The sequence below is a fragment of the Protopterus annectens genome, chromosome 3.part0, assembly GCF_019279795.1.
Source record: "Protopterus annectens isolate FY-2018-M chromosome 3.part0, PAN1.0, whole genome shotgun sequence".
Classification (NCBI taxonomy): Eukaryota; Metazoa; Chordata; order Ceratodontiformes; family Protopteridae; genus Protopterus; species Protopterus annectens.
The window spans coordinates 388,072,966-388,145,054 of record NC_056731.1 but is presented as its reverse complement, the minus strand read 5'-3'; positions in this window follow the sequence as shown (position 1 = coordinate 388,145,054).

Sequence of the window (72,089 nt, the reverse complement as noted above, 5' to 3'; positions counted from 1 at the left end):
TTTGGGGATTCAATAACTGCTCCTAGCTTGCAGTCATCTAAAACTTAGTCGGCCAAAGCCCTTTGGTATTTCTTTCTACTTTTGAGATGTATATGCCAAACAGAAAAAGTCTCAGTGCCAAACCCTGGGCGACTCCATTGGTGACTGGTCTTTTCCCCTATTTTGATCTCCTGCATCCTGTGAGCAAGCATACATGTATGCATTCTTTGATTTACTTTTTTGTTTGTATTAACCTGATTGTTTTAAATTATATTCCTTGTATAATACAGCACCACTTGTTAGAATGTGTTTTAAATTTGTAGTTTGGAACCGTCTTCTAGTAAATAATGAAACAAAATGTATGAACCAATAATGACAGAACTACCCATTTCAGAAAATTTCAACCATAAAAGGCCACTCAAACTTCTGTCATTACAATCCACCAATATCAGTAAATATACAAAATCTATGCAGAAGTAAGTCGTCTAAATAATTTCACATTAAAGGGATCTGTAACTAATGAATAGGCTTCTTCTACCAAACAACTTTATATTTCATTGTTTCATCAACAAATAAAGTGCCTGTTGTCCTTGAAGAATAAATTGCCTATGCTACATTAAAAAAAGATGATAAGCTAGTAATTTTGCAATGGGGAATGGATGGCAAACTGGTAACAGAAACATAGTTACTAGGTAGCTCCTCCAAAGGAGGACATTTATAGGACTGCAGCATCCATTTCCTTTAAAGTACAACACAGTACAGTATCAGTGATCCATCTGCATACTGTGGGAGTAGAACCCACAACCTTCTTCATCAAAAGCAAGTATACCTGTTGTGTAACTAACAATGCAAGCAACTTGGCATAAGTAGCACTACACTTCTCTTCCCCTGAAGCTCTCAGCTCCTTGTAAAATCCACTTGACACTCAACTAAATCTCTCAACTTGGCAGCACAAGAAATCTGGAAAAAGCCAACATTTATTGGGGGGGGGGGGGGCAAAGGCCCAAAACCAGGGACACATTTTGAATGTTGCTTTTATAATCTTAGAAAGTTGCTAACATAAAATGTTTTGTGTTACCATGTGTTTCCTGAAAGATAGGAAGACTGAAACGTAAGGGGCTATCTTTATTTAGTGAATTCAGTTGTCACTGATTTGCCAGAAAGCCACAAATTTTAAGAGGAACAGACCAAAAGTATGAGCCAAATATTCTGTGAAAATCTGGATGGTTGAAGGCTATGGACTCAACTCCCTGACTCATGAGTGGTGGTATGTGTAGAAAATTCAGGCATTTTACACACACACACACATACGCACACACACGCACACACGCACACACATGCAGGCACACACACACACGCACACACACACACACACACACACACACACACACACACACACACACACACACACACACACACACACACACACACAACAAAACTCTCCTTACCGTCATGACTCTGGCTCTGGCAGCACCAGTGGAACAGCAGCAGCATAATTCCTGTAACACAGAGCAATAAGAGATCAAGAACAGCTAGTTTAGTTAGTTAAACTTCCGCACACAAGTCCATGTTAGCGTGAAAACTCCACTTCATTAATTTGTTCCGACAGGTCTTGCATCTGTAAGGGTTCCAGCACCCATGAATTTAGTAAAACTAGATTTGCAACCTCTTCTCTATATTTGTCGTGCAGTATCGACTAAGTTTCTTTTTACCATATGATTTAGAAAGAATGTTGGCTCAGACTAAGGAAATTAAACTTAACATTCTGTACTTTTCCATGTTTCCCACTTATGCTGTTGCACCACATACATTAACCTTTTAGGACACACATACACTACCATTCTAGAACATTACATGTTCAATTTAATTTTAACTCTTTACAATCCATCATCTGATGCTGAGAAAGCAACACACTCATATCATAAAACATCTTTTACACTTTAAATATATTGTCATACATTTTTCCAAAACCTTCAAAAACCAACTCTTCATTTTCACTTGTTATTTCACTTCCACTGACATGATCTGTAAATGACATTTTTTCAAAATCACTAACATGTAAATAATGTAACAATGGGTTTGATCAAGATGCAATGAGTTTGTTTTTTAAAGATTTGCATAAGAATAAAAGCAAAAGCACAATAATAATAATAATAATAATAGCAATATGCATAATAAATGTCAACAAACTGCCTCCCCATCCTGAAAACAAATTGGTTAGCTGAGTCCATTGTCAGCTATCCGCTTCTTTGGTATCTAACAGTTCAGCCACTTATTGGATGATTTCTAAATAACTATGTATAGTGTGCATTCCTCTCATCCTGGAAACATCGAAAATATGGACAAAGGACCAGGAAAAATAGGTACAACTGGCCAAAAATCTGTATCTAACAGCTACTGAACTGGTATAAAATAAAACTAAAATAAATACAAATCAAATTTTTATAACAAATTACATATTAAAAATATAGCATTAATGGATGTCATCATTATGGATATCAACAGGACTAGATTATGTCAACTGCCTGTTGGATAGCAACTCGCTAGATTCTAAGAAACAGCAACAGAAGCTTTCTTACAGGAACTGTTTTTATTTACTTCAAAGAAGCCCTTTGACAGGGATGAACATAACCTCCTTGTCAGTCAGATGAACAACATAGGCCAGAATTTGCTAGCAGAAATGAGAGCAATGTGGAAGGAAGATAACCAAACAGTTCCAGTAGGAGAAGGAGCAACAGGTCTAATAAAAAAGAATTTACAATCGCACTTAAATATGCTACCAATACATATAACTCCATATGAACTACAGAAGGAGGAAATTCTGGGCTCAGTGTGGGTGCTGAGAAGAGCACCCTTAGCTAACATTAAAGACCCGAAGAATACTAATTTCATGAACTATAATCATACCCTGACTCAGGAATGGAGTCCATTCCCATCATGATATTAGAAAACCCAAAGCGCTGCGAAATTACACCAGGTGCAAGCTAATTACAACACATGTAAGTGGTTGTAAGCAAACTAAAAAACAGAACCTTCAGTGTTAAGCAGCACTATCATCTTAGGCTTCACCTCCACTTCCATTACAGCATAGAAAGGCTGTATACAGATAGCATGCACAACACAGGAACAGGCAACATAATCAAAAACAGCTACAAAAGGCCATAATCACAGAATGCAATGAATCACCAATTATTGTTTAACTTTTTCTTGGTGGGGGTAGCAGCAGCAAACTTCATGCATCCTTCCCTTCTGCTACTAACTAAACATTTTCAGTCTGAATGCAATAGAGATAAATATTTTAATGTACAACACTCCTAATCCCCTGTCTTCACATTTTCTCTTCTGTGACTCTGGCTTTGTATGCCTGACCTTTTTTTAATTCAGTTTTGAGTGGTTCAGTCTTGTGGATGGGACCCAGTCTATGTTGTTTCCCCCTACACACAGTTCAACAAATTTTCCTCATAGTGAAAACACCTATCAGCAGCATTATGCATCAATAATCTCATTACTACACAACCCCCCACAACTAAGAAAACAATACAGGAACTTCTACAAAAAGACACATTTAACCTGCCTTACAGTAAAATATAAAAAAGTGTAACTAGGCACACACAAAGGATAAATACACTCAAATCCAAATTGTTCGAACAGATCTCAGTTTTACAGTATCTTGGTAGCTTGATAGATACATTTCTTTTCTATACAGTGTAAATATAATCATGTTCAAGATAAGTCAAACGTTTGTGCTACAGACTACACATTTCTTACAGGTAAAGCTTGAGCTGCGTGTTGCCGATACCATTATTATCCACATACTAGAATACAGATACCATGGGACTGCATTCGGTATATTCCAGACATTTCTGTAACCAGATAGGATATTCTCTCTCTCCCAGGAGCATTACTATGATTTACTCAGGAAAGCAGAGTGGTCATCTGAGTCCAGTTAGTGGCTAAGGTGCCTGGCAGCACAGGTATGGAAGATGGGTTGATCCCTGGTAGAGGCTTTGGCAAGCAGAGGGTGTTATCTACGAGGGAAGCAAGGGTTTGGCTGAATTACATGTGGAGGTATAGATCATATACTGGGTGGTACAAGTGCATGTAGAGTGCAGGATTAGGTCTTAAGGAGAAAATATATGCTTTATGGATGGTCGGGATTATATATTTAATTTGTGCATGCTTGTATCTGTGTTGGGGGGCAAACAAATGGGGGTGTCAACAAGACAATGTTTTACTCTAAGAGAATTCCACCTTGTGATTGCAAAGATCAGAGAACAGGACTTTCTATTTTTCTGGCCTTTTAGCAGTTGAGAGATATGGCTGTTCCACTAATGCATCAGTGCCACTCGCTCCACTCCTCTTCAGTTATATATGCAGCCCCACTGGTGAATGATAGCTCATCCTCAAGCCACCAAGAGTCTGCTAAGTGCCTAAGGCCTATATAGCTGAGCTGACTTTTTTTATCTTTCCTTTATAAATGGACGAACAATGAAGCAAAGTCTATGTGAGCACATCCTGCAGACAGTCACAGTTTCTATTTAGACATAGGTAATAACAGGCATACATATAACACACTCATTTTTTTTTTTATGCTTTTTTTACTTACCTGGAGCCAGAGGTCGAGCCACTGGATAAACTAAATTTTCTCATCCTGGGAATGCAGACATAGTAGGGTGCTGGGCAAGCCACATACTGGACTATGCATTGCAGTCAGAATCAGATGTTGGCACTTGGCAGAAGTAGAACTTATGTTTAACTTAAATTATAAATAGCTGCTCTACTAACTGATGTGCTGGGCTGCTGCTATTCACCTTTCCAGGTGGTAAAGTTTAAACACAGTCCGAGTCTCCGACAGGCTGGCAGTCTGCCTCACGAAGTGATGTCATCACACATGCCCCTGCACATTGATGACATTGCAGGATACATTGGTGATGTGTGGTGACATCAGCAATATATTTAAAGTTGTACTCCCCCGGCTAAAAAAAAAAGAAAAAGAAAAAATTGGGAATTAAATGGGGCACTCGGGAATTTGTGGCACCCCATTATTTTGCACTCAAAACTGGTAAATACCGAGGAATTCAGTACAGCTGAGAGGTATGACTGTGTGCTCGTTATCAGGAATAAACAAACAGCATTCCTCATGCCTGACCGTGCACGTACTTCCCTTTGACGCAAATACAATATCAAGTGCCATCCGATTTTGGAGTACTACTGCACCCATGCCACTCAGCTCTAAAGTAATGAAATTAACAGTTTCAGACGTTGCATTGCTTAACACTTCTAATAGCTTAGAGAGCTTTCTCAGTTCCCGAATTGATTTTACAATTCCATATGCAGATAATATACCAGCCCAAGAAATAACATCATCACCAAAGTCCATCTGAGAAAGTCCTTTCTAAATCATGATGATAAATCCACGAAGCATTGACCTCTCCAATCAGATTTTTTACAGTCTGAGTATCTCATATTATGAATTTTACCACTGGGCAAGGCATCTACATGTTGAATGGCTGGAAGAACTTCCCAATATAACAACACCCCCTCCAGTTTGCTGGCAGTCAGGGATATGCTAGACTGCCACAAATACAATAAAAGTCTTTCAGCATGACCATACCTTTTACTCCACTTCAACTATACATTCGTTGAGTAATATTGCATTTGCTCTGTCCAACTTCCACAGTCCCATTTTTTGTATAGCAAGTATAACCTCTGATGAACTGGTGTGGGTGAGAGTGGATTTTCAAAAATGCCCAGGCACAAATTCATTTTCTGATGAGTAGCTTGCTGCTGCATTCCAAACATACTCCATAAAGGTTGCCATTGTAGGTTAGCTACCATGAGCAGTGCTTGGTCATCTGACTCAGGAAAACTATCCTTTTCTGATATCTCCACAGTATCAGTCATTGATTCTGTTCCCAGTCCTTCTGTTTTTTCTTCTGGTATGAGAGGAAACCAGTTCATCATCAGACAAGGCTACAGAGGGTACATTGAAGGGAACTGGTTGGCTTCTCTGATTTGGCACTGCTTTTGGACATGGGAGATATGGATCCATGTTGGAGACCCTTCGAGCTTAATGGCTGTAGCTGTGATGAGGAGCACCAGGAATGGGCCTTTCCATCAAGGTTGGAGGGTGTATCATCTGGAGAAGGAATGAACAAGTACCCAGTCTCCTGGGATAAAATCCTGAGTTACATCAGGGTTGGGCTGTTGCTGGGTGGAGATTACCTGTGACTGAAGATGCTGTAGGACAGAAATAAGTTTTCTACAATAAGTTAGCACTTTCTCATCAACAAACAGTAAATCAAGATTTACGGGCAGGGTTGTGGCTGGCATCCCCATAGGGCATCCCATGAGGATTTCATGAGGGGAGAACTTTCTATGTTTAATGATTGCACTTTGGATAGTAAGCAAAACTTAGAGAAAAGCCTCTGGCCATTTTAAACCTGTTTCTGCAATAAGTTTTGCTAACTTAGTTTTCTAAGTTTGATTCCTTCTTTCTAGCATGCCTGAAGCCTGAGGTCTGTGTGGACAGTGATACTGCATCTGAATATTTAGAACTTTACAAATTTGTCGAATAATCTGACTTGTAAAATGAGTACCTCTATCTGACTGAATACAACAAGGTACCCCAAAATAGGGTATAAACTCATACAAAATCTTCTTGGCCATTGAAGCCGCATCATTTTTAATGCATGGGTATGCTTCTACCCAACCAGAGAAAACATCATTCAAAACTAGAACCTATCTAAACTTTGCACACATAGGTAATTCTGTGAAGTCATACTGTGTACAGCAAAAAAGGTCCCCACGGCTTTTTAATATGCTGTGTGGGAAAAGTCACAGATTTAGAAATATTAAATTGAAGACATATATTACATTTGTACACGATGCTGAACAACTACTGAAGTGTAAGGGACATACCAGTCAGTCAAAATGTGTCTTATTAAAGCATTTTTTCCAGATGGGAAGGCAAATGGTGAGCCCATGCCAATTGCAGTGAAAGAGTTTGTGATGCTACTAACCTTCCATTCGGATGGCTTCAAATTGAGACTGAGGAACAATAGCAGCTGTCACGGATCCACCTTACCCTTTTAGAGTTTTCAGCTTGGTTCTGAAAGGGCAACACTTCCTGAAAAGTTACAGATACATTTTCAAATTGAAGAGGCTGCAAAAAAGAATCCTGAACAGGATTTTATAAAGCAGCCTGCCTTGCCGTTCTATCAGCAAAAGTATTTTATACTGATTCAAATGAGGTAGCTCACCTATGAGTGGCACATATAACAATAGCTATTTCCCTAGGGAGAAGCAGGGAATTTAAGAATTCATTTACAAAAACTGCATTTTTAATTTTTGCCCCTGCAGAGGTTAAATAACCTCTTTCTCTCCAGAGATTTCCAAAATCGTGAACACTCCACAGGTGTATCTTGAATCTGTGTACACTGTAACAGTCTTCCCTTGTCCTAGCTTGTAAGCTTCAGTAATAGCTACTAATTCAGCTACTTTAGGTCAAACATTTCCCTGCAATTGTCCAGTCAACAATACTTGATCAATACTAAAGACCACAAAATCAGCTGTCAATTGTCCGTCTTCCTTTCTGATGCATGATCCATTGACAAACAAAATTAAGTCAGGGTTCTGCAAAGGTGTATTTCAAAGATCAGGTCTAGGAGGAAGCACATTGTTAACAAAAACACAATCATGAGGTTCACCTTTATTAGCAGTAGAGATAACAGAGGCTGGATTCATGGGAGGGCATCTAATAATTTGCAAAGAAGGATTATTAAGTCGAGCTAGCTCATATTTGGAAAGTCTACAACCAGATAGATATTGTGTTTTAGTCTTTAACAAAGCATTGACAACATGTGGAACTGCAACAAAAGTATCATGACCCAGAGTAAGTGTCGCTGCCATATCAACTAACTGGGCAGTTGCAGCTACAGCTCTAAGGCAAGGGGGGAGTGTGGCTGCCACTGGATCAAGATTTGTACTGTAATAAGAAACTGGTCTAAAGCCATCATTTCTTTTCTGTGCTAATAATTGTAATGCTACCTTTTTGTGTTCACAACAGAAAAGAAAGAACAATTTTGAATAGTCTGGCAGTTCTAATGCTGGAGGATTTGAAAGAAGTGATTTCAGCTAAGTAAAAGCTTGTTCATGGCATGACTGCCATGGGAGGGGCTCGGGGTGTCCCTTTTCAATAGTTCTAATAAATTTTTAATTATTTCAGAATAGTTGGATATCAACTGTCTACAATAACCTGCTAAACCAAGAAATACTTTAAGTTGTTTTAAAGTAGTAGGTCTCTGAGCTGTCTGTATAGCTGCAATGCGAAAGGGCAAAACGTGTTGTGCATTTTCAGAGATTAGATTTCCTAAATACTGGACTTGGGGTTAAGAGAGACTAAAGAGACTCCTGATACCCCAACTCCTTGCACTGAGTTCCGGGATAAGGTGAGATTCTTGGCTGCGGAAGCATTTAACATTGATCTAGTAGCTCCAGTATCTATCTGAAAGGGGATATTGATGTCTTGAACTTTAATGTTAATGAATGGTCCTTTCTGGTATACAAGTATGAAAGGAAATAGCTGTGATTCCTGTGCATAGGTTCATAGGTTCATAGGTTCATAGGTTCATAGGTAGGTACTAGGCTATCTGCCTGAGGGCACTTATAAGCCTAGCCAGAGTGTGTCAGCTTTCGCTGCCCCATTGATTAATTAACTGAGCCTCTGTCAAGAAGAGCCAATTAAGTGATCCCAGGGGTTTATTTTCTGTTACTCATCCACTCTTCAAGGTTTCTCTTGAAGAGTGTTAGTGAGGGGCTCTGCCTAATGTAGTTAGGAATTTTGTTCCAAAGCGTGGGGAGTCTCTGTGACAGGAATCTATCCCTCCAGCATGTTCTATTTATTGTTGTGGTGAGGTTTAGCTCAATAGAGCGAGTGGCTCACAGTGACTTGGATTTCTTTAGGTGGAGCATGTCCATCAATTCTGAGTTGGACATGGCTTTGTAAGTCAGGCAGAGATCACCTATGAGTAAGCGATATGTGACTGAGTACAGCTGGAATTTTTCCAGTCGGGCTGCATAGGACATATGTTTGAGGCCAGTAATCCTCTTGGTGAGGTACTTTTGTGGTCTTTCCAGCTGTTGGAAGTGTCTTGTCAGGTACATCCCAAATGAGGCATTGTACTCTATGATGGGTCTGATGAGTGACGAGTAGAGGGGCACTATAACCTATTTATTTCTAGATGAGAACCCTTTAGTAATTAGATGGGCTACATAGAAGGATTTCCTAACTACTTTGGCAATATGATTGTCAAAGGAGAGATTACTATCTACCTGGGTCCCCAGATCTCGTATTACCTCTTCTGTATTAAGGGGGCTGCCACCTATGTGGTAATTCATGGATGTTTTGTTTTTCCCAAACGGGATGACTATGCATTTTTTGGCATTTAGCTTGAGACCATGACTTTTACACCAGGTGTCCGTCTCAGTAAGGCCCTTTTGGAGAATGTCCATGTCAGCCGGAGAGTCAGTTATGGCTCCCAGTTTGCAGTCATTGGCGAACTTGCTTAACCATAGTCCTCCTGTGTTTGCCTGTACTTCTGAGAAGTATATGCCGAACAGTAGGGGTCCCAGGACCGAGCCTTGTGGGACACCATATGTGACTGGTTTAGAGTCGGACCTGGAGCCCGCTATTCTTACCATGTGAGTTCTGTCTGTAAGCCAGTTGGTAACCCATCTCGTGACGTAGGGGTTTATATTCAGGCTGGTGAGTTTTTCTATAATTCCCGAGTGGGGAATGGTGTCAAAAACTTTGGCGAGGTCAAGGTAGGCTGTGTGAACTACCTTCCCCTCATCTATGGCCTTGGTTACTAACTCAAAGAAGTCAACCATGTTTAGTAGGCATGATCTGCTCTTAACAAAGCCGAACTGGGTTGGGTCAAGTGTTTGGAGGTTCCCAATGTCTTTGTTAATGAGTTCCATGATGATGCGCTCCATAGCCTTGCAGACCAGGCTAGTCAGGCTTATAGGGCAATAGTTACCAGGGTCAGTTGTGGCCCCTCCTTTGTGGACCGGAATAACCGTTGCTGTGTGCCATTCTATGGGCACGTAGCCTGGGAAGAGGCTGAGGTTGAACAGTGTGTTTAGGTGGGGGGTTAGTTTGTTCTGTAGTTCGTGCAAGACACAGCCTGGGACACCATCTGGCCCCATTGACGCTGTGCTTTTGGTTTTTGAAAGGGCTGTTTTCACCTGTGTGTTTGTGATTTCTGGGACACTACACTTTTCCGGTATTGTTGTGGGCCCTTTTGTGGGTGAGAGGGGGGTGAAGTTTGCACTGAATCTATCTGCTAGGATATTGGCAATATCAGTGGGTTCAGTATATTTTGTGCTATTTTGCACTAGCTCAGAGCATATCTGCGAGTTGCCACTTAGATTCTTGACATAGCTAAAGAAGGCTTTGTGGTTTTTTTTTTGAATCCTTGGCTATTTTTCTTTCGAAGTCAGCCTTGGAGGATTTTATGAAGGACCTTAGTTTCTTACAGATACTGATCAAGGATGTCTTTCCTTCTTGAGATTTGCATTTTTTTCTGAACTAGTTTCCTCCTTCTATTGTATAGCCTGTTTATGGCAGGGATCCACCAGACTGGTTTCCTTCTCTTAGGGGAGTGAGTCTTGGTTTTGCTAGGGATGGCATGATCCATGCATCCTTGTAGGTGCTCATAGAGTGCATTTGTAAAGGTTTCTGCATCTTGGAGACTGTTATCCATTAGCGTGGGGGCTGTGAAACTTACCACCTATTTCTTAAGTAAGGTGAAGTTTGCTATAGAAAAGTTTTTTACTGTGGTTTCCTTGGTTGGAGGTGGTGGTGTGGTGTGGACATCCAGAGTGATTAGTTTATGGTCTGATCTAACCAGTAACGGGTTGACCTCTGGTGTGGAACACCTGTCGCCCATGTTGGTGATGACCAGGTCCAATATGTTTTCACCTCTGGTAGGGGAGTTTACCAGCTGATTCAGGGCATTTGACTTGATAAATTCCAGGAAGCACTGGACCTGGGAGTTTGTACTTGAGTAGTTTTCCCAGTTAACAGTAGGGTAATTGAAATCGCCCAATATCAGGGTGTTCAGTAGGACCTTCATGTTTTCCAGTGTCTCCAGAAAGGTGGAGTGGTGGTCCTGGGTCATGGAGGGTGATCTGTAGCAGGCCACAATTTGCATTGCAGATTTGCCTGCTGTTAGTTGCACATGGATGATCTTGGAGATATCATGCTGCGCCACTAACCTGGAGGTGTAGGTATCCTTGATGAATATGGATACACCCCCTCCTTTTGTGTTTCGGTCCATGTTCTGTGGCCGAAATGTGTGGTATGAGTTGTAGCCCGATAGTGCTGGCGTGCTCTGTGGAGCCTTGAACCAGGTTTCATTTACTGCACAGATGTCGACGTCCTCCATACTGAGGAGTGCTTCGAGCGTGTGCAGTTTGAGATTTAAACTCCTGGCGTTGAGTAGCTTAACCCTCATTTTTTTATTTGTGCTGTTTATGGAGGTGGGTTTGACTTTTGAGCCTTGCCTAAAAAAGGCACTATGGGGGAAGCAAGAGCCTTGGCTAGTATTTGAAAGCCTAGGGGTGACAGGTGCAAGCTGTCTCTTGCGAAGCAATGAGGCTTGTCGAGCATGTCGTCCCAGGCTGACAGACACAGGATCCCCTTTGAATGACACCAGAAGCTTAGCCAATTGCTGAAATTGATCATTGTTTCTTTATACTGTGGTATCATTCTTGGTGAGGGCAGGATGCTACTCAGGGTCAGGGTCATACCCGCCTGGGCTACATGATCAGAGAGCTCTTCCATGTCTCTTTTCATGTAGTCCAGCTATCCTATTTTCCTTGCTGCCAAGCTGGTGGCTGCCAAGGAGTGTTTCACATATGAGGTTGTTGCCTTGCATTTTGGTGGACATTTTGGTGACCTCATGGTTGCAGCTGATTATCAAATGGATTGTTAGACTGCATTGGCACATTTACTGGCTGCTCCCTCCAATGACCATTTTGGTCACAATTAAAACACAGATTTGAATTTCAGCTCTGTCCCTGTCCTTGTGGATTTGGGGTATTATTATGTCCCCCTCTTCCTCCTCTATTTTTCCCTCTATTTCTGGTAATTTGCTGGAACTGTAGGTTTAATAATTTTTCTTGTTACTTCTCTTGTCACTCTTGCTTTTCATGTATAAGGATGTCTGCTAAATACTGAACCTGATTAGCAAGTTCATGAAACCTGAAACTTGGCCAGGTTAAACAAACCTTTTTTAGCTGGTTTTGAATGTGGAGTAAAAACCATTGACAAAAGTAGCTGAGAGACCACTTGCTGCCAGACCTTCACAGGTTCTATATAACTTGAGAAGGCTTCAAAGGCATCTGTCATACACCATAAATAAGATTCAGTTGACTTATCCTTTCTCTGTGTAACTGCGTTTATCCGGGACCAGTTCGGTACTGGTGGACATACAGCAGTAATATCCATATGCTGTGGAGTAGGATCTGGTATATTAGCATGATCCCAAATACATTTAAATAGATCAGGCAGATTACTGATCTGATAAAATCTAAAGTAGGATTTATCAAATGTTCATGGCCTTTTAAGATTCTTGCATATTTTGCTAGATTTGTTCTGATTGATAGGAGAAAGTCCAAAATAGTTTGGAAATCAACAGCAGAACAAGGGTGGACCACATTTATAGTGGAAAGTACTGCTTCATCTCTACTGTGTACTGGGTTCAGGACTTGTCACAGATAATGTAGTTGGAAGGGTGGAATAATTACACTATCTCCCTCTTCCTCCGAAGAGGAACCAGAATAATCTTTATCTGCATTGAATTTATCAGGACCAAAATAACCATCCCCGTCTATAATTATTGGGAATTGAGTAACAAGTTTACATGAACATAGCTTTTGTCTTCTAGGAAGAGAAGATAATATCCCCTTTGTATATTGCTTCAGAAAGCTAATAAACATTTTAGGTAATTTAGACCTAGTACTGTCTGAAACAGAAGAAGAGGACAAAGGTTTAGGTTGGCTAGAGGAAGGAGGTGACTGAAGAGGTTGAGTTGCGTGGCTAGTGGATGTAAATGACTGAGAAGGTTACTTTTCTTGAGAAGGTGTTGGGGCAGTAATCTCTGAGGTGGAAGAAGAGATAGCAGAATGTTGCTGGTCAGGGGGAGATGGTGTTGCATTATAAGGGGTTGGTGGTGCAGTGGGCAAAACTAAGCAGTCATCATCAGATGACTCACCATGGCTAAGTTGTAATTTCTGTAGCTCTCTAAGGAAATAGAGCCCATAACCACCCTGTACCTGACAATCAGAATGTTCTAGATGATTGATCTAGCCACTTTTAACTGTGTTTTAAGTCTAACTGCATTACATTTCAAGCTATGAATTATATAATTTTTTTCTCTATTTTTAGATTCTACCTGCCATGCATTAAATGCTGAACAGTAGCTGGCAGGGACTTTATTACCTTTTTCTCTATTTTGTAAGTTTAACAGAATATTTTTATCAAAAGTACCTGCAGATGGAAAAGTCAATTTATCATAATTTTTAGTGAGCTCATACCATTTATGTAAATAAAGACAGCTATCTTTGTTACACTTCTGAAACATATGTCTTGTAGGAGTACCATGCTCCAATTCTTTTAAAGTACCAACATTCACTCCCATTGTAAAGAAAACTTACAATGTTAATACAGAATAAAAGGTATCCCACTCACATACTAACCCACATGCATACAAATGCTACACTTACCTGTAAAAATGTGAAAGCCTGCCAAGACTGAAAGTTCCAAAGTGAGGTGCAGTTGTGAACTGATGCAACCATTGGAACATCCACAAGGAAGATAGTAAGTGCTCCCAGCCATGCCAGGACATCAGTAACAAGTCCATCTGGCAGCCCTATGGTGTCCCCATGCAAGTGCTGCCATAGCACCATACTATGTAGCATGGTGCAGACCACACATATTTTGCTGCAGGTCTCTGGAGCATACTACAGTGTGCCAGCATATATATATATATATATATATATATATATATATATATATATATATATATATATATATAAACAGCAGAAGTAGGTGTTCAGACGTCCAAATGTATTCAGCAATGTTCTGTGTGTGACAGTGTAGTGTGGTGGTATGTACATATTCTGGGGGCTGTGTCTGCGGGTCATCAGCCACCATTTCAAGAAGTATCCCATCTGGAATGCACACCATTATTCACCATTTACAAATGTCTAGCTGCCTATATTTATGAGACCAATATATTGAGGACTCAGAACATGGCAGTTTCTGCATCTGAGAGCTAGATGACTGTGCGGAATGTCACCCTGCACAAAATGCTGATATAGGTCATGTGTGCCAGATACAGGAATCATTGAAACTGCCAGGATGGTGGGCAGGTACATTGTGTACTCTGTGCACTGTGGTAGGCAGGTACATTGGATATCATACCCTGTGCTCTGTGGTGGGAAGATGCATTGGATATCATACCCTGTGCTCTGTGGTGGGCAGGTGCATTGGATATCATACCCTGTGCTCTGTGGTAAGCAGGTTCATTGTGTATCATACCTTGTGCTCTGTGGTGGGCAGGTACATTGTATAGGTCTATATTATAACATAGAAGACTTAAAACTTTGAATGTTATAATATCGAACCTTATTTAGCGAACGCTTGAAATAGCAAAGCTGCAGAACACCGAATACTTTCCTAGGGAAAGTATTTGGTGGGCCGTTTCTGCAGCTTCGCTATTTCCTCGACTGTGGAGCGAAAGTTACGGACCGGGTTAAGGTAAGTGTGCAAACAAAGGTGAGTGTGTGTAATAGGGACCTTAGGGTTAGGGAGCGGTTAAGGTGAGTGTGCGATAGGGACTTTAGGGTTAGGGAGCGGGTAAGGTGAGTGTGCGATAGTTAGGGACCTTAGGGTTAGGGTTGGGTTAAGGTAAGTTGATAGCTAGTGGTGTATGTATGGTTTAGTGTAGGGTTTTGTGAAGTGTATGTGTGCAGATCATTTATTTTGGCGTGCTTGTGTTGTGTGTATGTTTGTCGGAACAGCAAATTTTTTCCCTTGGAAAAAATTTGCTATTCTGGCTGTTTGGTTTTCTGGCGTTTCGATTGAATGGGTTCGATATTATAACATTCAAAGTTTTAAGACTTCAATGTTATAATATAGACCTCATTGTATATCATACCTGTGCTCTATGGTCGGCAGATCCAGTGGGTACCATATCCTGTGCTCTGTGGTGGGCAGATGCATTTGATATCATACCCTGTGCTCTGTGGTGGACAGGTGCATTTTATATCATAGCCTGTGCTCTGTGGTGGCCAGGTGCATTGTACATCATACCCTGTGCTCCTTGGTGGGCAGGTGCATTGGATATCATACCCTGTGCTCTGTGGTGAACAGGTGCGTTGTGTATCATACCTTGTGCTCTGTGGTGGGCAGGTACATTGTATATCATACCTGTGCTCTGTGGTGGGCAGATCCAGTGGGTATCATACCCTGTGCTCTGTGGTGGGCAGATGCATTTGATATCATACCCTGTGCTCTGTTGTGGACAGGTGCATTGTATATCATACCCTGTGCTCTGTGATGGGCAAGACATAGAGGAGTGGAAGACAAAGTATTTCTCTGACACTCCATGGATTACTGGGGTATATTAGGGACAAATAGCACACATCATTATGTAAAGTAGAATAGTGTGCAGTGACATGCAGGGTAGAGGTAATTTAATGATACATATAACATGACCACATTACTGGAGAAGTGGTATGCATCATATGAAAATGATTTCACATGGTTAAGAATGATATTTTTATAATTCTAACTTTTGTTACTTAAAAGCACTTGATGGTCTTGCATTTCACCTTGGTTCCCTCCACCTCTTTTTACTCCAGACAACATTTCAATAAACAGGATACCTGTTCTACCTTAGAGTTAGGTTTACCCTTGAAATGTTCATACATATATCACCCTCTGAAATCAGAACACACACACACACACACACACACACACACACACACACACACACACACACACACACACACACACACACACACACACACACACACACACACAGCTCTCTGAAAGACTCATCCAGAACTCCTAATCTTAATTTACTTATTTGGCCTCAATGTATAATGTTTAGCATTTGCTGACTTCCTCCCTCCTGTTTTTAGATAAATGATACATTTACCAACATCCAAAGGTCATGATCTTCCCACCAGCAAAAGTTATTACTAATTTTCATATAGTAGGCTAAAAATCTGGTCAGTTCAGTGGGCCTGTTCATACTCAGCTTGCCCCTTATCAATCTTCTCCCTTATTGGCTATTTCAAATTCTGTACGGTTTTCTGTTGGTTTGCTCTTTGCTCTACTGCTGGTTACACATCCCAGTCTTGATGCAGCATCTCAAATACAGACTCCGCAGAATTCAGATCTCCTCTTGCGTAAGCAGGGGAGCATAATAAGTGATCATAATTGTGAAGATTATTCTAGAAAAAATGCACTGAAAAAGGTCCAAATCAAGACCAGTAGAATAAGATTCCAGCTGGAATCAAAAAATGTAGTTGGTCCACAAAAGGTCAGACTAGTCATCCATTTTTTTTTAATTTTAGTGTTGCTCACATTCAGAATAAAACCCAGCATATAGAGCTTGCATTTCAAAATGAAACACAGCGTACTGGGTTTCTCTATCTCTTTAAGAATGACAATGTCTTTATACTTTATAAAAAGAAATGTAATATTTTGCGTGTGTGCGTGTGTGTGTGTGTGTGTGTGTGTGTGTGTGTGTGTGTGTGTGTGTGTGTGTGTGTGTGTGTAGCAGATATGTCTACACACACATTCTCATGTATGTGTATGCATGCACACATGCACATACGTGTGTTATTTATTTGTATATACAAATATAATATATACAGCTAATATATATATATATAATATATATATATATATATATATATATATATATATATATATATATATATTTATATATATTAAAATGTTTAATATATATATATATATATATATATATATATATATATATATATATATATATACACACATATGTAAGCACACTCATACATTTGTGTTTACAGGTATGTATATGTTTGCATAAATAGTATCTGTATTGAGTGAAGTTCTTTCACACATATTATGAGATTAAAGCATTGTCTGGCTAAATGAAAGCTGCTAAAAGATACTTTTTCTTCATTTATTTTCCCAGGGCTGCATGTTGTTTTTGGATGCTATAACATGCATGTAACTAATGACATTTTCTTCTGTCAAAACTTCCCTCTGTGAGCAGCAAATAATTTGTGCACCAGGCAGAGGCAGCCATTATATCATCCAGTGCTAATAAATCAACAGCAACAGGGAATGTCGCTAGCAGCTGTAAAGGTATGTTTGGTGCAAAACGATCTGAGATTACAAGAATACATCCACAGTCAAAAGTAGCTAGCAAAGAAATGATACGTCTTTAGTTTATTGGGAGTGTTTGAAGAGACCCTAATGCACTGTCACTGAAAGAATAATTTTTCCTTTGCAATCTATTTAGCAACGATTTATTGATCTTTTTTCCCCTTCATAGAGAATTACTGATCCATTTTTGAAAATCAGATTTTCACACCTTTCATCAGAATGTGCACTGTGTTGTTCCCCTGGGGGGGTTGCCGAGGAAGTTGGCTTTGACAAGAATTCCCTTGATAGTAGCATACATCAGTCTACAGTTTTGTGCTGTGCTGTTGCAGGTGAACTACTGAAATAGTTTTATATGCAGCTGTAAAAGAATGATAGCTGTCAGAAATGCTCTGCTTTGCAGTCATAGTGGTAGCACTCAGAAAAGTATCTCATACAGAGCTTATGGTTTGGTGGTACTTTCCAGCATCAGACACTGAACCACAATGGTCTTAATCACAAGGTAAGACACAGACTGTTCAATCTAACGTTATGTTGCAAATATGATGGTGTGTCTGTGTAACATTATTTGTTCCAGAGGTTCACTACAAGACACTTTTGGTGCAAGAAGAATTTATAAAGCTTTGTAATGTTTTAGGTAATACAGTGTTTGAATATTAAAATAATTGCTAATTTGATTCTATAGCCAAAATATTTTTCCATTGTCTTAAAATAAGGCATTTGCTAGAAAGAGAAATAGAAGAAATAGCGGATGCACAAGTGTTCGAAGAAGGCGCTCTTGTAAAATACTTTATTAAGCATCTATAGAGAGAAAATGACATGGACCGTGAGTAGCTCCTGTCTCTCAATATAATGCACATAATGTCAGGGTCAGACTGGGTTCACTCAGGGCTTTGATGCTGCAGAAGGTCATTTTGGGAATCGATGGGCAAAATATGAGCCCAGAGTTTCATCTTGTTGATGGAATTTTTTTTTTTTTTTTTATCTAAAGTGGACACTGCTGGGTTAGCAGCTCTGAGCTTCAAAGTGTAGATTTGCTTGGCTTTAAAAGCTGAATACTGGCTTATATTTGAAATGTATTGCCTTTTTTACAGCTTAAGTGACACATTGGTGCATATCCAAACAGCCTATTGTTGTCCATGCTGCTGTGAAAGCTCAAGGAAGAGGTGGCGTCATATGAGGGAGTTTTGTTCAGAAAGGTCAGGGGAGAATCCATTCGTAAAGATGCTTTAATTGAAGAGTATTAGCATTGATTCTATTTCTGGCTATCTTGTGAAAACAGACAAAGAAAAGCAATATTCATGTCTCTTCCTGTTGTGTAATAATCTGGTTGCTAAAAACTTATGCATTTTGTTATTTGTTTGGAAATTATTAATGTCCAAGGCAATGACAATTATATTAGGATTTATGTATAGTGCAGTGGTCCTTTTTATTTCATTTTGCAGATGCTTGCATGCAAATGTCAATTATATTACACTTGAGAGCTAAACAAACTGTTTATAGGGTGTATAAGTTTATTTGGGGAGTAGGCCATGCTAGACATGATTAGATTATGTCATTATGTCACAGCCAGATGATTACATAAAGGGAGAGAAATTACACATCATGTGCAAACCTAAGAGAACTTGTCTGGCAGGATCATGTGATACAGTTTATATAAATATACATGTTTATCATAACAAATTGTACCGTTTTATTAAAATGACATGGAAAAACCTTTTAATTTATGCAAGTTGCAATACCATGCAAAATTCTATAAATCAGCAAATAAGTAAGTAAAACTCTGTAAAAGTGTTTGTAATGGAGAACAGAACATATTTTTAAAATAGTTAAACAAATGTATAATAGTTAATTTGTCATTAGTGTTGTGAACGTTTCAGTTTAACATCAATCTTGTTTGTCATAGAAAAGAACTTTATTATGCAATTTTTCACTGTTTCATTACTTCTTGTGTCATTGACTGATTTATTTTATTTGCAGAATTTTATAAAAAGGTTACTCAGGAATGTATAATTTTTCTGACACTTGACAGTGGAATTAAGAAGAAAGGTATAGGGTGATGAGATATGTCATACCCCATGGTGCTTGAATTGTTTGTTTTACATTCAAGCCTTCTGATATTACAGAGAGTCTTGTTTATATTAGAAATGTATTCCATCCCACTGCATGTAAACCCAATTCTCTTTACTGGAAGTTATATACAAAGATGTATTTGGGAAAATATATTTATCTCAAGGCAATCTAGTCTGCTAATTTTGACCAGAATACTATATTTATAATTGTTTGATAATGGACTTTTTTTCTAAAGTTTTTTTCCTTTTGATTCATATGATATAAGCAGAAAGGTGAACTCCACCACACATATTCTTGGCTTGCAATATGATGCATTTTCCCAGTAGGCATATTTAATGCAAAGTGACTTTTGTAAACCTCTTGTGTACATTTGAATGGCCTGTAGAGTGTGTTTTCTGCTAGTGAATGTAGCACTGTGCTAAATGCCATCTCAGCAAACTGAAATGCCTTATTCTCCAGGGTGAAACAAAAATGTTTGATTCACATTTGCACATGTAAGTGGGTTATTTTTTCCTGTTTTTGGATCCAGATTGGACAATAATGGATGAAAAGAAGTGTTCAGCTTTAGTAGAGAGAGAATTTAGGAGAAGGTGAGAGCCAATACAAGAGAATGCCAATGTATTTATGTGACAAGTTTCTATCTGAGTTAGCCATTTCTCAATAAATCTGAGGCTATTAGGTCTGACAATAAAATGAATTGATTAGATTGATGCAATTGACTATACTTCAGCCATATATTTTCTACAGGAAGCTAAGTGACCTGTATCACACAACAGTCTGGTCCTTATTGATAGATAAAAGGATAACAAGAAATTAATGTTTATGAGCACTCTCTGCATAAAATTGAAGGGTTCTGATACATAATATTTTATTGAGTAATTAATGGTAGTGGCAGAGGTTGGTGTGGCTGTCATGTTCTTCTTAAGCTAGAGAATGTGATGAAAGATGATATCTGCGATCTCATCCCTTCCACTTGTTTAGAATTGTCAGGATGAGAAATGTCAGCATTATGAAAGCTCAGCTCTGCTCCTGATATGATAAAGCCCTTCAAAAGCCAAGCCTGCCTCTCTCTCTCTCTCTCTCTCTCTCTCTCTCTCTCTCTCTCTCTCTCTCTCTCTCTCATATTCTCTCTCCCTCTCTAAACAGCACTTGTGCACTTACTTTTATTTATCTTGCTTCATTAGATGGCACAGATATAATTGCTCTCTGTTGCTTTCTCTCCTTTCTCATTTTCCAGGTTACTATTTGGGGATGGGGGGTTATTCTAGGTTCTGAAGCCCCTTATGGGTTACCTTTGCTAAATGACAGTGTTTTTTTAAATAAGTAAATAACCCGTAAATGGTTTGCTGCTGCTTCCCTCTAAGGGTTCAACCAGTCAACAGACTGTAAAGAATAAATAATAAAAAAGTATTGATTATTTTTTGATGACTGCAAGATTCAATTAAGTATTAATTTTGCCCTCCAGTGGACCTATCAAGGTATTCAAAAGGGAGACTGCAGCCCAGTTAAATGCGCATTGAGTGCATCTACCTTAAATAGGGAGAAAATGTGTTTACCTCTCCAAAGAGGAGCGCAGTGATGCACAGACTCCAATATTTAAGTGCTGTGCAAATGAAGCCCTGGTGACAGTCACATTGTTTGCAGTGATATGACTATTGACTGAAAGAGTGCATTTGATGACAGCTTAAACTATTTGTATTGATTAACATTTTCATAGATTATCATGTGTCATATCAAATTCTCTTTGCAGAGATGAATACATTAAAATGGAGGGGGACCTACACGCATGCATCGACCAATGTGATGAGTGGACACAGGGAGCATGTTAGCCAGCCTACTTGCATGCTGGTCACCTGTTCTGCACATAAGAACCATTTAGGCATGAATTCTGTAATAAATAGTGCGCAGTTTGCATGTGAAAGTCACTTCTTTCTAGATTTCTTTTCCTTTCCTTTCAAGATTCTTTTTTTTGTACACGTGGGCATCTCAGTTTGACAGCAAGCTGAAGGGTGGGAAATCCTGGTCAGGCAGTCACAAAGGCACATGTTTCTCCCATTTCTGAACCCTAAACTTCAGAAATGGGCATATTACAGATAATACAGAACAAAACACAACAATGATGGAGAAAACCAAGTTTGCAGCATGTACCCTTTAATGGAAAATAACTATTGCTGGCTTAATCAACTATTTGTAAAATAGATGCATCTTTGTGAGTATTTGTTATATATTTTTTTCTTTTTTCATACTTAGATCTTTGTGTTTCTTTTTGAAGTAAGTTGATTTTTTTTTCATTTTTATTCAGACCTGATTCTAATTAACAGCACACATATATATATATATATATATAATTATATTTTATATATAATTAAAATATCCAGCAGTGGAAGATGGTGACTAACTTTAATATATGGGCAAGAAAAATATATTTCAGCTGCTCTCATCCTTGTAAGTCTGTAATGGCTAGGTAGCAAGATAAAGAAACTTTTTTTTTAATAAAATGCATCATCATTACATAACCAAAGAGATATTTTGTATTGTATAAACTTTTTTATTATCCATTTTTAGAGCATCCTGAATCTCTGTTACTTTCAGATGTTAGTTGAGCTTTAATAGGGTGGTGGTGATGGTGGGGGGGGGGGGGTAAATGGAAAACTCACTGACTTTACAGTAGCTCTTCAGTTGACTGCAGCCAGTAATAGCAGGAGCAGTTAGAGCTAAGAAAGGAAACCAGACTGAGCGGGAGAGTGTGCGCACATTATAAAGCTGCCGGGTGTTTTACCTCGTTCTGTTTTTTTTTTCTTTCTCCCTCCTATCTTAGGATCCAATGATAGCCGGACAAGTCAGTAAACCCTTGCTGTCACTGCGGAGTGAAATGAATGCAGAGTCGAGAGGTGAGGACAAAGCAGCTACTTCAGGCAGTGAGCTGAATGAGCCACTGCTTGTGTCCGTGGAATCAAATGACAGTGAGGACACTCCCAGCAAGCTCTTTGGTAAGTCCTTTTAGACATTTCATGACAGCATTGCTGTGCTGTCATGAAGAACCATTTTGTTATATTTCTTACCTGAAAATTGAAAAAATAGTATAGATGCAGAGAGGGCAGCTAAGAATTATCACAACTGGGCATGAGGCTTTCCATATTTGAATTCCAAGTTTTTTGGTTCATTTGATTCTGAGTAGAGTTATGATATGTGCCCTTATCAGAAATTGCTTTTAAAATAGAAATCATGAACTATTTTCTAAAACATTAACCCACAGAAAATAATGTCTGGTTGAAGAAAGTAGGAAACTATTTAAGGCATAACATATCTTTACTAGAAAGATGATAATTTGACTGTAATACTTTGAATAGTATCCTTTATTGAAAGGTTCAGCTTACCCATCTTTCAAGTGCATCCAGAAACAGTTTACTGTCCCCCATTTGCAACATTTTTTTTTCATCCTCATATTTGCTAATTGGGAGAGCAAAGTTGTTCATCTGCTGTTTTTATTTGTTTACAGCTATTGTGATTATTTTAAGATGATTCTTTCAGTTATTACCCGACACTCACTGTAGCCACATAAATGATGCCCGATCTGATGTCCGACTCACGAACAGAGAAACATTATTCCATCCTAAGAGCCTTCTTGGCTGCAGCAGCTGATAACTGTGTTCCCTGTCTTCAACAACTCCCAGTGGGATTCAGCATTCACAAATCCTACAGGATGAAGCAGGGGTGCAGCGAGACTCATTCTGAGCAGAAAACCTGCCACTCTCTGCAATTTCATTCACAGAGTGATTACAGAGTGTGAGAATCCTCTCGGTATCACCAGTGTCTCGGGCAGATCTTAAAGTTATATGGCAGTGTGTTAAAGGCATATAGGCAGCGTGTTAACTTTATAGCCTTTGCTTCCTTCTGCTCCAGTATTCATACACCTGTTGACATCAGCAGTGGCTAAATAATAGACAGTATATTGCATAAATCAACATTTATCAGCTATGCCTTGAAATTTCTATAGCATTTGACATACAGTCCTGGTTTAAAACTATTTCTTGTTTATTGCAATAATGCAAAAGCAGGCAACATCTCAAACAGAAATCAAAACAGTAAAGCATAATGAAATCATTGCTGAATTTTCATTTTCAAGCTATATAGAGTAAATGAAACAATTTTTAAGTATTTGAACATGAAAATCACCTTTTAATAATTACATTTTCATATCCCTGCTTATTTTCCAATTTATATTTTCTTAGCTTTGTCATGTGTGACATATGTTTTGTTATATTTTTGTATGATAGTTGAAATGACATATAAAACCATATTTTATTCATAACAAACTTTCACTTAACAGATGTCTATATGTGCACATGTATATTTTTCACATCTTTACTTTCTGGGATTTCTTAGATTTGCACCAGCAATGCTAATCAGATACCTCTGTGTTAATTTTTCCTGAACTCCAAACTTTCTCTGCAGTACCATTGAGATTTAATGTAATAGTGGCAAAACTGATTTTTTTATTTCACTAAATATAATTTATTAGTGGGATGGAGTGAGCTGCACATGCATTTCTAAAAACCTAAGACAGTGGGAAACATATCTATACTAATTACCTCATCACTATTGGTAAAATGTTATTTGTTATATTACAGTACAAGCAAATGTTTTGGGGAAAACATGTTACATAAAACTGTTTTTAGAAGCTCAACATAATTTTATAACATCAATAAAGATAAAAAACCTGGCTAGTACTCTCGATTTACTGTTCTTTTAATCTTTCTGAGATATTATTCTTAGAACTTATTATTTAGTTTTTCAAGGTATGGTTTGACGGTCTTTGCAGCAAAAAATCTAAATAAATCACCATATTTTTAAACAGGATACTACAGAAATTGTAAATATAAACCTTATTTTACATTTTAGTTTTGTTTATTCCTTGTAAAAGAAAATACTACAGTACATATGAGGCAGACACTGAAGTAAGAGGGTCACACCATACAGTTTGCTGTCACGTTTATACTATACACGGTACTGATTATAAGAATTATGTTTCCTGCAAGCTAATTACTGTCCTGACTCATTAATGTATAGCATAAGTACATTTTATCTGGTGGGTTAACACAGCAGTAGACTAAGGAAACAGTTTTAGTTGTAACTCTTACAGAAAGTACACATAACTGTCTTGGGGTTTGTTTAATGATAAAGAATTATTACCCACTTTTGAAGGAGTTTAGAATTTGCAATATTTTCTTTGGAAGCTGATTATTGATATAGTTAAATGATAACTGATGAGAGATGAAATATAGTACCACAGTTAGACACCATTCTTTCATTTTTTTGACTTTTTACTCCCAATGCATGTCAGTCATCAGCTCCTGCCATGGTCATTCGGTGCAGTTAGGCACTATTTTGACACAAAATGACTGTCTTCAGACAGGATTAAACCACTGTGCTGAAAGCGTCATACATTGGTATCCAGTCTTCTCTCTCTCTTAAGGCTAAATTAGCAAACAATTGTTTTTCATGTGGCCATATTTGCTTCAATCTAAGAAACTATGTTTAAGTTATAAAGACTATGAGTAAATCATTTTTAACTTTGACCATGATGTAAGCATGAAGTCCAGGCCTTACGATGGGTTACATTCATTTCAAAACAGGCTGTGAGGCTTATTAAATACAGACCTGAGCACTAAAATGGGGTTCTTTCAAAATGTACATCATGCATAATATTTATTTAACATCAGCAATGGAAAAGAAATAAAGCAATTTATAAAAAAATCATGTTGTGTAATTTTAAATAATATTAATATTACTGAGGAATTTAATTAGTTGTGTCTTGTGTTTCCTGAGTCTAGAAGCATATTAGCGACAATGACCCCACTTGCTTTTGCTCTACAGTGTTAAAACAATTAAATTAAGGTGAGCATTGAAACAGATGACAGCAACCTCTTCAAATTATGTCTGTAATGCCAGATCATGACATTAAAAGTTGAACAAAGTACAGGAAAATAGTGAAAGTATGTGGCAGGAAAACTGTTAAATAAGGAAAAGCAACAGGGGTATTTGTAGTCTGTGCCTTTCAAGGTGGCAATATAAGATCTATACAGACTGTTATATGGCATTTCTAAGGTAGTCCACATTTGTGGATTCTTTGTGTTTCAGTTTCTAGTGATAGCACCTGTCTGTTCTGTGAGGACTTCTGGGTGTAAACGCTGCAGGGCTCATTACATAATTAGTAATTAGTATTTTACTCTCATACTTCACAACCACTGGCGAGGTGGGTAATTGTGAAGCCAAGAGATTCTGACATCATGGGGATCACATTTATAGAAGAACAGCATGATAAACTCACATTAAGTTCTATGCAACGTGTATATGTTGGCGAAGAGCTAAAAAAACTTTTAGCAACAAACACAAAATGAGGTCTGTACCTGATGTAAGTAAATACTGTCTGCTTCAGTTTGTCAGTGCTGTAAAATTCCAGGCTTGAGTTATTTTACATTGATTTTGACTGATGTGTACCTTTGGTTTTGAAAGGTACCATTCTGCCATTTTATGAAACTGCAGCCGTAATTCCTTAGTTCTTCCACTATTTAGAATGTATTGCGCATCATGATTCGGACTGCTCAGGTGCTGAGAGTTAAAGAATTCTAAGTGATTTGTACAGAGGTTTATGCATCTCAGCCTTTGATGGTGTTTGTCTCAGCATGCTAGCAGCAATACTCACAGAATCTTTTGGTTATGCTGAGTAAGAGATGCTCGTGTGTGTGTGTGTGTGTGTGTGTGTGTGTGTGTGTGTGTGTGTGTGTGTGTGTGTGTGTGTGTATATGTATTTGTGTGTGTGTGTGTGTCAGTGTGTGTATATATGCATGAACATGTCTGCTTGCCCATGTGTGTGTGTGTGTGTGTGTGTGTGTGTGTGTGTGTGTGTGTGTGTGTGTGTGTGTTTATGTGAATGTATGGATATTTATTTATTTATTGCAAATAAACTTCAACTAGGGGGTTCATCACATGTGAATCAAAAGATCAACTTTGAAATCAGGGGTGCTTGCATAGAGTTATTACAGAAAAGAAATTAATTAACAGTTTATCCATGAGTGAGGATTGTACACATGCTGTATATTTCTATTTTTATTTTCTAACTTCGAAGCATCTAAAACTTTGTTAACATTCCTTTTTTTGCCTACTGTGCTGCAGTGAAGAATATTTACATAACAATGCTGTATTATTTCTTCAGCAATATATCTGTATTTTAACACATTTTATATGATTTTGTGTCTATAATTCGGTGTAAAATGTACTTTTTTTAATGAAAAGCTATTTTGGTTTCTCAGGGATGTCAATAATTTGGCTAAATTCCTAGTCAGTCATAATAAGACGCAAATAAAAAAAATGTATGTATGGAACTTGAAAATAATAGTCTATCCATATGAACACTGTTCTCTGGTACTCTGGTTTGCTCACAAATCTCAAAGATGTGTTGTAGGTTGGTAGCGATCTTCCAAAGTATCAGTGGAGGTGGAGGTGCTGTGCAGGATTAGGAACGTGTGTGTGTGTGTGTGTGTGTGTGTGTGTGTGTGTGTGTGTGTGTGTGTGTGTGTGTGTTTGTGTCCATGTTTGTGCATGTATGTGTGTCATGGTGTGTTTCCACATCCTGTGATACCCTAGCATCCTCTGCAAAACTACATTTTTTGACCTTGGCTACATTAGGCTCTTTGTGATATGGAAATGCATAAACCAGGTAGTCAGAGCAAGAATGAATCAGACTGAATACAATCTTTGCAGACCCGCACTATTATTTGACCACATTTATTTACATATTAGCAAGAATCATATGACTTCCAACATTTTTATTTGACATTTATTTTAAAAAAAGAAAAAAAAATCAGATAAAAATGCTCAGGAAATGAGTACTTGTAATCTTAGCATAAAATATCTCTTCTTCTGAGTTGCCAGGAGAGCTAGCATTAAAAAACACATGTTTTGAAATCAGAATAGAACTAAAATATGATAAATGAAATGTTGGAAAATGTTCATAGTAATGTTGCCATACAAATGCCGATATAAACTGGATAATCTGTGCTGCAAAAGAAATTTTAAAGCAATCTCAAGAGAAAACCCACTGCTTGGAATGATGCCAACATCTCTTAATAGAAGATTTTACCACTTTTAATATTAATATTGGTATCGATATTAATAGTATTATCAAGATTTATACCTTTTAAGATTTGTTTGACCTACACCCACCCTGAGTTATACCTGAATCTGCCTCTGTTCTGCATCCTTGACTGTTCGAAAAAGAACATTCTGTGACTGACTAACAGACTTTAAGTCTGAAGGACAGCACGCACTGCATTTCGGTTACAGTGTTCTTTTTAAAGATTTGATGAAAGTGGGTTCAAACTGAAGAAACTAACAATTCATAGATGAAAAGCTTCATTATGATGAAGTGATAAACTAGAAGCATTAATTTCTTTAAAAAATGTAATGCCTAAGAGTTCATAACTGGAACTACCTACTTTGCATTCTGAACTACTGTTCTCTGCAATTAGTGTATGCTATAGTGTAGATGATGCTCTGTTTATTACTCACTGAAACAAAGGAAACTGATCTCACCAAACAGGAAAAATTAAACAGCATTGATCTAATTAGCATTTCACACTAACAAAAGATGAAAATTACTGAGGAATACGTAGTATCTCTCTCTCTCTCTCTCTCTATATATATATATATATACATATATGTATACCTATCTTTATAATAATTCTATATATAAAGTGTTATTAGGAAAAGCCATCTCTGATATCAGGTGGGGAGAGTTTGGGGAGAAATACTGCCTGAGCAACGTCCGGTGGAAACTACATTCCTTGCAGCTCAGTAGTTAAAGGGTGAGTGAGGGATATCTTGGTGTCATTGTGTGCTACTTTTCTATGTGATTGCGATCTTCTATCGTAGCAAGATAATGACTTATGGCTCCCATTCCACTGGTCCCATACAGTCCTCACCTGTTGGCTCTGGGAATTTCACTGCAAGGCCAGCATTCATGGCTGGCAAAGGAACATGTCTGGGACTGTCTAGTAAAGATCTACCCAGGGGTAGCATTGTGCTGCAAAAAAACATAGCCAAACGATTAGTGAAATGCTGGGGTGGGGGGGGGGGGATATGGTTAAAAAAATAAATTAAAATACTTATATTATGGTAATGTTTTAACCAAACTTGCATGGGTATTGTTACAGATATATAGGGAAGAGACTAGCATGTACAGTACAAACCATTATGCATAATGTAACCATATCTGTATGTGTGTGGTCGGTATGTGTGTGTGTGTGTGTGTGTGTGTGTGTGTGTGTGTGTGTGTGTGTGTGTGTGTGTGTATATATATATATATATATATATATATATATATATATATATATAGGGTCTATGCTAAATCATCAAACACTTAAAAAAAGAGAACAATGATTTATCAAACCCATGTAAGTGAAAGCTTACAATCTTGAACGCTTAGAAGAGCGATTTTTTTTTCCCTTGGAAAAAAATTGCTGTTCCACAAAAAAAAAAAATTTAAAACACTACATAAAGTGGGAGGCTTTGCCTCCCACACACCCCAATGTGTATATATATATATATATATATATATATATATATATATATATATATATCACATGCCTTAGTCCAGAATGAAAACAAAAGGAATAGAGGTTACTGTAATTTTCAATATAAAATATTATTACAATTACAATTAAACGTTGATATTTACTGTTTCTGTGTACAGCCATCATTTTGCTGTTATAAATCACTGGAACTGATCATTCCAGATGAAAATGTTCTAGGCATGGTGCCAGGGGTGCATGGTTTAACATTGCGAATTATATGTACCAGATTCAGATATTTAAATTGAATATAGGTCCATGTAAAATTAAAATTGCTAAATGTTATAGACATGATACTGATGACAATTTAATAAAACATTAAATTCGTTTGGGCTGTGATTTATTTGGAAACCCTGTGTATTGTCATACTCCCAGTCTTGTGATAACATAGCTTTCTGAAAAAGAAATTAGTTTGTTTCATAAGAGATTTCTAGTGTTTTAATGAATCACAGAGGTACAGTCCCAAGGTTACAACTTCAGATCACACATGTTATGTGCTCATACAAAACAGGCAAAAATGGAATGTACAGCAGGACTATGATGTCAGAGTGCACAACACTGATACAGTTACACGTAACCTCTCAAACCCTGTGCAGGTTATTTTGCGATACAACACTGATACAGTTACACTTAACCTCTCAAACCCTGTGCAGGTTATTTTATGATACAACACTGATACAGTTACATGTAACCTCTCAAACCCTGTGCAGGTTATTTTATGATACAACACTGATAGAGTTACACGTAACCTCTCAAACCCTGTGCAGGTTATTTTATGATGGCACTTTCATAGCTACCAATGTGCTTTTCTAAAACAAATTCACACACAAAGTTTCTGTGCTTAACAGACTCATTCCTACAGATAGTGTGACTATACTTTGCTTCCCACCTAAAATTACTTACCAATGCATATTGGCACTCACTCTTTTCTCTGTAATCAGTTCTATTCTCTTCTGTTTTATTATCATTAAAATTGTTCAGTATTGATCAGCCCACTTCCATAGTCACACAGAATCCTATTAGATGGTCAGTGGACTCCATTTTATAAGCACTCAAGGTTTTTGAAGCTTTACAGGGAGGTAATAAGGCTTCAACCTTGTTTCCCTTGGGGCGGAGTCAAAGGAAGTTGTATCTTAGCAAGCATATCACATTAGCAGGCCTCCAGTGGGTCATATCTTGGGCTACATCCAACCTGTACCTGATAGGAGGTATTCACCTGTGGGGGTGGGGGTTGCGGGACTGCCAGAGGAGATGTATCAGATGTGTGAACCAGTAACATCTTTCCTTTACACCTATTGTATGCTCACTCCATGCATTTTTGCTGCTACATCTGAATTGAGAAAGGCAGAAGAAAAATGTTTTGCGTTCTTAGCTCACATTTGGGTTCTCACTATACAACTAACAAATACTCTGTAAGAAGTAAGATTTCTGTGCAAAGAATGGTGTAATCAAAGGAATCCATTCCAAAGAAGTTGTAACAGTCTTATCAGATTGTCCATATTCAAATATCTCAATACCAGTTCCAAAGAGTTGTTGTTGTGTCTTTCGGCTTTTCCCAGTTACGGGCCGCCACAGCGGAACTCCAGTCCGCTAATGATTGGCAGTTGATTTTTACGTGCTGAGTTGCTGGCCCTAATGCACAACCTTCAACGAAGGTACGCCCATTCACGCATGTCTCCACAGAAGACGCTCTAGCTGAGAATCAAACAGGACAACGTCTTGCTGTGAGGTGACAACGCTACCGCAGCACCACCACCTAATACACACAAATTTCATTAAACTATGTAACATAAACCAGTCAGACAAATATTTTTCCAGTCTTATTGTTAGTATCGAACCTGAGGCCTCCAGCTGTTTGGAAATAGTGCATTTTTATATAGCAATCTTTGTTTCGGTTTTGTGAAGCTTCATTATGCTTTCAGTTAATTCCTTCCTTCCCTGGTCATGCCTGGAAATGGGTCTGATAAAAATACCTAGTTAAATAAATAAATGCAACATCAAACAATTACTAAGTGTAAGATCATACATTTCCTCTGAGATTTGAAGCAGGTGAATGCAATGACATATTTCTTATTTTGGAATTCTCTACCTCAGACAGATCCCTTCAAGCCCATTCAGAACTGTAGGCCTCCATGACACAAATACCATAATTCCTTTGTCAAAATTATTTGCCTTCTGATTCCCAAACTTTAGCAAAGTAGACCTACTGTCATCTGTTGATTTTTTAAGGGTTTTTTACCTGAACAGGAAAGGATAAACCTGATCATGATTTCAATTTATAAAGTTGTAAAAAACCATATGCTTTTTATTTATTTTATTCTGTATAAGATGTGGAAATAGTTTTAGTGAGAAATAATAAAGGTGATGGTTGAAGTCCCTCCTGAATTGCAAACAACATGAAGTGCTTCTAGACACCATCAGAAGCTTCAGTAACTGTAGCCTTAAAACTGACTAAAGCTGTGGAGATACAAGGCACTAAAGTCAAAACAGGAAGGTTGATCTTTCTGGTGTATTCTTACTCACCTGCTGAAGACTTTAATGTTTGCATAACTGGTGGTTACATTTGTGTACACATACGTATACATCCATGCACACACACACACACACACACACACACACACACACACACACACACACACACACACACGCACATGCACACGCACACACACAAATATTTATTTAGCTGTTAATAAAGAACTACGGACTTTGAACAAATTTTGCTACTTAACGTTCATTATCTCTCTGTACATATGTGTGTTTGTGTGTGTGTGTGTGTGTGTGTGTGTGTGTGTGTGTGTGTGTGTGTGTGTGTGTGTGTGTGTGTGTGTGTGTGTGTGTGTGTGTATGTGCAGATGCATGTGTTTTTTTATTTAAGTTTGAGCCTAGTTCCCTGAAATTCTGGTATAAGCTGTAGCTCAGACTGGTCCACCAAGCAAATGCTTTAGTCCATGTTGTCATTCTGTGCTCTGGAGTAACATGCTTGTAGTTTTTATCATCTAGTATTTAGTAATGTATGCATGTGTTTTTTTTAACCATCAGATTGATAGGAAGAAACTGCAGTCTGTGAAAGTGTTTATCATTTCTAATGAATATAGTTGCAATATGTTCACAAATACTGTGTCAAATCCATTTGATAGCATGCCAGGTCTGGTGATAATGACAAGCTTTTATAGTATTACATTTTGTCAAGTGAAAGACCGCATAAATGAATCACAATGTTAAGCTGTCAGATTAAAAATTAACATATTTAATGTGTACATTGGACAATGCAAAGTAGAAATGCTTGCAGTCTGAGGCATGTTTTGATAATGCATCAATTTAGGGAAACTGTAGTCAAATTGCAAATCTTTTGGTGATCACTAATTGTCAATGTGAGTAATTGTAACTAAGCAATAATGGAAAAAACATTTCAAAGTATAGGAAAAAACATTAAATATATTGTATTGATTATTTCAGGAATTTGTCTAGTGGAAAACCAAGTTGATAATTCAATTAATTTCAGTTACATTCTGGATGCAATATACTATGTGGTTTTAACATATAATTACAATACTATGTGCTATTTTAATATGTACAAGTTGCCTTTCATCTTTGGGTACTTTAAAATTACTTGACACTTTAACATTCTAAAATAAGCATGCTATACATTAAATAACTGCAGTCTTATAATCGTTATGTAAAAATCAGTGAAACGACATGAGTAAAACCTGCTGTTAACCCTAGCAAGTTGTCCTAGCATGACTTATGCTGCACTGCCATAAAACATGAGGGTGTCAATCGATTTGCATTCCACAGGTATTCATTTAAAGGGTACTATTAAATGTAGGCTGCAGGCTAAGCATTTTCACATGTGAAAGTGATTACAACAACAGAACTCACATTTTGGAGTGTTTTACTAAACTTACTAGATTTTATGTTAGAAAACTACAAAATGAAAATGCCTGACGTTGTCCTTGTAAATGGACTGTTGATACACAGTGCTAGTTTGCCGCTGGACTGTGTCAAGCACTGTGGTACATAAATGTGTTTTCTGTATGAACTACTATTCAGTATGGTTTGTAACCAGTTTCTAACCCAGTGATGTCCTTCTTTCTTCTATAAGCTGAAAGGAAGCCATCATGGGGTTTACAACATATAGGATTACATTTATTCCTCCTATTTTTGTGACTCAGTAGACAAAGTTGGCAGAAGGTTTGAATGAAAACTAAATGAGCTACAAGTCTGATTTATGGTTCTTAATTAGGGCGAGTTCCATTTTCACGAGACAGAATTCTGGAATTCTATCTATGATTATTAAAGGTACTTTCTGATTCTTACCAATATTCCATTACACTTTTAACTCAGTAAATCAAACTGACAGCTCTAATAACGGCATATATAAGAATGTCTTATACTGAATTAGTGCTTTGTCCTAAAAACAACATTCCATGAAATTATGGTGTTTTTCCAGTACTTAGTACAGATTCCAGAATTTCCAGGAATTTTCCCAGAAAATCTGTGTCCCTGAAAGTAGGAAACAGTATCCGGAGTAAGGAACATTCTGAGGGATTAACATTTCTTCAGCATATATGTGTGTGTGTTTTAACTCCTTTACGTGATACTGCCCTAGTATACATATGTATCTGAGGTATATAAAATGATTGTTTTATAACATTTTATGTTTATTTAGTTTTATGACTCTGCATTGATTTGATAAGGGAAGGAATGGTTTTAGAGAACACTTATTTCCTGATTGACCATGTTGGTGCTTTTATTTTTGTTTCTGTATGTTGTCCGTATCACATCCTTGTCATATTGCTATCAGCAAGATCCATAGATTAGAATGATGTCTGTTTTGAGTTGTTTTCAACCATTGGAGATGAGCCTTGTTGCTCTATGACTTCATTGGTCAATGCCCTGTATGCTTTCAATACACTTCCTTTGCTCTGGTCTATTTCACTGACTATACGTATGACTTGTATTAAATTAATGTATGTAGTTCTTCATTTTACATGCATAATATTAGAATGAAGACTTTGGTTTATTTCTCAAATGTTTACTGGCTATCTAGCACAATGCACTGTGCGTTTCACAGGCTAAAGTTGGTGAGGGCAGCTGTGGTTCTAGTGGGGACTGAGTTTTATGACTTCCTACAATGCTGTAAGATATTGATAAACACTGTAGCATTCATGCATGCATGCATGCATGATATTTGGAATTTTTTTAAGGCTTTATGAACATATCATATGTTGGCATGATATCCAAAATACTTTGTTGGGAATAACTACATATATCAGATTCAACTAGCATAACTTTACATTCATTCTTGTTAGTACAAGAGTGAAAAGTAGGATGTAATGGGTTGTGCTTTATTATACATGCATTTTGTATTCATATAGTGATATAGGAATTGCTTAGGTGAAGTGTCTTCAGCCTAGTATAAATAAATAGGTTCATAGCTTGTACTAGGCTAACTGCTGTTGTAGACCATTTTAAGCCTAGCCAGTTATCCCATGTGAGAATCAAACCTTGTACCTTATGTTTGTAAGGTATAAACACCTTAACCATTATGCTAACCTCCCTCCCTAAGTAACTGCATGCTTATTTTAGATTTTCTTTTTCCATCTGTAAACTAGGCACATTCCGCAGAAAAAAAGTGCTTGAATGTAGACATTTACTAAGTCCCTCACCACTCTTCCAGATATCAGATAGTTCAGACAGTGTCCAAGCAGTTCATAAAGGTTTACATTCTTCAAACAACCCTTAATTGTAGACAAAGTAATATGGGAATTTGCTTTCCTGGTATATGCAAAGTAAGCATGTCTCTCAAGTTTTATCCCCTCATTTCCATACTATTCTAACTGGATTTCTATGATAATCACTAATATCTCCACTTGGTTTATTTCCAGGAAAATGGGCATTCATAAATAACTCTCACATACCTCTCCACATGTAAACTTGTAAATATAATTTAAATTTTGCTCATATGTATACAATTCTTACAAATATTCAACACTGCTTTGCTTTATTTTTCTAATTGCTATGAGTACTTGTTTTATTGTACTCTCAGCCGTTGTTTATCCTTGTTACCTTCACTTTCTCTCAAGTGCCTAGTAAGAGGTGAATTTCGTGGCATCCATGTTTCAAACACTTAATACGCAGCTTATGATTGGCAACCTAATCATAATCCTCTGCATTGTTATTAACTGACTAGCCCAGATCATAGCTGAAAAGGTTCTTCAGACCACTTCAGTACTTGACTAACAAGTGAAAAATAAGAAAATGAAAGAATTAATGCATGGACGAATAAGCAGATAAATATTTTAAAATAAGTTTATTATTGTAATGCATTCTTTCCATTTCTTGTTACTGTCATGAAAGGCTAAAACAATAAAAATGCATGTATCTTTATAGATGCTGTTTAGTGTATCCTGCTAATTAAAAGCACTGTTTGCATTGCAGTACATAGCGTCTTTCTTTTCTTTTCTTTTTTTTTTTTTTTCAGTTTCTAAAGCTGATACACATTGTTTGTGGGTCATGAACTTCTTGCGTTATTTTTGTTGGAGCTTCAGATTTTTTTTTTTTTTAAGTTTGAGGATTTTGTTGTATGATATGGTGGAAATTCAGCTGACTTTTGAGGACAGTGATTTTTCTCTGTGTGATTACAAATGTCTAGCTGTTGTTCTTTCTACTTCTCTGTAATATAATATTTTATACAGGGGTGCCAGACAAACAACTGGTTTGTATACAGGAGTGTCTGACAAATAACTGGTTTGTATACAGGAGGGTCTGACTGGTTTGTACTTCATCATGGCTGGATACTTTGCTCTTAGAATAGAATGCTGTGTGAAGCTTGTGGAATTTCTTGCCTATTTGTAAGAACAGTTTTTCTGAAAATTTTGCTTTTTGTTTTTGTAGGGAAATGTCATATATTATTTATTGTGACTTTACAAGGCCATGAAGAAAATACTTTTTTCAGATGCTCTTTTACAAGTTAGTTGGATTCTCTCAGGGATTCTGAAAATGAACCCTTTGTCTTTAACATATTATAATAATTTTCTGTTATTATTCTTTATTTACTATCAGACTCTAGTTGTTGTGCATGTTTATCTGTTAGAAACATGCAGTAAATCTTCAAGTATTTTGTTTATTACTAGATCATACCCAGTGAAGGGGTGAGTACAGCCCTCTCATAATATGCTGAACCATGATGAATATGTACCATCAGATACAAGATGCAGTCTGCCCCTCTGAAATGATTGTCTGTTTTTATTTTCTGTTCCTAGAGGAACTATATTTTTCCTTATAAAAGTAGTAATGGTCATAGACATCTGAAGTGAGATGATGTGCCATATTGTTGTACACTGGTTAATGGTCTCTGCTTCATAGCTGCAAGGTGTGAGATTCACTCTTGATCTCTGGTTACTGTCTGTGCAGAGTTTACATGTTGTCTGTGTTTGCATGTTGTCTGTGTTTGCATAGCTCTTCTCTATGTACTCAGGTTTTAGTTCAATGACATTCTAATGGGTGACTGGTTCTTTTTGTCTTTCTTTTTATAAACTGACTTCAGGACTAGGCATGCTCTGTTCAGAATCTTTTAAAAAGAGCATAAAGCAACACTGTTGTATTGTTTTGCTGGTGGAAAATGCCAGTCATTGTGCAATCTGAGATATTTGTTGTAATGTGTAATGATTTATTAATTAACTCTGTGAATTTGATGATCTGTAGTTATTTTTGCAATTGTTATTAATCTCCTCAGTAAGCTTGTACGCCGGTCTCCTATGCTCTGTGTTTGTGAATGTGCATTCAACATATATTGTACCCAAATGCTAGTGTTGATTTTTTATATGTCCTTCATAAACAAATTGCACTTATTAGTGAGCATCCATCTCGTTGAAAATTTGGTATGATCTGAAAAAGTAAACTAGCAGATGATCCTTTTGTTTTCATAGAAATTTCAGTTGAAGCAAATAAACAGAAAATAGCTGCAACTTAGCTCCATTGCGCCCTTCATGAGTACTGTAAGAGTGTGTTGACTTCATACCTCTGTCACCAGTCTCTATACGTATTTTTGTTTGTTTGCCAGGTGTGTATGTATATATATATATATATATATATATTTATATATAAAATTATGTATTTAGCTGTGTCTGCATGTATGTGTGTGTGTGTGTGTGTGTATATCTAGCTATCTATATATATACATATACATATATATATAAAATCTTTATGTGCATATATCTGCATGCATGTATATATACAGTACACACACATATATATATATATATATATATATTTTATATATATATATATATATATATATATATGTATATAAAATCTTTATGTATATATATATCTGCATGCATGTATGTATATGTGTGTGTGTGTGTGTGTGTTTATATATATATATATATATATATATATATATATATATATATATATTTATATCATTCATCCATCCATACTCCCTTTTTCCAGTTATTGCACATGATTTGGGATGTCACTTCAACACTGACCATCATCTAAAACCAATGTTCACACTTAGACATCTGTGATTTTTGTTTGTGTGTGTGTGTGTGTGTGTGTGTGTGTGTGTGTGTGTGTGTGTGTGTGTGTGTGTATGTATGTTGATTGCACACACAGCTGACACACACAAACTCCCAAAACATTAATTCTCTACACATTCAATCACAAACTCAACTTACACAAAAATCATTACAAAGGCACATCCCTCACTGCCTTGTGTTCCTCACAATACATCTCTGACTATATAAAACATCCCTTGACTGATCACAAAATGATTTTAAAAATAACAGAAAAGCATACTTCAATTGTTGTTTTGTCAGAGTTCCACTTCCAAAAGTAAAGTAACAGCAATACAACTACTTTTGCAGTCAGAACATAAGCAACCTAACAGCAGAAGGAGCAGAACACACTGCATCACAAAACATTAACACAGCACTCGGGAGAATGTCAAATACATATTTTGTGTCACCAATTTTTTTATATGTTTTCATGCACTGCACTGTTCTTTCAATATTCATGTAACCAGTTGTGTATCCAGGTCATTATTTCGCATTTGCCTAGATTGTTATTATTCTGCAGATCCAGCGATCTGTTCTGCTGCTAAGATGTCCTTGTTGTATGGCTACTCCTAAACAAGTAGACACTGGAGTTTATTATGTTGGTGAAGCCAGGATTCTACACATCTGGTATTTTCCTTTTCACTTGGGCTTTACTGTCATGTAAAAAATTCACCTAGAGCAGGTAGTACTAGCCATTGCTACAGAAAGCCCTTGTGTAAAAATACATTTCTTAGTTTTGTAAGTGTGTCTGTTGTGGTGGCTCTTCATGTAGCAGTGTTGTGCCTTGGCACTGAAAGTTTCAGTGGTGATGTCTAATTGAAGTATTACACATATGACCGATGCAGGACTTGAATACAATTTATGTCATTAATCCTGTCAAATGTAAAATATGAAGGCTTATGATGTATTTTGGAGTCCTTTTTAATTATATGCCTACTATCCAGATTGCTTGTTTAGAAAAAAATATAATTTTATTTTTATTTTTGATAAGTTTTGGTATGTGTGCTTTATTGCTGGAATGACTAGATTATTTTCCTGACGCTAGTGTTTGGGATTTAATTTTCACTAAATTGATAGCACAGTGGATATATCCCTGGTATCAATTACCTTTTAACACCTATAAATAGAATCTGTTTAACTAGTCAAAAATTATACTTTGAACAGGTATATAGTAGTTATGCTCCATAAGTATCTCTCTGATTTATTTTTATATGGAAGTAAAGGGATTCTAAATAGCAAGGTAATAGTCCAAATACATATGCATCTCATCATCTTATCAACCCAAAAGAAAGATATCTAAACCTGAGGTGGATTTCATAAAAGTTGCCACAAAGTGTACATTATGTACGTACTTTGTGCAACATTTCTGAGTGAATGCACAGAAAAACATTGTGGGAGGTCTGTTCTTGAATTTAGAAAGCATACACAAAGTGTACACGTTGTAGTAACCTTTATGAATCCTCCCATGAGTCTCTTTCTAACATTAATATATACATTTAAAATAATGACTTATGGCATGTTCTTTGTAGACATTTATCCCTTACACATGTTTGTTTATTTATTTATTATAATATATATATATATATATATATATATATATATATATCTATGTATACGCACCACACATATATAAATATATTCATATATATATATATATATATATATATATATATATATATATATATGTATACGCACCACACATATATAAATATATTCATATATATATATATATATATATATATATATATATATACATATATATATTTTATATGTATATATATATATATATATATATATATATATATATATATATATATATATATAAAACCATATATATGTGGGTGTTCTACACCCAGCTGAATGGACAGAATGCCTACACCTATTTGGTTAACACTGTTTGGATGATGCAGACAAATGATTAACAGGTATGTGAGATCAGAATATTCCCTTTCCCCGAGGCTTGTCTGATCACAGAGTTAGTATATATAATTGGCAGGGGGGGTGGTGAGCAAGACCCCACATGAGGGGTTCAGGGTGGCTTGACCCCGCAAAGCACGTGCTGTTGATTTAGTTTTTCCAGGGTAATCCTTGGAGAATGTATAGAACCTGCTATTTGTTAACTCAATGTTTTTACATCAATTTCTTTGTTGTCAGCATTGTGTCCTTTTGTTCAGGGTGTAGGACACACTCATACACACACATACATATTTATAGCTAGTATATATATATATATATATATATATATATATATATATATATAGATAGATATATATGGATTCACTTTAGAAGCTCAAAATACTGAAATATCGAAATTCAGTATTTCGAGCCCATAAAGTGGAATCCTGAAAAGAGCGAAACCTCAGAAGCACGAAATTCAAAACCTCGAATACCGGAGGTTTTGAATTAGCGCTTCTGGTGTTTCGCTGTGGTTATGGATTCAGGTAAGTGTGTATGTGTTAAGGGTTTTGGGTAGGAGCTGTGGTGTGTGTCAGTGTGATTTGTTGCTGTGGTGTGTGTGTGCGAGGAGAATATTGCTTATGTGGTGGTGTTTTGTGTGTTTGCATTTAGTGCGACCTTGGAGTTAGAATATTTAAGTAGGGGTGGTGTTGGGGGTGCAGGAGGACTTGCCCCCCTGCTTTTATATAGTAGAGAGCTTGTGTTTGTGTGTGGGGAGGAAGGTGTGTGTGTGTGTGTGTGTGTGTGTGTGTGTGTGTGTGTGTGTGTGTGTGTGTGCGCGTGCAGTAGAAGTGCTAATTCAAAATCTCCGGTGTGTGAGAATTTGAATTTCGTGCTTCTGAGTTTTCGTTGTTTTAAGGTTTCGACTTTACAGCCTCAAAATACTGAATTTCGATATTTCAATATTTCGAGGATATAAAGTGAATCCATATATATATATATATATATATATATATATATATATATATATATATATATATATATATACACACACACACATAGATAGATATATGTGTGTTTGTGTGCTATTTACTTACAAGCAATAAAAACAATTTTGAGCCTAAAATTTAATTTGACAAAATTCCATAGAATAGGCTAGGAAAATAAAGTTTTTTAAAGAGAATGCATAAAAATGTTTCATAGGTAGTTTGGTTACAGATCCCTTTCACGTTATGACTACTCATCTGGGTTTTTGAATGAAGACAGTCAGAGTAAAACTCCAGTATGGAACTGAAAGACACCTTTAAGTAATGACTGTCTAATCTATCAAAATGATTGGATTGTGATGAAATCTTAGCAGCAGATGCAGGAGTAGAGGAAAAATTCTCACAGGCACCGAATTATGGCTGCATCCAGACAGTTGTAATAGTACTCCTAGCTCCACCTGACTGTCATAGATCCAGGCAGTAAACAGACATTGCCAAATTACAGAGTGATGCCTCCAGGCATTTCTGCAGTTATATCCTATTGACGTCTTTAGGCGTCAAATATTATTATTTCATATTTGCATTTAATAATTACAAAAACATGCTGCATACAAGGAATTAGAAGTCATAGACATATGAAGTGAGATGATGTGCCATATTAAATCTTACACAATAGTAAATACAACTGTAATGATACTTGACCTCTGACTTCTGTAAATAAGAAAACATTGCATATTATTTGTATATTATTCGTTTGTATTGTAGTCATTTTCATATTTATCTAAATATCTCAACAATCAAGTGGCACAGACAGAACTGATTAGCCTCATACAAAAGCTCACAGCTCTGTGAAGAAAATGCTGTTGGTTGTATGTATGTTGCTTGAATGGTTACCGAGATATCATAAGCTGCTTATACAAAATCACATCATTCATATTCAGTTTGGTAATTGTGGCTTATAAAATCCAGTTTAAGACCTAGAATCAAATTAATGCAACCATTGCAGAGGCTACTTTGAGCTAAATAGTTTGCCATTTACAGTTTTCTAGTAACGCTTATGGTTGTAGAGATACCAAACATTTGTTTGCACTGTAAGGCAATAACTTCATTTTTTAAAAGGTTTAGGCCAGACTCAAGAGAGCCTCCACAGGAAGGACTGAGAGAACTCCTGTGACCTACAGGTAGATTTTATCAAAACTGACCAGATATGGTCCGACAAAGACTTTACTTGTTAATAGGAAACCCATTAAAATGCTGTTCAATGCTCCAACAGTTAACAAATTCCAAATATTTGTAAATGATATCTCTACAAGAGAAACCTTGTCTCATACACAGCAAGATTTACAAATCTACATGCCACAGGAAGACCTAGCCACTGTAGCACTAAAAAGGACAGTCACACTGAACATTAAAAGCCACGAGCAATGGATAACAAGCACACATCACCAACAACACATACCAAAATGAGCTTATACGCAAATGGAGAAGCCATGCAGTTGAGACAGATGTTTAAGAAATTGAACTGATATTCTTTTTATAAACTTCAGAAATATTCTTCACTGCAACAGTTGCATTTTAAGGCCTCCCCATCTCCTTCATTTTATGAGACAGATGTTGAAGAAATTGATCTGATGTTCTTTCTATAACTTTAAGAAACATTCTTCACTGCAACCAGTTGCATTTAAGCCCCCCCCCCGCCTCCTTCATTTTATGAGACAGATTTTTAAGAAATTGAACTGATGTTCTTTCTATAACTTTCAGAAACATTCTTCACTGCAACCAGTGGCATTTTTAAGTCCCCCTCCCGCCTCCTTCATTTTAGGAGTATTAGAAGTCCTGGGCCTCCTTTGAAAAGAGCTGTATCAGCAGAGGAAATGCTTAATACAGGTGAGTCTAAATCCAAGGTACACTTGTCAAAAAGTACTGGTGTTCTGTTAAATGATGAATGGGAGAAGGCAGGAACAGCTATCAGACCACCTGGTACAAAACTTGAGGAAGATAACTAAGGGGCTCTTCATTGTCCGAGGCAATAGTCTCTATACTAAAGAAAGGTTTGGTGATCAGAAAGTGGAGTTCTAAGAGGACTACAACAAGTAGAGGTGTTGCATTTGCCAGAGCCAAGGTCTATCATTGGGCATTTCTAGACATGGCTTATGAAATATTAATATTAGAAGTATCAAAAATAAAATACCTGAACTCCAGGCCACAACAGCACACTACTCCCCAGACATAGTTGCTTTAACAGAAACCTGGCTAAATAAAAACATAGCTAACTCAGAAGTTCTCCCTACTGGCTACAATATCATTAGACGAGACAGACCACTTCGTAAAGGGGGTGGAACTGCCTTACTGTATAAGGCCAACTTAACTGTACATCAATTACCAAACTCCTACCCCTCCCCCAATAGTTGGGACATACTTATCTCACAACTTCAACTTCACCCTAAAAAGGTCATCACCACAATTGTGATCTATATTCCACCTGGTAATACACCTGCTAGCCTTGAAGACTTCGTATCCTGGTGTTCTTCCACATAATCACAAAAAAAAAAACTTATTCTGGGGGATTTCAACCTAGATTGGTTCACCTGTATATCAGAACCACCAAGTAATCTAATAAATCTCCATGGCTACCAGCAGCTAGTCCAAATTCCAACTAGATGTGATAAAAAATCTAAAAGGGAATCCATCCTTGACTGGGTCCTAACTAACAATCCCACATTGTACCCTCACACAGGCAGTCTCCAAGACACCTTAAGTGACCACAACATAATATACTTTATACATAGTAGAACAAGCATATGCAAAACCACTAACTATATATCCACTAGAAACACAAAAAAATTCTCTTCTGAGGTCCTCAATACTTTACTCTGTAACTGTGACTGGACCCCCCTAAAAACCCTCCCACTTGACCAGGCTGTAGCATATTTCAACAAAACATTTCTACAACACCTAGACACTGTTGCTCCATTGTGCAAAATTAAGGTTAGAAATGCTACAAGCCCCTGGCTCAGTAAAGAAACCAAACAAATCCTTAAGTCCAAAGACACTGCCTGGCTTTACTATCAAAAAAACAAAGAAACACAAAGCCTAACTAAGCACCAAAAACTGCGCAACCGTGCAAAAAAATGGATTAGGCTGGACAAAAAAATCCTACTACACATTACAAACTAAATACCTACACAACCCCCCAAAATGTTGGAAAAATGTAAACCAGCTTCTAAAACCCACCCAAAAGGCTACCCCAAACCAACCACCCCGACACTAAAGTTCCCATTGAAACACAATTCAACTCCCACTTTGTAAACTTAATTCTATCCTTAGTATCACAGGACAATTCCTACCTCACTATCCCCTCCAACACAAATAACACTAATACAAGCTTTACTCTCAAAATAGTTTCCACCACTTCAATTAAAAGCATGATCTCCAAACTAAAAACCTCATCAACAGCAGCCGACCTACTCCCCAGCTATTTCTTGAAACTCACAGCAGATGCTATTGCGATCCCAATCTCCAATCTCATAAACAGATCAATTGTTAAAAACTATGTGCCCAAACACTGGAAAATATCCTATGTTGCACCCATACATATAGGTGGGACCTCCACTAAACTTAATAACTACAGACCCATTGCTATACTTTCTCCCCAGGCCAGAATCCTAGAAAAATGCATCCATACCCAGGTGCTAAAATATCTCCTAGACAGCAAAATCCTGCCACCTACTCAGCATGGTTTCAGACCTGCCCATAGTACCACTACAGCCCTCCTCTGCTTCACAGACACAGTAAACCATCTCAAAAATGAAGGCCTGCAGGCGTCAACTCTTTTTTTGGATATGTCCAAAGCATTTGACATAGTCTCGCACCAAGTCCTATTAAACAAACTAAACCAATATCACCTATCAAATTCCACTCTTACCTGGTTCCAAAGCTACTTAACTGACAGGTACCAAGCTGTGAAATGGGAAAATTCTCTCTTCTCCCCAGCTGTCCATAACTATAGGAGTCCCACAGGGTTCTATCTTAGGACCACTACTATTGACAATCTTTACAAATTACCTCCATACCTCCACACAGCATGCATTTATCATTCAGTATGCAGATGATACTACCTTAATCTGTGCTGCACAAAACATTCCCACCTTCCTGCAAATTAATCAACTAGCATTCTCTGACATTGAAAACTACCTTACCAAAGCCCAACTTATCCTCAGTCCAAAGAAAACTCAACTTATACATAACCAGTTCTAACAAAAACACTGATAACAGTCAATTCACTATCTACTCCACAAATGCTACTCCAATCACAACAGTGGCACAGGCTAAGCTATTGGGAATAACCATAGACTCCCACCTAAAACTTGATAGTCATCTCAACTTAACTATTAAAAAAGTACATGACAAACTGGGATCAATCTACCGTATCAAACCATTTCTTACCAACAACACAAGATCAGCCATTGCTTGCTCCCAACTTATATCCACCCTACTCTATGCATCTCCTATTCTGAGTAATCTCAACAAAACTGAACTAAGCAAAATGGAAGCCTGCTATAACAGAATTGCCCGCTTTGCTGCAAATTGCTCATATAGAACTCATCACTGTACTGCTTTGAGCCAGCTCCACTGACTTGAACTGCCCAACCTCCTAACCTACAATCAGCTCTGCCTCTGTCATACAATCTATTACCTCCCTAATAATTGTCCTGCCCTCAAAAACCTAGCACAACATCACTCAGCCAAAAGGCCTCTTAGATCATCAAGCAAACTACTATTAGAAGTCACCAACAGCTACAATAGCTTTAGAGATGCACTATATAGTAGTTCAGTGGCTACAAAATGGCACTCTCTCCCCACTAGCATACAAAACACATCGTCCAAAGCCTCCTTTAAAAACCTCACTAGGCAACATTTCAAGCAAAGTTGGCAGTGCCATGATTGCTCCACAGGCTAGTGAAAGCGGGCAAGGTACACATACTAAACCTAGAGTACTTGATAATAGTTTTCACTCTTACTCACAAACACTGGCTAATGTACAATGTATGTACTGTACCTGTGTACTATGTATGTATTCTACCCATGTTCCAAATTTCAGCTGTACACCACAGTTCTATTAATTACCTTTATTTTTAAATTAATATTTTCTTGTTTGTTCTCTCCACTGTAACTGTGTGTGCTGCATACCACTGTAAAAACATGTCTATAGTAATTTGTGTATATACTGATCATGTCTAAATATCTAAATGTATCTGTAATTTTTCTGTGGAGCTTTTCTCCTTGGGCTTCTGCTGAAAAAGGGCCTTTTCGGTTCAGTCAGACACCCCCGGTTAACAAATGTAAAATAAAAATAAATAAAATAAAATGATATTCCATTTTAAGCTATATAAGCATGAGACGTAGAAAAAGGGGGATTAAGCCAAAATTATATTACATTACAAAAGGCACAGATGGGTTCTGAACCCAGATTTTATCAAAACTGACCAGCTGCAGTACAACAAGGACTCTGCTTGTTAACAGGAAAATCCTTTTTTTGGGGAGGTAAAGCTAGGATGTACCCAGCTAGTAGGGTACTATAGATACAGAGACCCAATAATTAGTCAAAAGGGCAGGATTATCTATCAGGGTAAAGGGATGCCAGGTAAAAATGGCAAAACTGTTCACCTCTATCGCCAAAAACTCTGAGGATCTTTTCAAACAAAAAGCTGGGTGTGGGTGACATGTAATGTACCTTTTTCCTTATGCTTCATTTTTTGAATATTCCTCACCAAAACTCTTTCTGAGTCTAGAAATACAGGAGTGAACTGAGGAAAGCTATAATAGTCTGGATACAATTGGAGATAGAAATCAAACTATTTTGGCTGTAAGAGTCAGAAAGTTCAATTTTGGATGAAAAAGCCACATAAATTAAGGAACAGTATATCCTTTAGAAAGAAGATTTTTTTATTGTGCATTTTAGAAATGGTTTTCTGAATATTATCTAGCTTTTTGAATTTCTATCATATTTACTTTTCAAAGGTTTTTCTTTTATTTATTCTACATAAATAATTTTATTATACAATTTTGAATGGGTGTGGCTGATATTTTACTTATTAACTTAATAATTTATGCATTTTACTTGTGTGCTAAACTGTGTTGTGAGAACTTTTAAATGTGTCTACTTAAAGGTATATACAGCTAGGCATTTTATGGTCCCCGTGATTACTTGCCCAGCATTGTTCCTATGTTCCTAAAGGAAATCTTTGTGAATATGCATGATTATAACAAGGAGGAGAGACTTTGGGGACTTACATATTCTTAGTTTTATTCTGTTAACATCTGTTAAAATCTAAACGGGTGCAAATGTTCTCTGGAAGTTGCATTCTTCAACCTTTGCAATGTTGCAAATACTAATGCCCATGCTTGGGAAGACAGTTACCCCCTACCACACACACACACACACACACACACACACACACACACACACACACGCACACGCACACGCACACACACCACCCTATCTTGTAACTTAACAACTCAGAATGAGAGAGAGTTGCTAGGTTGAAAGCTGGAGTGGTGTGGGGCAGTAAAAGACACTATGTAGACTTTCTTTTCATTGGTTCATCTTGAAGCCCAGTGCCAGGACACCAGCTCCATCTAGCCCACCCTCCCACAGCTCTGATCAATAACAGAAAACAGTATGCAGTCTCTTACTGCATGTGTCTTTCGGCTTTTCCTGATTAGGGGTCGCCACAGCGGAACTCTGGTCCACTAATGATTGGCAGTAGATTTTTACGTGCCAAGTTGCCAGCTCTGACACACAACCTTCAGTGAAGGTACGCCCATTCATGCATGTCTCCACACAGAAGATGCTCTAGCTGAGAATTGAACAGGACAATGTCTTACTCTGAGGCAACAACGCTACCGCAGCACCACCACAGTATGCAGTCTCTTATAAGACTGTTAAATAAACTTCCTTTTTCACTCAGATGAAGCCTTTTATTAATTCTGTTTCAAAGACAACCTTGATACTGTAACATGACGCAAAGAATGCTCTGTAATCACTTCTGCACAGTCTTTGAACTCTGATGGGTATTGGACTGTATTAGCTTAAATAGGTTTGGCTTGAGAGCAATTTGAAGTTGTGACAATGTAAGAAAAGGTGTTTCCAGTGAATCTTTGAGAAGCTAGTTGACAGAATAGAAGTTTTAAATTGGAAATAAAAAGGGGAGTGTGTTTCTTAAGGTTAAAGAAGTGGGGGGGGGGGATTCTGTGAAAACTCTCTGATTTCAGAATGCTGGGTGAAAAGTTAAAAAAATGACTTTTGGTTTCAAAAGATGATTGCTAATACTGTCTTTGGAAGTTTTTTGTTCTACACTGGAATTTCATAGTGTACTTCATGTGCAAGTGACAGGAAAGTGGGAAGGGTTACAACAGTGCTAGGAGTCGTTCCAGACTACAATGTATAGCCCTGAAATGAAGGAGCTTGCATTAATGGTCTATATGTCCACTGAATCAAATGATGCTGCTGAAACCTGTGGACATGCATTTGCTGTATCAAGTTAAAGGGGTGTGTAGGCTGTTTTATTTTCCTGTCTGTTATGCTAAAATGAAGCACTGTGAGTTTTCCTTTCTCCTGCCAGTTATGCTGAAGTGAAACAGTTTTGAGTTACACTGTTTATTATACTGAAATGAAGCAAATTGTTCCTCTGATTGGAATGATCAAATGATGTACGCTTCACTTTTTCCTTCCTGACAAAAGATTACCTTGCTTTGTGAATGAAAATTTCACAACATTGTTTAAAGTATAGAGACTTGTGCCTTTCTTACAATGAGTTGCAGAAAATTAGAGGTTATTAGCATCAGCTTTGTCACAATACATATAAAGAAATAGAACACAGAAGCATGCAGATATGGTATTCAAGCTTCTTGAAGGCTTGTACTTTATAAGCTGAAAAAGTGAATATATCTACATGTCAGCTTATGCATAGCTGTGACTGTATACTTTAAAATGTTTTGCCCATGGCTGTAGAATAAGCAAGCAAGCAAACAAACAAACTAAATAGATTTAAATATGTAGATAGACAGATAGATATAGATAAAAATAATAGAAGTGCATTAGGAAAAGGAAAAACATCCTACTCTCTCAAGTAGAATATGGATTATATATGCCTGAAAAAGAAGCGTAACACTCTCACCAAAAGAAAAATATCACTGTAAAACACTAAAAAAGCACACTGGCTATGAACCAAACAAAGGACTGACCTACTGCCAAACTCATGACTATTCAAACCTTTGGCAATCAAACTTTCTCTCATCTAGCAGCTAAATTAATAAGAGAACGCTCACACCACAACTTCAGAAATCTGGACCACTCAACACCGTCACTGTAAGATCTGAAAACAAAACTGTCTTGTACAGATCAATTCTTTTCTAGTCTAATTTCTGAACTCTAGGAATCTAACTACCCATCCTAAAGAATCATCCTCCTACCCAAAATTCCATGCACAATTTAAAACACATTGATGTAAAAAATCACTATACCTCTAACCACAAAACATAATTTCTTTGTACTTCTAACCTATATATTTCCATCACAGTTTCTCACAACTAGAACCCTCACTGAGTAGTTGACTCTCTCTCATCTCTACTAGTCATATATATATAATTATACCCAGTCTAGTGTTTGTGCAGCTGTTATGTATATAACTGTGTGTCTGTGTGTGCTTTCTCTCTCTCTCTGTCTCTGTCTCCCTCTCTCTCTCTCTCTCTCTATATATATATATATATGTGTGTATGGATCTACTACAGTTTATCAACGTTTTAAAACTTTGAAGGCCATATGGCCGAGACCATATTATTGAAGTTTTGAAACTTCAAACACTTTGTATTGAGATTGCCGTACAGCGCAGAACTTGGGATTTGCCATTTCCTCACTGTAGTGCAAAAGTAAGTATAATGTTTTTTGTTTACTTTTTGTGTTTTTTTATTTTATTTCAAAGCTTCAAAACTTCAGTCATATTGTCTCGGCCATATGGTCTTCGAAATTTTGAAACTTTGTTACATTCTGGTTCTCTTTGTAAAACTCTTATTATTTTTCTGTAACTTTCTTTGTCAGCCTGAGACTGAAATTGGTCATTTGCAAACTCAGCTCTATCCTGACTTGCAGATTCAAATAACTAAAAATAAAATAAGCTGTTTATATTTGTTTTCTGGAAGTTTGACTTCTACTGTATCTCTTTCTTATCCTCTTCTACTGTATCTCTTTCTTATCCTCTTCTATTATGAGGCAGTGCAGAATGTAAAAAAAGCAGACATCTAACTGTTCAATAAAATTGATTGTAATATAGTTAGATCAGTTTGTCTTTGAAATGTGACTGATGTTAATATTTGGTGAGTATTCAGCAAAGTTATGGAGACTTGTACACATGCACTGGTCTAAAGACAGCTAACTTTGTCATTTGTAGAACTTCAGCTTATAAAATTTAATATTTCTGCTGGCCTAAATAGCTTTAAGCAGCAACAGAATGCTTGGTCCCCAGTGTGCAGTTAAATGTCAGGGAAACAAAATGCCAAAAAGCTGCAATTTTTAAACTTAGAAAATTTCAGGTTTTTCTTCTGGCCACAATGAAAAGTGATGCTTCACTTGTGACAGTCATCTAACCAGCCCACAGCCATCTGATGGACAACGTTATAATAGTTCTGTGAAGCTAACAAACAATTCAGAAATGGACACTAAGACTTTAACATATGTGTTTCATGATGTACTATAACAGTGCTTAAAAGAATAATAGAGTTCCAGTTCTCAGAGCTAAAAATGGCCATTGGAGATTGTCCTGTAAAAATGAGTGTTAGAAACTTCAGTACAAAATGCTGATGAGTAGTTAACTGAAACAAAGAAATGCCTTTTAAAACAAAGTACCTTGTTACTTGAGCATTTGGAAGAGGTAAGAATTACAGATGAGCCTGAGAACACCAAGGAAGGACCTTACTGATATTATTACAGACCTGGCTGCCAACCCTATTATAATGTCCATAATTTAAATACTTCATTATTGAAAGAGATCATTCATTCTATCAGCACCAAATGTCAGGGTCAGAGCTATATTTGCTCATTTCCTCAACTACCAACAACATACATGAGTCCATTGAGCTGCTCAGTATCCTGACAAAAACTAATTTTCAAGGGAATATTATTCCTTTTGATGATAACTACTACATAGCACTATTAAAGCAACATGAGTTTGTTGCCAGTGCAATGAGAACCTTAAAGCAAAAGGACATTACATTTCATCTTCTATAATCAGTTAAATTGTGGCTGTATGTCAGTCAACATGTGGCTTAGAATACTAATAGAAGTGTTGGTTTCATTTCTCTGTTACAAAACAAATGAGCTAATGTCGCTCATGTGACTTTGATTAAGTAAAATAATGAGTAAAAAGTTTTGATATTTGAGATGGGCTCATAAGGGAAGGCAGAGTCAGCTTAATGATGCAGATGGAAGGTGAATGGTGAGGTGATTTTTCTGGTAGTGCTTTTTTGTCCACATGATCACAGCACTGCATCTGAATTGCTATACATCCTACCTGAATGCACTTTGGGGTAGACACATAAACAGTCACACAAACATATTCATTAAAGAGGTATTTCAACAGATGTTTGATGAGATATTTGGCATTCACATAAAATTCTGAATAGAATTATACTATTACATTATGTGCTACTGTTGTGTAACATATTGAAAATGTGGTGATGTTTAATAATTTAATAATTTAATAATTTAAATGGCCTCTCTATGGCAGTAGACAGACAATGTGTGTTGCTTGTGTCCTGACATCCTATGCAGGTTGTCTGCTTGCAAAAATATCATTATTCTGCAAGTTAAAGGAGTTAACTACCCAATGTTGCTTTGTTCCTTTCCAGATTCACTCTTTCCAGCTACTACAGTGCCTCCTTCCATTACTGGGACTACTGGAGTCTCCTACTGCCCCTATACTCCTTTTTAAGGCTGTGTCCAGCATAGAACCTAAGGGTTGCCTAGGGGTCATGCCAATGAATATTTCTGTTGGGGGATTTTTTATGTGTAACCTACCCCTTGGTATCCCCTCTCCCCTGTCACATCCAAGGACTATTCCTCTCTATGGATCATGCTTCCCCTCAGGGGGACACCTTCTCAAATACCCTTCCCTCCAGGATGGGTATGCACATCCCTAACAGCTAGCACATCAGACACATGAACTGGTAATCAAACTTGAACCCAGGTCACCTGGGCCATAGTCTGGGTATTACATCTCTATACCATGTGACTGGCCAAATATCCAGCATTCTTGAACACTGCATTCTGCACTGGCCTGAGTTTAGTGTCTCTTGATATGACCCAAAACACATCTGTATTTATAAGGATGCTTGGAGCTAATATTGTTCTGAGGTGCTAGCTTTCAGATGAGATAATGTGCATTAGACAGTACATATACAATGATCTGTTATTATGTCTGTAAGGGGTACAGATGTTGCTTGATTATGAAAACATGTTTTAAAGGTATGCACTAGTATGAATAAGCACTAAGGCTGCCACACCATTTGACAAAAAGATTGGTTTCAGAAGTTATCGTTCATTTACGTTTGTGTCATTTTCTTTATTCTGCAATGATTCTACATTCAGGATATGAAGTAGGACATGGAAGTGCACTTTCAAGAGTTAGCGGTGGTTTTACTGCGTGTTTATATGGTATATATGGCCTATGTGTGTCAGTGATGTGTTGTCTGCCTTTTCTGACAAATCTCTCTATTTTATGTTGCACATTATTTGATGAGGATAGTGTGTTATCAAAATGTGTGATAGCTAAAGAAATGATCTGTGATGTTGTAGTCAGCTTATATAATTCTTTCTACTTAATACAATACCATGAAACATTTCCTGGCTCATAACAGAAGGGATTATGATTCTGTTTCCGATCATAACCAACATGTTATGCATTCTGGATAAAGATGTAAAGAAATTTACCTTGCAAGCAGAGCGAGGCAAAGAAAAAAAGGTGAATCTTGGCACCCATCCCTTTAAAGCTGAGTAGGTATATGTCTTGCTATCTGTGTTGAGAACATAGTATAGTTTAGCAATGATCAGAGCGACCTATTTATAAATCTTTGTGGTATACAGAACTTTAACTGGTGAGATGAACTATTAGCTACAGTAAAAATGACTGCATGATGAGGATTGAATATTCTACTGCTTTGAAAGCTGTGCACACAACATATGGAAATTGTGCCCCTATGAAGGATGGGAAGCTTTAAAAGCCATTAGATATTTCATTATACCACATGTGACACACTGTCTAGAGGCAATATGAAGCAAGCGCAATGGTTTCTAGGAAGTAGCTATCTCTCTGATGCCATATTATTTCCCTTTATCACTAGGAACTTTTGAATGAAGCATTAAATGTTTTCTATGATGCTTTTAAGGGTGATTGTCCCCCAGTCAATACTGTGAGTTGTGAATTCAAAGGCATTTGAATTACAGAGTGTATGTTTAAACTAAACAATGCTGGGACACGTGTGACACTAAGTTCTGGGCACTTAAGGATTTCTTCTGTCACCTGCAGTTGCATAAGGCTATTGATAAGTACAGCAATTTAATTCGGTCTACTACAAAACCCAAGTTCTACACAACAGTACGCATCATGTTATGCTCGGGGAGTGTTGTGTTTTGTGTTTTTGCCAGGTATTCTGGTGGGTGGTGGAAGTAAAAAGCCGCGACGGTGCAGCGGTAGTGTTGTCGCCTCACAGCAAGAGGTTCTCCTGTTTGATTCTTGGCTGGAGTGCCTTCTGTGTGGAGTCTGCATGTCCTCCCTGTGGTCGAGTGGCATTCGAAAAACATGTGTGAATGGGCATGCCTTCGTTGAAGGTTGGGTGTCGGGCTGGCACCTTGGCACCGTAAAAATCTACTGCCAATCATTAGTGGAACGGAGTTCCACTGTGGTGACCCCTAACTGGCAAAAGCCAAAAGAAGAACAACATTCTGGTGGAAGTAATATTTTGTGCCCTTAACACAGGTGGAATATTGTTCCAAACTGAAGCATTGGTAGTGGAGTAAAGTGAGTTTCTGTAATTCTAATATGTTTTGTTAACAACTTGGTTTTGTTTAATGGAAAGTAGGCCTCTTGGAGGGTTATATCTGTGTATGAGTTGTGCAAGGTCTAGACATTTTTATGGTATGTGTAATTTGGTGTATATGAGTTTTAACTGGAATATTAGTAAAGTGTTACAGGTCCAAACAATGAGTTTTCGGTAATGCTTGACAGTGTTGAATTCTGTGTGAAATATTTGCAGCAACTATGTGTTATTATAGCAGTGTTCTAACTTGCTCAGTTGGGACACCTGAAGATTTGAGAAACATATAATGTGGTGGCTTGAAAATATGTATGCAATGGTTGTAAAATCAAGTTGTGGTATAAATCATTTGGATCTATATAGCCCACTCTGTTTATTAATGACATAAACATGATCATAAATTCTGTTGTGAAGCCTTCTTGTACACTTTCCTACAGCCTGAACATTCAGATTCTTGTACTACATATATTTACAGGGGTCTAGGACTGATGCTCGACAGTGCTTTTCAACGAAGGCTTAATGGCCGGGCATATTTACGCAAAAGTGCTTTTAACCGAAAAAGCACTTTCGCGTATGTATACCTGCAGCCAGAGGGAATCATGGGGGAATGACTGCTGTGGAGATTGTACTATGGTGCGGGTTCATACGTTCATAGGTTCATAGGCAGGTACTAGGCTATCGGCCCGAGGGCCTACGTAAGCCTAGCCAACAAGGTTCCCTGGCTTATGCCACCCAAGAGAGGTAAGGACATTTATTCCTTTTCCCCACTGTAGTGTGATCTCAGAGTGAGAATATTAAAGTAGGGGGTGGGGGTGCAGGGGGCATAGCCCCCCCTGCATAAACACATTTTTGTTGTTTTCCTTTTTTTTTTTTTTTTGATGCACTTTAACGAAAGTGCTTTTTCGGTAAAAGCGCTTTCGTTAAAGTGCATTCAGTGATTTTGGATTCGGACTGTTGAACTTTTGTTCAACAGTCCTAGATCCATTGACAGGCATAAAAAATCCTAAGGCATGATAAGGAACACCCTTCACTATAATAAGATAGAGTGGACTTTGAACTATATATTTAAAAAAGCTATGAAACTCAAATATATTTATACTGTTCCTGTCCATTTTATATCTTTTTTATTTTTTTATTCAACTGGACTTTTCAATCTCTTATTGATAGATGCTGGGGTATCATCAATTTTAACAAAAATGTATTGAGCCCCTGAAAAAATATTCATTCATTTCAGTAAGACATTACTATTATCACAGGATTCTGTATCACTAATTTCTTGTAAGCCTGCCTGAGACTGACAAACCACAACCTTTTTCCTTTTTTCAGCAACTTCCATTACTTCTGTTTGAACAATGCCATATGTATATCTTCTTTGCTTTAGTCTATATTCTTAAACGATGAAAAATATAAAACACCACACAAAAAAAAAACCTGGATCACTGGCTTGGTAGCAAAGCGTGCTCAAATAACCAACGATTGAATTATGAAAACACAGGTTTATTGGATACTTGTAAACTCTTTCGAAGGGGTCCCTGCCCCAACTTCTTCAGACAAGTAATTGTTTAAAAACCACATCCTTATATACTGGCCAGATAACAAGCAAATAGATTAATGAATCAATTTAATCTAGCCAATTACATTCTTAAAGAAAAACCGACAGCATACATACAAACTACAAATATATAAGCTACCATTATTTAGTTATATATGTCAAAATTGATTAATGAACCATATTATTTCGACAGTTGATATTATCATAGAAATGTTTGTATTTATGCTTTTTTTAAAAAATTCGTGCAAGCGTATTAGTTTCTCTTACTGATAAATACAAGAAAAACATAGCCTGAAATAGATAAATAAGTAAACTATAATACCTAGCAGGCTATGTGGACTTTTTCGCCCGAACTTCATTTACTTGTGCAAATATAAACATTATATATGAATACACGAACATGTAAGCCTGAAATTATGTAAATATATAAATGTATAAATATATAAACACATAAACATACAAATATTGTTGTACCACATTCATTATGACCAAATCATTAAACTTATCAAAACCTAAAACTTATATATGAAATAAATAATAAATAAAAAATAACAATAATAAATAAAACATAAATAATAAGAAATACATACATATCTCTATACAAGCATTACAGACTATTTTTTATATATATCACAACTTCCAACTGATGACTATTGCCTAAAGCAGAATGTTAAACTATGAGTGTGAATAAAAAGTATATATGTATGCATTCTTTAAATTATCTATTCAAAGCTTTAAGTTTCAAAATTCTTTTAATGGATCCATATTCATTTAAACCTGGCGATATATATGCTGCAGTTCTAATCTGTCACATCAGCTCACTCTCTTCTAACTTTAATTGCCATGGCCCCCCTCTCGGATCACATGTAATCTGCTGTATTACAGTGAATAAAAACTTATGGCCAGAATTTTCGTTGATATGCCTAGCTAGACCATTTAGGTTATCACCTCTGTTGATACAGTATGGGTGCTCATAAATTCGTTGCCTAGGTTTCCTCTCTGTTTTCCCAATGTAATATGAAGCACACATTTCACAGGTTGCAAGATACACTACTGCTCTAGAGTCACAGTTATATGTTCCATTAATTGTGTATATCTTATCCCTAATTGTTACTTGTTTACTTAAATTTATGTGTTTGCACTACGCACAAGCCCCACACTTTCTCATGTCCAATATCCTCTTGTTATCCTTCTTCTCTAACAAACATTTCAGATTCGGCCCTCTTCTATATGTAAATCTCGGGTTCATGCCTAATTTCTTACACAACCCACTATCTTCCAATACGATGGACCAATTCTTGACAAAAATATCCTTGATTCTTTGATAGTCAATAGAGTAAGTAAATAGGAAGTTGGAGCTAAAACTATCACATTGCATTGTCAAATTCAAGCTTTCTTGTGGAAGATTAGTTGTAGTAGTACTATTAATACGACTACATAATAGGGGGCTAAAATGTCCTGATTCCCTCTTGGTTGCTACCTCAACCATAATCTCATTAATGAATCTTTCCGTGTAGCCTCTCTTAATAAACATAATCTTAAAAATTCACATTCTTTCATGAAATCAATACTATCTGAGACCATCCTTGCTGCCCTAACCATCTGTCCCTTCACAACCGCCCTCTTCTGGTGGTAGGGATGGCAGCTAGTATAATGCAGGAAGCTGTTCGAACATTGCCTCTAGTTGATTTGGTCACATTGACTATTGTTAGTGTGACACCAGACTCTGTGTATTAATGGGGGAAGGGGGGGTGATGATGACCGCAATCACATTGTACTTAAATTGTACCATAGTGTCTCAGAACTATAGGTTGAAAAGGGAAATGGAGTACTCAGCCAAGCCTTGGAATATGCATCTCCTCTTGCTGTGATAAACTCAGTTTCTAACAGAAGTACATTGCTGTTCATTTCAACAAAATATGTAGGTCCTTTAGGGCAATCCCCCAGAGCAGAGCATCATTACCTATCTTTAGAAAAGGCACATTTGCTTCCAGTTTGTCACTGAGCTAAAATCCTTTTATGTTTACTCATGTACTAGCTAATACACTTGGAAGAACATTCTCCTTTAAGAAGTAGACCATCTCAGAACCATTGTCAGGACTGATTGCTTCTCTGTATCCTGACTGATTACAATCACCATGGTGAGTGCTGTACTCTCCATCAGCTGTAAAGCCTTGTCCAGTAGTGGTACTAACATTGGAACCCTCCAGCTGTCACACTGAAACATCCATCTACAATAGCTGCATCCATCTATCCATCCATCAATTCATCCAGCAATCCTTGCATTTTTAAAACCAACATTATCCAGTTGTGGATTTCTGGAAGCTGGAGTCTATCCCTTCAAGCAATGGGAATAAGATAGGAGTCAATCCTGTACTGGAAGACAGTCAATCATTAGATCACTGGGGATTCAAAGATCTGCACACATAGGTGTCCATGTGAGGGAAAGCATGCATTTACACACACACACACACACACACACACACACACACACACACACACACACACACACACACACACACACACACACACACACACACACACACACACACACACACACACACACACACACACACACACACACACATATACGCACACACGCACACATGCACACGCGCACGCACACACACACACGCGCGCGCAGACACACACACACACACACACACACACACACACACACACACACATGTACACACCCCACTTAGAGACAATTAGAACATTACCAATGTACTAATCTACATGCCTTTAGAAAGTGAGAGGAAATACCACCTAAAAGCCAAATACCATCTAAAAGCCCATAAAAGCACAAAGAAATATGGAAACTCTATAAAGCACTCATGTATATTCAAATTAAAGATTATATCTATTCAGAAATGCAATATATGGCTATCACACAGAGAAACTAAAACTGGCAATTCATTTTACTATTCAGGATGTTCTGCTGCCATCTATTGTTATTGCTTCTTCTTCTTTGGGTGTGCCTACAATAAAGATGGTTAATAAAATGAAAATGTAATTATTTAGCAGTGAATATGGAATGTAACATGCAATATACAGTTGAGTTATCTAGATGATGAAAGTGTAAATGAAAGATTCAGACTAGTTTAGTTGCCTCAGGAAATTCAGACAGTTACAGATAAACTATTTTGACTAGCAAGACTGTAAAATATTCTTTCATACTTATCCAGGAAATTGCTGTTTTATGAAACACAGACTGCATATGCATTTATTTAAAATGAATGATTTAGTATAAATAGATTAAGGTTGAAAATGAACCCTCATGGTCAAGTCTACAACACTGTAAAATGAGTTTAATAAATGAATAAATAAATAAATACTTTTGTTCATCGCCATCTATAAAGTAAGAAGTTTAGAGAACAATAGGTTCTTTTCCAGTACTATAACAATGCAATATTTATAACCTGACAGCAGCATTTCTTGTGATCTATCATAGTAAGTTGGTATTTAGTATTACAGTCTGTTTCCTTGTAAACTATAGCCAGCAGGTAGGCTTGCTCTTTGTATTTATCTGTGTGCATCGCTCCATCCATGGCCCCTTTTCCCATTTTTGCACATGGTGTCAGGGTGTCACTTCAACCGTGACAAACGTCTAGTGCCAAGGTTTACACTGCTGGGTGACTAGCCCTGCCACAGTAGTTCTTCCACATCACATACTCACACCTGTAGCCAATACAGAGTGTTCAATCCACCTACTGAATATCTTTAGAATGTGGGATGAGGAAACTCACGCAAACACAAGTAGGACATGCAGACTCCGCACAGAAGGCACCCCTGCCAAGAATAATACCAGGGAACTTCTAGCTATGAGGTGACAACTCTAACGGCTGAGCTACTGTGACACCCTTATCTGTGAGTATATCATTACACAATTAAGATCCATATCAGAAGAGACCTAAGGTGGCATTTCTATCCATTTTACTGAACTGCTTCAGTCATTTTGCATCTCTCACAATGTTGTGCATCGAGCGTAGAGCCAGAGCCTGGCTTTCTATTGAGTGGTATTTTATTAAAATTTAACGTTTCCTCTTCCAGTATAAAATGGTATGCAGAGAAAGCAGTACCTGCTTAAGAATCCTAGTGCAAATACTATGAGCTAATGTCATATAACTACATTGACAGTATTAATACACAAGATTAATGTCTATTACTTAGTTGGTTATAGCGAGTGTTCAGGTGCCATGTACAATGTGTACTGCCAAGAAATGCCTAGATGTGACCTTGCAAAGCATGTTTCCTCTTGACAGTGATAACTGCCTGTTATGTATGGTCCACCATTCAGTATACGGTAGTCACTGTTCAGTTGCCTGGGAATTAAATCTGACAACACATAGAGAGGAACTGGTAATAAAAGCACTCAAGCCACCACTAAACAATAAACTCCCATCATGTGCTACACAAAACAAATGATGCGTTACCTGTTATATTAGCAACTACCACTACAGAATCAATAGCAGTGAAAAAGGTATACAGGAAAAATGAGCACCTATTAAGCTGATGAGCCTAAAAATGGGTACTGAAGAGTTTGAATGTACTGGCAAAGATTGTTAAATAGTACAATTTTTTTTGGTGGCTGGTTATGTCAAAATAATATTTTGGTATTTGTGCTTTTGTTGCCATACTCTCTGACCATAAAGTCCCTATCATCTCTTTGCCCCATTCATTCCCCTACCTCTTTCCTGCCAAGTCCAAAGACTCCATTCAAAAATGTTGACAGTTGGGAGCATAGCTATCATCTGGTGGGGGGGGGGGGTCAATAGATGTTTGGATGCTGCTTTAACCCTCCCACTTCTGACGAGTAATTACTCTGTCATATTGCACTTCACACTTCAGTGCAGCCATTAAGCCTGGCTAGAGTGCTGGTCAATTTTAGGCTCCCAGCTCCCTATCCATATATACAGTGAACATTCAGGCCTTCTCCCTCGGAGAAGCTAACATCAGTGCTGCACCTTGCATTACCAGATGTTTTAGTATCTGAGCCACTAACCAAGCCTGGGTCATCCATGGCACAGAAGCTCAATCCTTCCATGCCATGGAAAGTGATGTGTCACAGACAATTAACTTATTTCTTCTGTGCTGCCTTGAAGGAATGGACAGGCAACACTTTGGTTTGCCGACAGTTGGCACTTTATTTGTTGACAAACTAGCAGGCTCTAATTTAAATATGTAGTTCTTCAACTTCAGCTTTAGTTAAGAGCTCAGCTCTGCTGATTGTTGAACATCAGAGGCAGTTGTCATGTTATGGACCGTAGTTTCGTGATAACAATGTAGCTGTGGCAGTTAGCTAAATATCAAAAACGACAAGCCAGACACACAAATGTGGTGCATGCTAGTATGGCAATTGTCTTAATAGTCATAAGATCACTAATAAAATTGTTTTCAGGCCTCAGAGTACCAGAGACACCTCAGATCTTTAAATTTCTAGTCTCCCACCAGGACAAAAGTGCTCTTCAGCAATTGCATTCTGCTTGCTGAGCACACTCAAGCAAATCTGCACTCTGCGGATACCACTCCACCCATACAGTACAAGCAGGAATCAGTACTGCAAAACTAAACAAGGATATACATTTTGAGCCTCAAGTGCAGGGTCAGTCCACCCAGGCATTCTACTTGTATGTTTTATGAGAGTGAAGCTATTACATTAGCAGTATTTCTTAGTAGTTCTCTACTTGCTAATAAAACTGACTGTAGCCTTGTGCCCCCCCCCCCCAGCTAGTGCAGTAATCCTAACTGTCCAATAGACAGTATACATTTAATTCAGATCCCTGTGACTAAATTAACCATCAAGCAGCCCTCTCAGTGCTTTCTGCCTTAGTTTGTATCACTTGGAGGCCCACCTGTTTATTTGCATCTCTGTACATTCCCCTTCATTGCTAATGTATCTCCCTACTCTAATCTGTGTGCAAACTGGTTACTAATCAGCAAGTCAATGTGAAGACATACTCCCAACCTTAATAAACTTTGCTGTCTCTTCTTTCCTTCACTTTACAGGTAGTTTGAATTATTACTTACCCCCTCTGAGGCCTTCACTGATTTCCACTGATTGCCTCTCTGGTTTCTTTGCATTCCACCTGGTTTACACCCCTTGTGCTATCTCCCTCCCCCAATACTAAGTCTAATTCTGCTGAGTATGGAGTCATCTTTAAATTTCTAGTCTCCCACCAGGACACAAGTGCTCTTCAGCAATTGCATTCTGCTTGCTGGTAAGCCATTAGACCTCAGGAATTTGTTTAAAGTGTTCAGATTTGTAAAGTAATACTTATTTTTTACTCGTCTTGCTGGGCTCTACCCCGCTCCGTTCGCCCTCGCTAATGCTCGGGCTGTCTCCGCAACCCTGCCCTGCTCCCTATTCCTTCCCGCCCCCACTACCTCTACATTTATAGCAATCACAGCCACACCCATAGCTTACCCTCACATCACCTCCCCCAATCACAGCCCCTCAAGTCAGATCACATTATTTCACACCAACTGGCTCCACACAAAATACTCCCAATCACTCTCATTCCCACTAGGCATTTTTTACATCACCCATGCTACTTACCCATCCACATATAGTACATCCCTATAATTCTATTCAGACCCCCACCACTCACCAACTTAAACTTTATAACCATGGCTATCACACAACTAAGTCTTCTCATAATTCTTTATAACACCACAAGTTATCACTCTAGCAATATCCCTAAACTTAGTAGCACAACACTACATTATGCACACTCATATACAGACACCGCACATTATAATAATATCTGCTCACAATTGTTCAAGATCTACATAACAGACAAATTCAGAACTAAACACATATGCTCTCATTCCTACTCCAAAAAAACACAATACTTTCTCACACTTCTCACCAAACTCCAACATCATTATCACCATTTTAACACCAGGCTCACCATAAGTGGGGATATACACCCCAACCCAGGACCAAATACATCCTGTCCGACACAAACTGCTCCAACACAGATGTCAGAACATAACACCCCCACTATCTTCATCCCTGGGCAAATCAACAACAGCAACAAAACCTGCCATCTTTTAATGCTAAATATTAATATTAGAAGTATCAAAAAAAATACCTGAACTCCAGGCCACAATAGCACACTACTCCCCAGACATAGTTGCTTTAACAGAAACCTGGCTAAATAAAAACATAGCTAACTCAGAAGTTCAACCTACCGGCTACAATATCATTAGACAAGACAGACCACTTCATAAAGGGGGTGGAACTGCCTTACTGTATAAGTCCAACTTAACTGTATGTCAATTACCAAACTCCTACCCCTCCCCCAATAATTGGGACATACTTATCTCGCAACTTCAACTTCACCCTAAAAAGGTCATCACCACAATTGTGATCTATAGTCCACCTGGTAATACATCTGCTAGCCTTGAAGACTTCTTATCTTGGTGTTCTTCCACATACTCTCAAGAAACCCTTATTCTGTGGGATTTCAACCTAGACTGGTTCACCTGCATATCAGAACCACCAAGTAATCTAATAAATCTCCATGGCTACCAGCAGCTAGTCCAAATTCCAACTAGATGTGATAAAAAATCTAAAAGGGAATCCATCCTTGACTGGGTCCTAACCAGGGTTGCCAGACGTCCCTATTTGGGCAGGACTGTCCCGAGATCAGCAGCCTGATCCCGAGTCCCACCCTGCCAGTTTAAATCCCGGCCAGCCTCCGCTTTGTTTGTTTTTTTTTTTTTTTTTTGATTATCCCATATACCTGGCATATGGGCCAATCAAAAATTGCTAAACACGGAGCTTCTTGTGTTCCGCATTAAACACGAGAAGCTCCGTGTTTAGTGATTTTTGATTGGCCCATATGCGCATCTGAGCCAATCAAAAATCGCTAAACACGGAGCTACTTGTGTTGAATGCGGAACTGCAATGCATTAAACACGAGAAGCTCCGTGTTTAGTGCATTAGTGCAGAGCTACTGAGTGAGCTCAGTTCTTTAATGTGGAACTGTGTTCCGCATTAAAGACCTTTTTGGTCTTCACTTGTCGTGAGAGACCTTCTCTTTTTTTTTTGTCCCTACCTAGGGGGATGGAAATCTGGTAACCCTGGTCCTAACTAACAACCCCACATTGTACCCCCATGCAGGCAGTCTCCCAGACACCTTAAGTGACCACAACATAATATACTTTATACATAGTAGAACAAGCATATGCAAAACCATTAACTATATATCCACTAGAAACACAAAAAAATTCTCTCCTGAGGTCCTCAATACTTTACTCTGTAACTGTGACTGGACCCCCCTAAAACGCTCCCACTTGACCAGGCTGTAGCATATTTCAACAGAACATTTCTAAAACACCTAGACACTGTTGCTCCATTGCGCAAAATTAAGGTTAGAACCTCTACAAACCTCTGGCTCAGTAAAGAAACCAAACAGATCCTCAAGTCCAGAGATACTGCCTGGCTTTACTAACAAAAAATAAAGAAACACAAAGCCTAACTAAGTACCAAGAACTACGCAACAGTGCAAAAAAAATGCATTAGGCTGGACAAAAAAATCCTACTACATGACATTACAAACTAAATACCAACACAAACCCCCAAAATTTTGGAAAAATGTAAACCAGCTACTGAAATTCACGCAAAAGGCTAACCCCCAAACCAACCACCCCTGACACTAAAGTTCCCATCGAAACACAATTCAACTCCCACTTTGTGAACTCAATTCTATCCTTAGTATCACAGGACAGTTCCTTCCGCACTATCCCCCCAACACAAATAACATTAATACAAGCTTTACCCTCAAAACAGTTTCCACCACTTCAATCAAAAGCATGCTCTCCAAACTAAAAACCTCATCAACAGCAGCCAACCTACTCCCCAGCTATTTCTTGAAACTCACAGCAGATGCTATTGCTATCCCAGTCTCCACTCTCATAAACAGATCAATTGTTGAAAGCTATGTGCCCAAACACTGAAAAATATCCTATGTTACACCCATACCCATCAGTTTGGCTAAATATATTGACAACACTGTTAAGCACACCCTTGATAACAGAGACCTGGTGATCAAGGACTCCTGGGACTTTCTGTCTAAAGTTAAGAACAGTATGTACCATGAGGGCTTGATTTTGGTCACCATTGACATCTGTGACCTATTTTCAGTAATACCCCATGATGCTGGACTAGAATGGTTCTATGACTATTTATGCTTAAATAGTACATTGAACCATGACACTATCCTTACTATCAGGTCCTGTATGGAAATGGTTCTGGACAACAACTTTATCACTTTTGAGGGACATTTATTCAAGCAGGTGCAGGGGGTGGCAATGGGCGCATGTTGCGCACCGTCATTTGCTAACATTGTATTAGCACAGTGGGAAGACCTCTATGTAGTGAACTCTGAATTCAAGGACATGTGGGTATTATATGGATGGTTCCTGGATGATATGGTCTTATTTTGGCATGGGAGCGAAGATGACCTGAATAGGTTCTTCGTTTACATCAACAACACTACCAACTTTTTGAAATTTACCATGACCAAGGACCTTCACACCTTGAATTATCTGGATGTTACTATTAAGAAAGATCACTTTAAGGGTAGGTTTACTTTGCACCTTTATAGAAAACCTACCTATTCTAACTCTTTGTTGCATTTTGAGAGTTGCCACCCTCTGCATCAGAAAAAATCCCTTGTCAAGGGGCAATACGTGAGATTGGCCAGAATGGTGTCTGACCAGGACGATTTTGTTAAAGAATGTGATGTCCTAATGGGAATGTTGCAGAAAAGAGGTTACCCCTTTAACTTTGTCAATGACATAGCTGAAGAAGTCAAATCAAACAGAGCAGGGGGTATTTATTCTAAACTCTTGGAAAAGCCTGAAGGTTTGAATAGAACCTCTGGTTTGGTCAAAACTGGCAGTTTTACTAGGGCATGTGTCCTGCCCTTCACTAGGGATTTTTTTAACATTTGAAGCATCATTTATGATTTTTGGACCATTTGTTTGGATGAGAAGATCATCAAAATGTTGGGGGGAAAAACCTCTTTTGGTTTACAAAAAGGGCACCTCCTTGAAAGGCCTGGTGGAGAGGAAAAAGTTAAAGGCAGGCCTAGGTGGAACTTTTAAATGTGGGAGGTGTGGATAATGCCCCTATATATTGGACACTGATTCCATTAGAGTCAGGAACTATGGTAAAATTACTACTAATAGGAAGTGTTACTGTTACACCAAGGGAGTGGTATATATTGCAACCTGTATGGTATGTGAGGGGTACTATGTGGGGAAGGCAATCAGAGCCCTCAGACAAAGAATATATCAACAAAACTATGATATACTAAAAAATAAAGAAACCAATGCTTTATTTAAGCATATAAAGATACACCCGAAACTTTATTTTAAATTTTTTGTTCTTGAACAAGTAGACCTGGGTCCACGAGGGGGGCCCGACGAGGACTTCCTTGAATATTTAGAGCTCAAGTGGCAGATCAAATTAAATGCAAGTCAACCACCTGGGCTCAATGACAAATTATCCATTAGTTCTGTATTAAAACTAAAATGAGATTTTTTATGTGATTTTATTCAAGACCTGTGTTTTAAATCATACTTCAGTACATAATACATTAATGTCTATGTGGTTGGTAGTTGGCAAATGGTGTGTTGTAGTGAGCAGTAACTGTGATTATGTGTTACTGCCGTTTTAAACTGTGTAATTATTTTACAGGGAATTATGTTTGCTTTGTCAACCAATGGCTGTAAGGGTTAGGGTATTTAAATATGACATTTTTTGTATGTTCTTGTTCTGATGAAGTCTTGTGATTTTGACGAAAGCACTTAACTTTTTTCAAAACATTTTCTGGATTTAGTGCTGCAGTGTTCCTTTGGTGATCCTCTTCATATATTTTTTACTTGGTTTTGGTGTTCGTTATTTCTAAGTATGTTACACCTATACATAAAGGCGGGACCTCCACTGAACTTAATAACTACAGACCCATTGCTATATTCTCCCATCTGGCCAAAATCCTAGAAAAATGCATCCATACCCAGGTGCTAAAATATCTCCTAGACAGCAACATCCTGTCACCTACTCAGCATATTTTCAGACCTGCCCATAGTACCACTACAGCCCACCTCTGCTTCACAGACACAGTAAATTGTCTCAAAAACGAAGGCCTGCAGGTGTCAACTCTTTTTTTGGATATGTCCAAAGCATTTGACACAGTCTCATGCCAAATCCTGCTAAACAAACTAAACCAATATCACCTATCAAATTCCACTCTTACCTGGTTCCAAAGCTACTTAACTGACAGGTATCAAGCTGTGAAATGGGAAAATTCTCTCTCTCCTCAGCTGCCCATAACTGTAGGAGTCCCGCAGGGTTCTACCTTAGGACCACTACTATTCACAATCTTCAGAAATGACCTCCATACCTTCACACAGCATACATCTATCATTCAGTATGCAGATGACACTACCTTAATCTGTATAGCACAAAACATTCCCACCCTCCTGCAAACAACTCAACTAGCATTTTATGACGTTGAAAACTACCTTACCAAAGCCCAACTTATCCTCAATCCAAAGAAAACTCAGCTTATGATTATAACCAGTTCTAACAAAAACACTGATAACAGCCAATTCACTATCTACTCCACAAATGCTACTCCAATCACTCCAGTGGCACAGGCTAAGCTATTGGGAATAACCATAGACTCCGACCTAAAATATGATAGTCATCTCAACCTAACTATTAAAAAAATACATGTCAAACTGGGATCACTCTACCATATCAAACCATTTCTTACCAACAACACAAGATCAGCCAATGCTCGCTCCCAACTTCTATCCACCCTACTCTATGCATCTCCCATTCTGACTAATCTCAACAAAAGCGAACTAAGCAAAATGGAAGCCTGCTATAACAGAATTGGCCACTTTACTGCAAATTGCTCATATAGAACTCATAACTGTACTGTTTTGAGACAGCTCCACTGGCTTGAACTGCCCAACCTCCTAACCTACAATCAGCTCTGCCTCTGTCATTCGATCTATTACCTCCCCAATAGGTGTCCTGCTCTCAAAAACCTAGTACAACAACACAGCCAAAAGGCCTCTTAGATCAGCAAGCAAACTACTACTAGAAGCCACCAACAGCTACAATAGCTTTGGAGATGCACTATATAGTAGTTCAGTGGCTAAAAATGGAACTCTGTCCCTACTAGCATTCAAAACACATCATCCAAAGCCTCCTTTAAAGACCTCATCAGGCAACATCTCAAGCAAAGTTGGCAGTGCCATGATTGCTCCCCAGGCTAGTGAACGCGGATAAGGTACACACATTAAACCTAGAGTACTTGATAATAGTTTTCAGTCTTACAAACACTGGCTAATCTACAATGTATGTACTGTACCTCTGTACTATGTTCCAAATTTCAGCTGTCCACCACAGTTCTATTAATTACCTATATTTTAAATTAATATTTTTTTGTTTGTTCTCTCCACTGTAACTGTTGATGTGCTGCATACCACTGTAAAAACATGTCTTTTGTAATTTGTATGTATACTGATAATGTCTAAATAACTAAATGTATCTGTAATTTTTCTATGTGGAGCTTTTCTCCCTGGGCCTCTGCTGAAAAAGGGCCTTTTTGGCTCAGTCAGACACCCCCGGTTAACAAATGTAAAATAAAATAAAGAAATACATTTCCATCCACATAACCTATATATTCCTATCTGCAGATGCATTTCTTAAACAAATATTCTAGGTTGCCAAGTAGCAGATTATGCAACACAGGATGAAGTGGTTTAAATTAAAGCTCTGCATGGATAAACAAACAATAAAGAACCAGTCTCCCCATCCACGTATTGTGTGTAGTCCCTGTACCCAACCGTTTCGATAAATGCTGACACTGGGATGTCCACTCCAGTAACAATTATTAATATTCACAACAGAAGAGCCATAGTTTCTACCAGATTAAGTCAAACATAAAGTGAAACTGTTCTGCTGTATGTGACGTTGCAAAAAAAAAAAAACGTAATATATTGTAGGACTACATACACAATGAATAAGCACCTGCTGTGTAATGAATTACTTGGGTGTTGCATCAATCCATCCCAGCACACATTAAAACTGCAAGTGGTTTGATCCCATGCCTTAATATTGATTAGTGTTTTATAACAAAAGAAGTATAAACCTTCCATTGGTCATATGATATTTTGATGTACTCTGTTTATATATATATATATATATATATATATATATATATACAGTTTTTATTCAACACTTTATATTACTTATGCTGATTTAGATGTCAAATATTTTCCTCAGTTTTGTTTTCTTTTTTTTCATTCCTGTTTGTCTTTGGGGCTGAGTAATTTGTCCTTTCGACCAAATAATCAAATATTAGGAATAAAACTGCAGTGCAACCCATATGTGTAAGAAACTAATGCCACTCATTTCATTTTATTGAATGTAATAACAATGCATGCACAATATACTAAAATTATTTTCTCTGTCCTTACATTCATTGATGCAGCCAGTTACAAGTAAAATAAACACCTGACCTCGCCAAATGCATATTCTGAATCTGTTAGTTATAAATATGCATTGGACTTTAGGTCTGTTTATACCTGCCCTGAAGAGAGGGAAATAATTAATGCAAGTGATAGCCTGATGCAGAAATCTGCACGAATCAGTATCATATTGTTGCATTTGCTTCCTTGAATGCAGCACTAAGAAATTAGCCCTACTATGATGCATTACAAGCGGCAGATTGAAGAAAATGTATTCAGTTAAACAACAGACAAACTATATGTATGTTTGTGAATATGTTTGTCTGTGTGTGTGTGTGTGTGTGTGTGTGTGTGTGTGTGTGTGTGTGTGTGTGTGTGTGTGTGTGTATGCATCTGCTGAGAGAGGTTTTAGTAACCTAAACTAAATATAGTATAATGTTAATACCAGAGAGGTCACTACAATATAATTCCACCACAGAAGTAGCACTCCACTTACATTTTAATTACTTTTTTTGCTGTATACATGTAGTCTTACTCCGTCTGCTCATATATACTGCCATCACACACCCATAGCTACAACATTACTTATATATGTAAAACTGTTCTAAATATTAAAGCCCGACTGGAATAAGATCCCATTTTTAGTGAAGGTCTGGGGAGAAAATCTCCACACTGACACAATATGATTACAGTTAAATAAAGTTATTACAAAACTTAATACGGAAGGATGACATATTAACTAACTAAAAATTCAGTTTCAGTTCATACAGTGTGAATCTATACATACACAGTGCAAATATCTGAACAGCTATAATAGGTTGAAAAAGAACATTTCAAAAGATAAAGTCCTCAAAGTTGGAGCTCACCAGCAAGACTAACCACCGACAGATAAAGATTTGCATTAAATAACCAAGGTAACCAATTTCTGATCTATAGCATGTACAGAAAGTTACTGTACTCATTTACAATTTTGTGCTGAGACTATACCACTGCCTGTTGTAATACAAACATATACAAACTGTCCAAGACATGAAAAATAACAGCTGCATCAGTTAAAAGTTACTGTCATGAAGTAGTTATTTTGCAAAACTATATGACAACTTGAAAAATTCAAACGTTAGCTCTCGATTCTTAAATATAGCACATGCATGTTCCTTTGTTAATGATTTTACACATTGTAATCATTTTATACATCACTTTCAGTACATCCATTTAAGATTAATGAAAAAGGTAGTACAGTCTTGAAATTTTTAAGAAAATGAAAAATCAAAAATATAAACCTATTTCCTTTTAGCAATAGGCTGTGCAGAAAGAGAGTATAGGGCTGGAGCATAGAAATATTTATAACACAGGAAAACAAGACGTCATTAGTCGTCATTGAGAAACAGGTTACAATAAACGTCACTCAGATATTTCATATCTTCATAGGGTAACTTAGTAGCTGTAATAGCAGTTGTACAAAAACAATGCATTCACTTAAGTAGCAAAGGAAAAGCATCACCACCTGAAAAATTAATTATAAAAATAATAGCAAAACAAATCTGTTTATTAATAGAAAAGTGGTGAGTGGAGTCATATAACTGTGCTTTATCAGGCAAACTCATTTATAAATTCAATGCATTATTAAGACTTTTCAGCTGTGGTGCAGCGGTAGCGTTGTCGCCTCACAGCAAGAGGTTCTCCTGTTTGATTCTCGGCTGGAGCGCCTTCTGTGTGGGGTCTGCATGTCCTCCCCGCGGTCGAGTGGCATTTGAAAGACATGCGTGAATGGGCGTCGAGCTGGCACCTCGGCACCGTAAAAATCTACTGCCAATCATTAGCGGACCGGAGTTCCGCTGTGGTGACCCCTAACAGGGAAAAGCTGAAAGAAGAAGAAGAAGATTAAGACTTTTCATAAATGATATAATTATCAAAATTAATCAATCACAACATTGCTGTTTAAAGTCTAGTCAGTACAGGTCATAAAGTGCAGGCTATTGATTTAAACCAGGCTTTTTGTTAAATTTTAGCAATAAAATCTAGTTACATACTTTCAATTCAGATTTAAACCTGGAAATTCTCTTCAACTTCATCTAAAGTAACATATTCTAAAACCTGAAAAAGAATACCACTAAAATCCTCATAACATATTGTAGTTTTATAAAATGTATTATCAGAATTTTCTTTGTTTGGTGCCCATAAGCACTCATTAAGTCTTTCAGATAGCTTTCTCAGAGATTTCCCATCATAATAAAGTATTATAGTTTTAACGCTGTTCTGGTTTTTGCATACTGTCAGTGTAAGTATTCTCTTCAAAGTCAGAAATGATGGGGGGACAGAGGCAGAAAATCTGGGACAGTTTTTAAATATTGCTGTCGCAAATTTAGAAAGTTGCTAGAATTAGTAATTTTGCATTAGCATGCATTAACAAACATCTATCTGTTTAGTGAATGCAGTGAGCTTAACAGACAGAAATATGAAGCAAAAATCTTAACATTTGTGAAATTCTAGACAGTTGAGAGGTATGGGTTTTGGTAAAACGGTGACATAATTTGATTGTTAGTTACAGTTATATATTTGCAGTGCCTATATGCACCACAATGAAAGGTACCTCTTTCAGAATGTAAATGTTCTTTGGGCATATGCAATTCAAAGTTTTGCTTGATAGTCATGAACCTTTTGTAAATAATCTGAAGGTTTTGCCCTTTAGTACAGTAAAGGTTCCTACTCCATTTAAAATTCTGTAATTGTTTTGCATATAGGTTGTATTACTCTCATTAATATTCTTACTCTCATACTCATTCAGGGAGTAAGTTAATTTAAATGTAATTCCAAAACTCAACTCAGTATTAATGTTGGACTCAGTATTAATGATTTTCTGATAATTTGTTCTAATCAAATATTAAGCAAAGTCAGTTCACTTGCACATTCACTGGTATATACCTTTTCTAAAAGCAAAAGGCCAAAAGGCCAACTCAGTAATTTTGTTTCCTTACTTATTATCATTGTTTTTTCATTTGTCAGTTTAAATATTCTCACTATCGTGGTGGTGCAGCGGTAGCGTTGTTGCCTCACAGCAAGTTCTCCCGTTTGATGCTCGGCTGGAGTGCGGGGAGTGCCTTCTGTGTGGAGTCTGCATGTCCTCCCCGCGGTTGGGTGGGTATTTGAAAGACATGCGTAAATGGGCGTGCCTTCATTGAAGGTTGAACGTCGAGCTGGTACCTCGGCGTTCGTGAAAATCTACTGCCAATCATTAGCGGACCGGAGTTCCGCTGTGGGGACCCCTAACCGGGAAAAGCCAAAAGCCAAACAACTATGTAATTCATAATCACATCTTTTTTTGCAAACATGGAGGTTATGCAGGTGACATATAAATGATTATTG